Genomic DNA, 72,089 nt, shown 5'->3' on the forward strand with positions numbered 1-72,089 from the left:
GAAAGAGTTCATGGAAGAAGAATGGTGTAAGGGAGGAAATTGGAATAGGACGAGCCCAGATAAAATAAACAGCACTTATCTGGAATAGAACACCTCCTATTCTACCCCAGCTGGAGCAATTTGGGAAATGATTTGATAGACGTGGGTTTAAAAATTAAAGAAACAGCTAAAATAGCAATTAAAATTATAGCCAGTCCGTTTAAATGGTTTTGGACTATCCATGTTAACCTGGATTCTAAACAATTGGTACTTGTATCAATTGCAGGAGGAATAATAGTCGCAGCAATGCTGTGGAAATTTGGAGTTTTTAAATTATGTCAAAACTTATGTTGCAAATGTTGCAATGAAATTGCTCAGCGGAAAGAACGAAAAATGATACAATTAGCTACATATTTGAGAAAATTAAATGACAAGGCTCGAAGGAAAACTTTACGGGTTAAAAATAACCAAATTATTACCGAGCAGTGAGACCTTCAGTCACACATCGCTGATTCCGACATGTGTCCTGTACATATCAGCTGATGGATAATCTGCGGTCTCCACGGGGCACGTACTACGTGATGGATGTATTAAGGGTCTTGGCAGACATCAGCGACTGACGAGGAACCCCCACATGATAAATTACAATAGTTGAAAACGTTTTTTTTGCAGCTTGATGCCACGGCAGGAAATTTGTAACCAATGCAGCAAACAATATTGCATTGGAGAGCTGTAATAGTTATTAAGGAGAAATGTCATGTATATTATTAGAGACTTATATATGTATGAGAAAGGGGACTTAACATGGCTTTGCATAGATGTCCAATTGATAAGGAAAGAATGCTGGAATTTTGTGGTTTGTAGTAAGAGGAGGTTTAAAAGCGCACTAAATTAAAATAGGTGGCAGAGAGGTGAGTAATAAAACAATTAGGATAGGATTAGGTGATGTTGAACCATAACTCATGATGAAGATAAGAGTGAGGTCTACAGATACAATTGATAAGCTTCGAGCCAAAAGCAGCATAACAGAATTTGACAGAGTTGCCTTCAGTCCCTCATGTTGCTTTGAGACATAGAAGAGCAGATCATCTGCATAGAGTGAAACATCGTGCACTCTGTCTCCTCTCCGGAATCCCTTCCAGCTTTTAGCGCCCTGCAGGGCTATCGCCAGGTATTCAATCGCTAGCGCGAACAAGAGTGGGGACAGGAATTGGAAAAACAAGAAACATTTTAGGGCAGCACGGTAGCATGGTGGTTAGCATAAATGCTTCACAGCTCCAGGGTCCCAGGTTCGATTCCCGGCTGGGTCACTGTCTGTGTGGAGTCTGCACGTCCTCCCCGTGTGTGCGTGGGTTTCCTCCGGGTGCTCCGGTTTCCTCCCACAGTCCAAAGATGTGCGGGTTAGGTGGATTGGCCATGCTAAATTGCCCGTAGTGTCCTAAAAAGTAAGGTTGGGGGGGGTTGTTGGGATACGGGTATAGGGTGGATACATGGGTTTGAGTAGGGTGATCATTGCTCGGCACAACATCGAGGGCCGAAGGGCCTGTTCTGTACTGTTCTATGTTCTATTTTGAAGATTTTGCAATTTAATAAAATGATAGGTCTTGGCCTAGCTGAGGTCATTAGAACTTAGGCAAACTAAGTCGACTAACATCTGTGACCCAGTGTACTCTAGTAGGATATCTAGAGCTACTGGATGGAAGGCCTCAGAAATGTTTCGCCTGGGTCAGGTAGTGCCTGACCAGGGGTCCAAATGGGGGGTTAAATGAAATAATTTATTTAGATTATATTAAAATGTACTTTAATAACTTTAGAATAGAATAATTTAGTGATGAGAGGTCTTTCTCGGAATAATGAGAAATTTGGCCAATACTATAGACATGATGGGATCCATCGCTTCTCGGCCTTTTGGCTAAGATGAGCGTGATGTCAGGTGTAATGCCTGGATCTGGTCTGTGTCTCTTGTGGGGACCATGAATTGGATTCAATTTGAGTTGGTTTTTGGAACAGGCAGGGAGCGGGATTGGGAGTTGCCCTGTCCACACTTTGAGCTCTGGCTTTGTAACTCCTAATAAAATAATATAAAAATATATATGGTGGGATTCTTGGTCAAGAATAGTTCCAGAGGCGGCTAGCCGAGCAGCTTTCACAGACATGCATTGCTGAACAGAACATGAGCTGATAAGGAGAAACTGAAGGCCATACCAATGGCTGAATGTTGAGATAATGGAAACATCTGCTGATAGAATAGTACAGTAAATTAAGAAATTAATGGAAAACATCACAATGAAAAGTAGGAAGATAAGAACCATAAATATGTGCTACAAACCCTGTATCATTTAGAAAGGCACCAGCACATGTTGTATGCTCCAGTGTATGCTTGTAAAATAAAGTCCTTTTTCTTGTATTAAGAATTCCGGAAAATTAAGACAAAAAATTTAAATTTGGATAAGATAAAATAAAAAGAGAAATTGATAACGGCAGCTGTCTGAAGGGGGTTTGATATATGAATTAGCATACTAGTGGGAAATGTGAGTGTTTACTTATGTGACTAGGGGAAAATGTGAGTGTTTACTTTTATGACCAGGGGAAAACAATGTGATCTAGAAAGGTAACTTCAAAGTGAATTGACACTTGTATGCTGAAAGATGGGTCCATAGGGTGGGTAACATCAAAGGGAGAGAATTATTTATCCATAACACAATAACTGGAGAATTGGACAGTAGCAGCAGATACCATCACAGCCATACCCAGCTGCAGGAACCAGTTTCCTTTAAACAAGTTATTGCAAAAAGGGCAGCCGGTTAAAATCCAAAACCCGAAAGAAGCAGATTATGCCTTTGCTGAAACTGAAGACCGTTTTCTCAAACGTGGAAAGATAACCTGTGTGTGGTAACAATCTGCTGGATTTAGCTCCTACAGTAATATAATATGTTAAGTTAATATTCTTATCAATTGACTCACAAAAGAAACTGGGGGCGCGATTCTCGCCCCCACGACGGGTCGGAGAATAGCGGGAGAGCCTTCCCGACATTTTCCCGACCTCCCGCTATTCTCCCCCCATGGCCGCCCCACGACACGAATCGCTGCTCGCCATTTTTTTACGGCGAACAGCAATTCACCCCTATCCGATGGGCCGAGTTCCCAGGCCTTTACGGCCGTTTTCACGAACGCAAAACACACCTGCTCTCACCGTTCGTGAAAACGGCCGCAAAGTTCCGTTCCCGACAACCATGGCACCGATTGGCATGGCTGCACCACGGCCGTGCCAAGGGCCCGCGATCGGTGGGAACCAATCGCGGGCAGCGGGTCCGAAACCCGCGCACATCTTTGTTCCTCTGCCGCCCCGCAGGATCAGTCCGCGGGGCGGCTGAGGGGCATGACGGCCCGCGCATGCGCGGGTTTGACGCATATGCGTGATGACGTCATCCGCGCATGCGCGGGTTGGAGCCGTCCAATCTGCGCATGCGCGGCTGACATCATCGTGCACGTCAGCCGCCGTTACCCTTGGCGCGCGGGCTTAGCGACGGTCGCTAAGCCTGCGATGCCGTGGTTCACGGGGCCGTGCTCCTAGCCCCGACCGGGGAGGAGAATCGGGTCCCGGGAGGGGGTGCGGAGGCTGCTGTGAAACACGGCCAGTTTCACGGCAGCCTTTACGACTCTCCGCATTTGCTGAGAATCGCGCCCTGGATTCTTCCTCCCTGATATTAATATATTTTCTCATATTATATTAAATTGAAAATATCCACCAGGAAGAACTTGTGTTCCAAGTGATCCTTCTGGGTTTTGGGACTCCCTCAAAATTAACATGGTTCTAAACACTTGAAAATTCACAGATTATTTTTACCACAACAGGCAATAAATGCCCCCCTTGCCAGTGACACCCGAATCCCATGAAAGAATAAAAAAAAGTTGGACCACAAATAATAATAATCTTTATTATTGTCACAGGTAGGCTTACATTAACACTGCAAGGAAGTTACTCTGAAAAGCCCCGAGTGGCCACACTCCAGCGCCAGTTCGGGTACACTGAGGGAGAATTCAGAATGTCCAATTCACTCAACAGCACGCCTCAAATAAATCTCAAAACAAAATAATTCTGCCATGATGTGTTTCTTTTGTAGTTTTTAACATAAGCGATGTTTTGTGAGCCTACTTGTACCTTTTCATTCCAAATGTTCCCCTCACACCATCTCAAGACCAGACCAGGAAGAGTGAGATGAGCCTGCATAATAACCAACCTAAATTCTTGAGGAGGGAGGGAGGGAATACAACAACTCGTCATTATTATTGGAGTGGAAGTGAAATCAAAGACACAGGAAACTGGAAATTGGTTACACCTCCTCACATATATATTTGCTATCTGATGAGACACCATTCATAGAGCGCTGAGGAGATAGAGGTTTGTGTCACTAGTCTGCAGGAGGAACACCCAAGATCAAATCATGATGAAGTTGTTCTCTGGCATTTTCATCATTTGTGCTCTAGTGACTGAAGGTGAGACTTTTTTATTAAATGGGTCACATATTAATCACTTTCAGGTAATTTTTTTCAATGAGAATATAGACTAGTGGTACCTCTATTCAGTTCCCATATGGAGAATGTGTTAAAGTAATGCTCATTATCCCAGTGATATGTGAGTGCATTTTAAACTTATTCTCTGGAAATGGATGTTACTAATCCTGTCAGGAAGGGAATTCCAGGAGTTTGATCCAGCGACAATGAAGGAATTGTTGGCATATTTCCATGTCAGGTGGCTTGGAGGGTAACTTTCAGGCAGGGGTGTCCCCATACATCTGTTGCCCTTGTCCTTCTAAGTGGTAACGGTTGCAGGTTTGGAATTTGCTGTTGAAGGAGCTTTGGTGAGTTGCTGCAGTGAATCTTGTAGATGGTACACACGGCTGCTAATGTACGTCAGTGGAGGAGGGAGTGAACGTTTGTGGAAAAGGTGTCAATCAAGTGAGACTGTTTTGTCCTTGATGGTGTTGAGCTTCTTCAGTGTTGTTGGTGCTGCACTCATCCAGGCAAGTGGAGAATATTCCATCGCACTCCTGACTTGTGCTTTGTACATGGTAGACAGGCTTTGGTGAGTCAGGAGGTGAGTTGCCCTCTGCAGAATTCCCAGCCTTTGACCTGCACTCGTATCCACAGTTTTCATATGGTTGGTCCAGTTCAGTTTCCAGTCAATGATATCTGCGCCAATCCACCTCATGAAGTAATGCTGTACTCAGTGCCAGCTGTAACTCAGTGGGTACAGGGCGACACGGTATCACAGCGCCAGGGACCCGGGTTCGATTCTCAGCTTGGAACACGATTTGTGCAGAGTCTGCACGTCCTCCCCCTGTCTGCATGGCTTTCCTCTGAGTGCTCCGGTTTCCTCCCTCAAGTCCCGAAAGGCGTACTTGTTAGGTGAATTGGACATTCTGAATTCTCCCTCAGTGTACCCGAACAGACGCTGGAATGTGGTGATAAGGGGCTTTTCACAGTAACTTCAATGCAGTGTTAATGTAAGCCTACTTGTGACACTAATAAAGATTATTATTATAACTCCTGGGCGAAATTCTCCGACCCCACGCAGGGTCGGAGAATCGCCCGGGGCCGCTGAAAATCACGCCCCCGCCGTGGCAGAAACTCTCTGCCACCCGGGAATTGGCGGGGGCGGGAAACACCACCCGCCGATCGGCGAGCCTCCTGCGGCGATTCTCCGGCCCATGATGGGCCGAAGTCCCGCCGCTGGGAGGCCTCTCCTGCCGCCGTGGTTTGAACCACCTCTGGTGGCGGCGGGATCGGCGGCGCAAGTGGGCCCCCCGGTGTCCTGGGGGGGGCTTGGGGCGATCGGACCCCGGGGGGTGCCCCCACGGTGGCCAGGCCCGCGATCGGGGCCCACCAATCGGCAGGCGGGCCAGTGCCGTGGGGGCACTATTTTTCTTCCGCCGCCACCACGGCCTCCACCATGGTGGAGGCGGAAGAGAATCCCCCAGCGTGCATGCACCGGTGGTGACGTCAGCGGCAGCTGACGCACCGGCGCATGCGTGAACCAGCGAAGGCCTTTCAGCCAGCCCCGGCGCCGGGCAGCGGGCGTCAAAGGCCACTGGAGCCGGTTTGGGCGCCAGTCGGTGTGGTGCCAACCGCTCCGGCAGGGGCCTAGCCCCTCAATGTGAGGGCTTGGCCCCTAAAGGTGCGGAGAATTCCGCACCTTTGGGGAGGCCCGACGCCGGAGTGGTTGGTGCCACTCCACTACTCCGGGACACCCCGCCCCACCGGGTAGGGGAGAATCCCGCCCCTGATCTCGGAGTGACAAGTTTGTGGCTTCAAAGTCCTCCGCCCTGAGAACTGAGTAGATAGAATCCGAACAGATAAACCCAGTGACTGTACTAAGGAAGCTCTGCTCTCTCCGAGATGCCATCTTTTGAATGAGACATTAAACCATTCTCAAGTGGAGGTCAGTGATCCCAAAGAAACTATTTGAAGATCAGGTGAGTTTTGCACGTCGTCGTGGATCAATATTTATTCTCTCAAAGTTAGCCAGGTAGAGCATACATGGAATGGAATATCATTCCTTTGGTCATCTATCTCATTGTTCTTTGTGGGATCTGGCTGTGCCTCTATGCAGTGTTCCTGTCCTACCACAGTGTCTGCACCTCTGACCGATCACTCAAACAATCTGGGACATCCTGGACACTCTCAAAGTGCAATATATCCATCAGCTCCTTTCAATGTGACTAACTGTAACTGGTTAACTTTCCTTCGCTTTGTTCCAGTTTTGACTCTGAAATGTTACAATTGTCTGACTCCAACAGGAAACTATTCACAGCGGATGGTCTGCAAGCCAGCGGAGAACCTGATATGTATAACCATTGAAATCACGACAGGCGATGGTGAGAATTCCTTCAATAACCATAATCCCTTGGAAGACTGCAATGGTACAACTGTGGGTAGATAGAAAGACGGAGATGGACGGGAAACGAACTATAGAAAGATGAAGGAGCTGCACTCCGAAAGCTAGTGATTCAAAACAAACCTGTTGGAATTTTACCTGGTAGTATAAGATTTCTTATTGTGCCCACCCCAGTCCAACGCTGGCATCTCCATATTATGGATAGAAAGAAAGTGTGGGTAGACAGATAGACAGGTCGCTGAATGGATAGAAAGACCGACAAACAAAGTCAGATTGGCAGGTAAATATATGTATATACATATAGAGAGAAAATTATTAGAAAGATGTATAGATGAATTACATACAAAGAGATAGGTAATGTGACAAAGTTTTCAGCAGCTGCGGGAATTGCACTGAACCTATTTAGTTCAACAGGGGTTCACTTGCATATTTCCAGGGATCCAGATGCTGCACCTCTAACTTATGCAATAATGTCAGTCATCAAGGTAACATCAAAAATATATTAAACCCGTGGATGAATCACAACCTCTGAAAGGAACTAACTGCAGGGCTCGGGGGAAGGTGGTGTAATGATGTAACTGATGAAGTGTTGATTGCTTATTACCGACATGAATAAACTTGTGTCTTCGTCCTCCAGGCAAAGATTTTGAATCATTAAAATGCTATGGTCCTTTTTCAGTGCAAGAGAATACAACATTGAATGGTGTGGAGTGTTATACCTGCCATGGTGATTCTGCTGCTGCCTGTACCAACAATGCAAGCATTGTGAAATGTGTAGGGATTCAGAATCGATGTGCCTACACTTACACTCAACTATCCTTTTGTAAGTTTACTTCTTGGTAAATCACGAAAAGAGTAAGGGCCCAGACCCTCCCTTTTGGGGACTAAGTCCCCTCGCCCGCCGGAAAATGGGCAAGAAACACTCCGGACTTTTTCCTCAAAAGTACGGGGGGCGCGATTCTCCACCCCACACGCCGGTTGGGAGAATAGCGGGAGGGCCTCCCGACATTTTTCATGACCTCCCGCTATTCTCCCCCCCCTTGCCCGACCCACGTCGCGAATCGCCGCTCGCCGTTTTTTACGACGAGCGGCGATTCTCCGCGGCCGATGGGCCGAACGGCTGGGCCTTTAAGCCCGTTTTTTCACGGCAGGAAACACACCTGCTCACTGCCATCGTAAAAACGGGCGCTGGAAGCCCGTTTGGAGCATCCAGAGGCCCGTTTGGGGCGGGAGCACCACCGTTGTGCTCGGGAGAGGACAGGCCTGCGATCGGTGCCCACCGATCGTCGGGCCTGCGTCCAAAAGGGACGCACTATTTCCCCTCCGCCGCCCGACAAGATCAAGCCGCCACATCTTGTCGGGCGGCGGTGGAGAAATGCGGAACCACGCATGCGCAGGTTCCGTCAGTGGCGTGATGACGTCACCCGCGCATGCGCGGGTTGGAGCCGGCCGCCCGTCATCTTGGCGCAGGCGCGATTGGTGCCGATTCTCCGGTCTTTGGAGAATCAGTGGCTCGGTGACGGAGAGGCGTGGCGGGAATTTCCCGCATCTCCGCTGATTCTCTGACCCAGCGTGGGCTCAGGGAATCCTGGCCAATGTCTCCAAGAGATTAGGGAAGGTTCCTGTTTTTTGAAAGTAATCTCATGGAGATATAAATGTCAATCAAATTGAGGAGTGATTTCAGGGTCCATTATGAAATGTTATTTCAGGTATATTTTTAAGGTTGGAGTGAACTGTAAATCAATAAACCATTCTTGGAATATGAGGCAGAGGATCATCAAATTAATTTACCCCTTCTTTCCTGACTAATTGAATTCAGATCATTTTAAAGGTGTATCTTCAAGGAGGAGAGAGATGCAGAGGTTTAAGGAGTGAATTCCAGAGCATAGCTCCCAGGCAGCTAAGACATGAAGGCCAGTGGTGGAGCGATAGAAAAAGAATAATGCGCTAGAGAATTGGAGGAGTGCAGAGATCTTGGAGGGTTGTAGGGCAAGACGGAGTTACAGAAATAGGGAGGGTTCTCGGGATGAGACGAGAGGAGGTACAGATATAGGAATGTTATTATGGGCTGGAGGGATTTACAGAGACGGGGAGGGATTCTCCAATAATGGGGCTATGTCTCCATGCACGCAGAAAAATGGGTGCGAATCACTCTGGACTTACCTGGAGAAAATCCAGGGTGATTCTCTGATTTGCAGGGGGCTAGCAGGGCCCCGAAGTAGTCCTCGCAGCTCCGGCTGCAGATACGGGGCGCTGCACTTCCGGTCAGGGGTACACGCATGCACACGGCAGCGGCCTACATCGTTCGCCCCGCAAGACATGGCCGACGCACACCGCGGACCGGCAGCACGTAGATCCCCCCCCCCACCCCCAGATCGCGCATGGATTGGTGGCCCCCGATCGGTAGCCTGGTCATGCTAGAGCCCCCCCACCCCAACAGGGCAGCCGCAGACTGTGTCCGTTGCCGCCACGCCAAGCTCCCATCAGGTGGAACCATGAGAGAAACACACCGGTGGGAACTCGGCCAGGTGCATTCGGTGGATCGCTGCGAGGCCTCTTTCAATGGCCCCCGACCAGCGGCGCGTCAACCGTGCGTGCCCAATTTTTAGCGATTCTCCGGGGACCAGAGAATTGTGGGAGTGGCGTCAGACCCGATTTTCGGGTTTGACGCCCATTCTCTGGCCCCGCGCTGATCGCAATTTCGGCACGGAGGCTCGGAGAATCCCGCCCAGGGAGAGTGTGAGGACATATACTCACATATATCCCATGTCCTTCCCCATCCAGGTTTGTGGCCATTCTGGGGGTGGAGAGAATGAGAGCTCTCCTAAATTAGGAGCAGGGCTGCCCTGTAAGTTGGCATCCAGTTGGGCTGGAGGTGGAAATTGTCCAAATCCATTCCCGGTCAGAAGTCGATAAGGACAGGAGCAGGGAAAGGAACAGGAAGCTGTGCTGATAGGTTCCGTTGAAGTAAGATGGGGAGAGGACTGTGTGCAGCATAATAGGTTCCGTTGAAGTAAGATGGGGAGAGGACTGTGTGCAGCATAATACTGACATTGCATTGATGGGCCGAATGGCCTGTGTCTGTGCTGTAGGTTCAGGGTAAGTTTGGGAGGAGCAGGGAGTGGGAATCTCACTGTGAAAATGTAAACCTCACCTGGATTCCAATCCCAGTCTTCGGAGATGGTTTTGTTTTGTAAATAAGTAAACATTTTGATTTGAGCTTGAATACAGTACAGTTTCCAGAATCCCCCAGGGGAGCTGGGATTTAATGGAGGAACAGACCATTCGAGATAACAGATTATTACACATCAGACCGGCTGGAGATGACCTGATTTTCTCTGTTACCAACAGCTGGGCAGCATGCTTTCGTTAAAGGTTGTCTGTCTGAGAGCACCTGTCAATCGCCCAAAACATCATTTTTCGGAGTACAAAACAGTTCTGATATCCAGTGTTGTCAGGGGAACCTATGCAACAAGGAAACAACCCTCCCAGGTACCAATCATTGTGCACTAGATATAGAGGGCACTGAGATCTACTGTGTGAAGCCACTGAGAATAAAATATTCTATTTTTCTACCACTTCAGGGCAACAATGTCACTCCTGTTTTGGAGAGTCTGGAGTTTGCAGCTCCAAGCCAATACAGTGCATCTCTTCAAGCTGCACAACGGCCTCCATCAAAGAAGTCATCAGTAAGTAACCCAGGGCAAGCTAGGCTTCAAATATGAATTGTTCATTCTTTAGATTCAGTGTTACCTCCATTGATATTGATAAAGCCTCGAATAAAGTACCAACAAAATGACTTGTTTTTTGATAGTTTCATTGATATAAAATATCCTCACGTGTTTAACAGGTACATTATTAAACAGTGTTTGACCATGAGTCAAAAATTGAGATATTATGACAGGTCGATGATCACGGTGGTGGGCGGCACCAGACAATCCTGCCCTGAGTCACTTACAGGGATATTTGGACAGGTGACCAAAAACATAGTTAAGGAGGTAGATGTCAATGAGTTCCTTACAGGAGGAGAGAGAGAGAGACTGAGAGACACGGGCAACATTGATGGAGCGATTAAATCAAGAGGCTGGAATTGGAAGAGTGCAGAAATCTGGTAGACTTATAGGGGCTGGAGGAGGTTACAGAGATAGGGAGGGTTGTAATGATGGAGGACGTTTCAGAGCTAGGGAGGGTTGGAAAGACTGAAGGAGTTTACAGAGATAGGGAGGATTGTAATGATGGAGGATGTTTCAGAGATAATTAAGGTTGTAGATGCTGGAGGAGTTCAGAGACAGCGAGCGTTCTAGTGGCTGGGGGAGGTTACAGATATAGGGAGATTGTAGGGGTTGGAGGAGGGAACATAGATGTGGAGTTTGTAGGGGCTGGAGGAGATTACATAGAGAGGATTGTACAGGCTGGAGCAAGTTACAGAGTAATGAAGGGTTATAAGGGCTGTGGGATGTTATTGAGGTAGGGAGAATTATAGGACTGGATCATGTTCCAGAGAAAAAGAGCATTGTCATTGCTGGAAGGGTTTTCAGAGATAGGGATGGTTGTCAGGGCTGCAGGAGTTTACAGAGATAGGGAGGGTTGTAAGTTCTGGAGCACATTACAGAGATAGGAAGGATTGTAAGGGCTGCAGGAGGTTACAGAAGTAATGAGAGTTGGAGGAGTGGAGGAGGTTTTGGAGATGGGCGTAGTGATATCATGGTTGTGTTGTAATTCAGCGACTGACCTCTCGGACTCTCATTAATATATAAGTCAATGCTAGAGTCAGGTGACCTCAGATGGACCAGGGAGCTGGAAGAGAGAGGTTGCTTGTGCATGATCATACTGTTATTCATTTGTTGCTTTGTATATAGTTGACCCACAGTAAATGTTAATAAATCCTTTGTAGCTTTAGCTACAAGTGTTGTTCTAATATAAACCAGGTCATCCGACAAGAACATTATATGGTACCAGGGTTGGTGATATTAAATAATGATAAAAAAACAAGCCTGCTACGAGATCCACAGAGATTTGAAGATTTTGCAGATTGCAAGAATTAACAACATCGAGGCGTTGAAGCCTCCAGTGAGTCTCAGATTTCATGGTAATGTGGACAGCAACTGATGTGGGTTTAAACTGCAATTTAATCTGTTTCTTACGGCAATAAATTTAGGAGCTCAATCAGATTAGCTTCAAGTAGCGATACTCCCAACAGCGGCAGGGCCCGCCGCAATTGCTGTGTTTAATATGTTTAAATTTGTAAATGATGAAGATAGTAAAAATTTGAAAAAATAATTTGAAGATTTGATGCACCCCCAGAAAAAAATGAAATTTATGAATGCTATGTATTTCAATGATGTTACCAGAAGATAGAAGAGTCCTTGGATCATTTCATCACTGATTTAAAGTTAAATGCTAGAACCTATAAATTTTCTGCGGCGGAATCTTCCATGATTCAAGTCCAGATTGTATTTGGCGTGAATGAAAGCTGGGGCAATGGTTGCTGAGGGAATCGGAGCTGTCTTTGGAACAAACAGTTAAGATTTGTCAGGCTCACGAGGTAGCAGCACAGCATTCTGAAATGTTTCTCAGTAATGACACGTGTTCTTGGGAGGAAAACACTCCAGTTGTTGCCTTTTTTCCCAAAAAGGAGGGAAACTTCCCAAAAAAGGTAGGTAAGTTCCTGCAGCTCCTCGCATACCAACAAACAGGTTAAAGATCAGGACAAAGTATTTCTGCGTAAAAGATGAGGTCAAAGGCACAAATTAAGGCAGTGTCCAGTGTTAGACAAGTTTTGTTCCAGATTCAAAGGAAAAAAATTACTTTGCTCAGAGTTGTTATTCATAGCTCAACCCCAGATCAGTCAGCACAGTGGAAGACACAGTCTCCAGTGATGAAGAATATTTTTTTGGAGACATCAAAAAATTCTCCAGCACAAAAATTCTTAGAAACTATTCTTGTAAACTATTCTTAGAATTCCCCCTATACCAAAAAAAAGTCGATATTCTAAATGGTGAACAGGGATTCTCACTCCCTGACTCCGATGCAGGCTTCTGTGGGTGCTATTCAGGTCAAACTATCTTTTCAAGTTATCGCCCGGTATAACCCACACCTTCACCGAAGAATTTTACCTACTTACCCCTTAATAGCATCGATGTCCTGGGTCCTGCGTTATTAAGGAAGTAAAGTAAGCTAATAACCACTTTTTCAGGTTAAGTTAAGTTATTTTATTATTATATTCTTTCTTTTAAAAGCTGAAAACACTTTCTTTACAGAAAGGAAAAAAGATCTTGCTTCTGGCTGCTGCTGGTTGGTTGTACAGACCTTCAGGCCCACCTTGACAATCGATCTTCTTAAAATCTGGTCTTCTTGAGTTGTATTCGCTGGTGAACTCTGTTGCTGTGTCCTGTCCTTCCCATGCACCGAGCTGTGAGAGCTGGCTCTGGCTCCTGTTTAAATTCTAGTCTTCCTTAGATGTATAACTGTTTAAACTCAGCTGCTTGCCTTGTCTTTCCCATGACCGAGCTCTCTCTCTCTCTCTCTGAGTTCTCCTCCCCTTCTCGCCTGTTGCTGGTTTCCTCTGTCCTGTCCTCTGTCCTTGTTGCTGCTGCTCCCTGGGTTTATAGTCTCTTTCTGAGAGTTATTAAGTTTTAACGACTTTATTGTAAATGGGCTTGTTTCACTTTGATAGTTTAAAAGTATCTTTGATGTAAACATTTTACTACAACTAATTATTCATTTTGGGCATATCATCTCCTCTCAGATCTGATTAAACAATGATTTGGTTTCAATAGTTAACTTTTATTTCTGTGATTTCGAATCGTTTAATTTTCCAATTGTCCCCAGCTCATAACTTTGTCTTTGATTTTGACTTTAAATTGTGTCTCCCCTAGACAGGTCGTCTCCAATTTTCTTTTAATTGACTTGATGTTCATAGAATTTTACCCTTTAGAATTGACACCAAATTCGACTGAGCATCATCGATCCTTTCCAGCTGTTTACTAAGAGAGTTTATTTCAATTAAGGTGTGAAACTTTGCTTTTAGCTGTATGCTAAAATTTAACTTGGTTATGACTTGAAAGACTTGCCTGTTTTAAACATTCGTCACTTAATGCAATTTAAACTCTCATCCATGCTTTTTCAGATGCTTCCTGAGATAGTTACATTCCATGAAGGTGTGAGCCATTGTTTTAGCTTACCACATGAAACCTGTGTGTTTGCTAAACCTGCTTGTGAGCAAGAATCTGCATTTTACAACCCTGCTCTTTGAAGCTGCTATGAAACTTGTGGGATCTTTCCCTGTATCCTCTCAAACCAGATATTGCCAGACTTCCATGTTTCAAATGACACATTTTTCTGTATTTTCAAGAACATAACCTTTCGAAGCACTTTATAATAACGGATATCAGAGCCACTGGACGATAGTCATTAAGGCACGCTGCTTGGCTTTTCTTTGGTACAGGATTGATAGTCGTCTTCTTGAAGCAGATAGGGACCTCAGATTTTTGTAAAGAGAGGTTGAAGATGTCTGCGAATACCCCTGCCAGCTGATCCGTGCAAGACGAGTGCTCGCCCGTGCACCCCATCCGGGCCAGTGGCTTTCCGTGGGTTGACCTTTGAGAAGGCTGCTTTGATAATGGTGACCTCAGATACAACTTCATCCGAGGACGTGCTTTCACTGACCTCTTGCTCAAAGCATGCATAGAATGCGTTGAGCTCATTAGGGAGGTTAGCACTTTTGCTTTACAGCACCAGGGTCCCAAGTTCGATTCCTGGGTGTTTGTGTGGATTTCCTCCGGGTGCTCCGTTTTCTCCCACAAGTCCAGAAAGACATGCTTGTTAGGTAATTTGGACATTCTGAATTCTCCCTCAGTGTACCCGCACAGGCGCAGGAGTGTGGCGACAAGAGGATTTTCAGAGTAACTTCGTTGCAGTGTCAATGTAAGCCTACTTGTGACAATAATCAAGATTATTATGATTATCCTTTGGTTAACATCATCAACAAGAATCTCAACCAAATTCCTCCACGCATTCAGAGATTGATAATGAAGTTACACACGATGACTTCAATCTCATCTACATGCCAGGCAAATATTTTGTCTTAGCAGATGCATTATCAAGAGTACTGATACAAAATATTAGTAGTCAAATTGCTGCAGTTGTAGATCTGCATGTCAATCTTATTTCCACAGTATCAGATACGAAACGTGAGGTCCAAGAAGAGACCAGGAAGGATCAAACTCTTCAAGAGGTGATGAGGAACATCAACCCAGAAGTCAGTGTATGGAGTTCTACAATATGTGATCTGAATTCAGTGTCATTAATAGAGTGGTGCTTTGTTTGAACAGTATAGTTACGCCTCAACTTCTTCGCCAGTATACATGAAGGACATCTCTGGATTGAGAAGTGTAAACGGAGAGCTCATGACTTTGTTTGCTGGCCAGGTATAAACAACAATATTGACAGGATGGTCAGTTGTTATGACACATGCCAGGTGCATTGTTGCAAGCAAACGAGAAACCATGCAAATATCTGATTTACCTATGGCACCATGGCAGAAAGAGGCTATGGATTTCTTTCACATACAAAGGAAAGATTATTTAATTATCATGGACTATTTTTCAATCTATCATGAGATGACTCTACTGTCAAGCATAACGGCAAACAGTGCAACACTGCATACCAAGTCAATTTTGAGACACGGAATTCCTGAAGTCGTCATGCGCGACAACGGTCCTTGTTTTAGCTGTAAAGTGTGACAGCACTTTGCAGTCACGTATGATTTCAATCATGTCGCGTCAAGTCCGTTGAACCCAAGGCAGCACGGTGGTGCAATGGGTTAGCCCTGCTGCCTCACGGCACTGAGGTCCCAGGTTCGATCCCGGCTCTGGGTCACTGTCTGTGTGGCGTTTGCACATTCCCCCCGTGTTTGCGTGGGTTTCACCCCACAACCCAAAGATGTGCAAGATAGGTGGATTGGCCACGCTAAATTGCCCGTTAATTGGAAAAAATGAATTGGGTACTCCAAATTTTTTTATTTTTTTTTAAAGTCCATTGAACCCACAAGCCAATAGAAAAGCCAAGAATGGTGTACATATTGTCAAGCAATTGTTGAAGAAGGCAATGGACAACCAATCTGATCCATATCTCTCACTATTATTATACAGACTGTCACCATTGTCATATGGTAGATTGCCAGAAGAGTTACTCATGAATAGAAGGTGGCATACCGCACTTCAATACTTGGTAAGGAAGGAGTAGAATGCAATGGTACTGCAGGAAATGCAAAACATTAAAGCAAAACGAAAGCATTCCTATGATCAAGTGTCCAGAGCGTTCCACCTCTGGGTAGTGATAACATTGGGAGAGTAGAAGATTCAAATAATTGGTCGAGAAAGGCAATTGTGCTTGAAGAAGTAGCACCTCTTTCCTACAATGTATGCACAGAGAAAGAGTTGGTTTTAAGAAGAAAACATCGCGCACTCTTGAAATCTAGAGACTTTCACAACAACGTGATGGATGACGAATCTACGTCAGAATCAACTTCAGCTGCAGTGTCAGATAGTTCAGCAGTTTCTAAGCATGAGAATGTCATGGAGAACATTGAATCTTCAAGTTCTGAGCGGCAGGGTCAAATTTTAAGACGAACAACCAGAATCAGAAGAAAACCTGATCAACTCAATTTAGACTATTAGTACATGCTGTTCGTGTGTGTGTGTGTGTGTGTGTGTATATATATATATTGCACGTCCTCCCCGTGTGTGCGTGGGTTTCCTCCGGGTGCTCCGGTTTCCTCCCACAGTCCAAAGATGTGCGGGTTAGGTGGATTGGCCATGCTAAATTGCCCATAGTGTAAGGTTAATGGGGGGGATTGTTGGGTTATGGGTATACGGGTTACGTGGGTTTAAGTAGGGTGATCATTTCTCGGCACAACATCGAGGGCCGAAGGGCCTGTTCTGTGCTGTACTGTTCTATTCTATGTGGTCTCAAGACCAAGGTCATGTGTCCTGGGATCTGTATATAAAGAGAGAACGCATCCGGCGATGTACAGAACAAGTCATAAAGGGTAATAAGATGTACATGTAATTGGTCAGCACAAGGTGTAAGTTCCAGAGGAGTAGCAAGACTCCATGATAACGTGTTCTGTGTCAGATTGCCAGTGTACAGGAGAGCGACAGGATGATCAGTGGAAAAACCACTATCTGCAGTGTTATTGGGAGCTGTTCAGAGAGAGAATTGTTTTTATTATTGGGGTCATTTTGCTCAGTTGGCTGGATGGTTGTTTGCAATGCAGAGCGAGCGACGCCAACAGCATGGGTTCAATTCCTGTAAAGCTGAGGTTATTCATGAAGGCATGGTCTTCTCAACCTTAGTGATCGCCTGAGGTGTGTGGCCTCAGCACCACCAAACATCACCACCAAAAGGAAGAGCAGCGAACAGGGACTGTGGAGACTTTACATTTCATTCTTTTGACTGATTACACAGCACTTTCAGTGGTGTGTCACACCTTATAAAACAGAACAAATAGAATTATCCCAGTGCCCACACTGAGGTTAGGTGAAGTAAGGTGGGAGGAGGTTCATGCAGAGCAGCAACACCACGATGGACCAAATGGCCTTTTCTCTGTCAGTTGTGTTAGTCATGAAGACCACCAACATGGAGAAGATTAATGAAGGCTATGTTGTGTGAACTAACTGTCTTCAGGAGGGTTGGAACAGAAACCAGGCTACACGGTCCTCACAGTCTATAACTGAATAAGATTCCTGGTTCTATTTTCACAGATGGAACATCCCAAGAGTATCTCCTTAAAGGTTGCGGGAATTGCTTTGGAAGTCTGTCCTTTAATGCCGGTCCATTCTCAGTGGAAAGAGCTGATAGATGCTGCCAATCTGACAACTGCAACAACCAAACCGTCGCAGGTATGGTTCAAATATTTACACAAGGTTCAATTTTATATCCATGTCGAACTATTTTAAAAATCTACAGCACAGGAACAGGCTATCCAGCCCATCTGCATCCTGGTGTTTATGCTGCACACGAGATTCCTCCCATTCCCTCATCATTTCACCCCATTCCCATTTCCTTCGATTCCTTTCTCCCTCATTTGTTTATCTGGCTTCCCCTCATCATCCTCAGTTTCTGTCGTGGTATCTGGAAACCACAACTTTAGGAATCATTTCTCGAACCAGAGATACGTTCCTTCAGACATTTCTCTCCCGAAAAAAACCCAAATGTTCTTGTATGTGCCATCGTGTGAGCACAGTGCATTCCTGCCTGAATAACTTGCAAAATAAATCACGATATATGAACAAAACAAATTCTGTATAAATTCATATTAGTTAATACTCACCGCACTCAAGAGATTTAAAATAGCCAATTTCACGGCATCATCAGGCACACTATAACACTTAAAGTGGCCGACACAGTGGCACAGTGGTTAGCACTGCTGCCTCACAGCACCAGGGACCCTAGTTCAATTCCGGGCCTCGGGTGACTGTCTGTGTGGAGTTTGCACATTCTCCCCGTGTCTGCGTGGGTTTCCTCCAGGTGCTCCAGTTTCCTCCCACAGTCCAAAGATGTGCAGTTCAGGTAGATTGGCCATGATAAATTGCCCCATATTGTCCAACAGGTTAGGGTGGGTTACTGGGATTGACTTAGGAATTGAGCCTTGGAAGGGTGCTCTATCCGAGGATCGATGCAGACTCGATGGGCCAAATGGCCTCCTTTTGCATGTTTTAAAATAATTTAAAAGTTGCACCCACAGCAGGCACTCCTGAAACTCCAAAATGTAAATCAAATAAATAAACAATATAAAAACAAACAACTTTGACTTTGGGTGCGTCTAGGTTTTTTTAAACTGATGTTGCCTCATATACACTGGCAACAGCCTTGTTAACAATGGCACTGACTGAGCAGCCATGTTGTATAAAGAGTACCTTTTTAAAAACACCTTTATTTTCCTTTAACTCACTTTGCACAAAACTCTCCCATCACATCCCATGACCCAATGTCCACCTGAAGCCTCTTTACATATCAGTGTCAATTATTGGATACTTAACATAAATGAGACATCTTATTGGAATGTCTCTTAACCCATTCCTTAACAGGTCACAGGGCCAAATATTACATGCTCGGAGCCGATGCGCGATGATACACACAGCGCGATCACAATGACGCAAAATGGTTCAAAAGCAGAAAGCACAACTTAAATAGGGGAAAATGGACCTGAAAGAAAAATTATCTGAAAACGAAACAACTTTAAGCAGGGCAATTAAAAATGGGAACCTACTGTATATATTCACAACAACCACTACCGGTGGTAATGAGCTCCACATTCTCACTATTTTGTGGTCATGAAGTTTCTCCCGAATTCTCAATCAGATCCATTAGTGACAATCATACATGGAGCCCCTAGTTCTGGAGTGGAATTCTCCCGCATTTGACGCGATGACCCGATGCCGGTGCCAAGAATGGCACAAACCACTCCGGCGTCGGACCACCTGGAATTTGCGGAATCCTCCGGGGTCCAGGCCAGTGCCGGAGGGGTTGGCGCGCACCAACCGGTGCCGAAGGGCTGCCGTGGTCCTGCGCAGTGTCGCTGGCGTGTTCTATCGCATGCGCAGAACTACCGGCATGTTCTTGCACATGCACAGAGGGTTTATTCTCCGCGCCAGCCATGGCAGAGCCTGTTGGTCATTCTGGGTGAGTGTGCTTATCATTCACTTGGCTCTGTTTCTCGTTCTAAGCTCTGGAGTCGCCAGGTGCCGTTAAAACACCGCCACAAGTTTCAAGGTGAAGTTCAAAGCAATAAAAACCGTACACCAATTAGTAAGTCCAAACAACTAGAGTTTATTATAACACAATTATAATAACTACCCATGCACATGCTAAAGAATTAAATTTACTCCTACCGCTAAACAATTAATTATTATCTCGAAGGAACTGCGAGGTCAGGGAACAAGGCCTCTTGCTCTGCTCTGGAGACTTCGGATTGCTATCAGTTGCCAAGGGTGTCAGGAGTGCCTATGTCTGGTAGCGGTCGTTGGCTTTAGGCACTTACTTGTTGGTGGCTGCTGCTCGACGGCTGTAGAAGACAGGGGCAACGGAGACAGGAGACTGAACCATGTGTGGGACTTTTCTTTTATAGGTCCCAGGGGGTCCGTGCCCCTTTGGGCGGACTCCCTTACCTGCTTGGAATCGATTGGGTCTCTTCCCAATCGATATGTTTGAACCCCCCAATCCTAGGGCAGTTCCTTGGTTGCTGGGGCGGTTCTTGGGACCTTTTGTTTTGGGCTTCTCTGGTGCCACTGGGTCTGGCCTTCCATAGAATGTATCGATTTGTGCCTAACTTATGTCCATTGTATCTGGGACTCGCCCGGTTTCGCCTCATTAGTATGTTAATCGGGTTTTCTTTCACAGTGCTGTCTGGTCTCTGCAGCAGTCAAAACCGGTTTCTGCAGTCGCCCCAATACACAATCGCCTTGCAAGCTGCTTGCTTTCCAACATGTCCATTTTCCCTGCATTCTTTGCAATCCTCCATTTTGTGGCCACCCCAGGTGGCTACAATCCCTACAGAGGCCGGTGCGGAAGGAAAGAGTGCCCCCACGGCACAGGCCCGCCAGCAGATCGGTGGACCCCAATTGCAGGCCAGGCCACCGTGGGGGCCCCCCGGGGCCGGATCCTCCCGTGACCCCCCCGAGGACCCCGCTAGACGGCCGACAAGCCACGTCCTGCCGTGATGGACCATGTTCATTGCACGGCAGCGGAACAGGCCCAAAACGGGCAGCTGCTAGGCCCATCGAGGCCTGGAGAATTGCTGGGAAAGGTGCTGCCAACGGCCCCCGACCAGCGCTGCGTGATCCCCGCCCCGGCCGAAAACCGGCGCCGGAGAATCCTTCAGCCAGCGTCGGAGCGGGTGGGGCGGGATTCACTCTGGGCCCTGATACTCCGCCCCAGTGGGGGGGGGTCAGAGAATACGCACCCCCCCCCCCCCCCCGGTCTCTATCGGAAACCTCTTCTCTTCATCTACCCTATCAAACACTTATATCATTTTAACAACATCAGTCAGGTGACTCCTCAGCCTCAGCCTGTTCAGTCTTTCCTCATGGTTATAACCTCTCAGTTCTGGTATAATTCCAGTAAATCTCTTTTTGCACTTTCTCCAGTGTTGCCATATCCTTTTAGCAATATGAAGACCGGAACTGTACACAATACTCCAAGAGAGGTTTCACCATAATTCCGTACAAGTTGAACATAATTTCTCTGTTTTTCATTCCTATCCTTCGAGAAATGAATCCCAGCAACTTATTTGCTCATTTTTTTTTTCATGACCTCATGAACCTGTGTCACTATTTCTTGTGATCTGTGTATCTGTAGGCCCAGGTCCCTTAGTTCCTCTGCCCCTTATACACTCCTGTTCTTCAAGGAGAATGTGGCTTCCTTATGTATTACCTTGGCCCATTTCCAATATTGCAATAAGTAGGGAATGAGGTAACTTTACCTCATGCTAAATTCTAAAATTATTAATACTCCAGATCATGGGCTGAGCAAAACTCACTCCACTTTCTCTCGACAAGGCACAACACAAATGAATATTAACACAGAGATTGTACAACATTAGCCCTGGATCACATCCTATTAGAGTTTATAATACACTGCATCAACTTGCAGTTAGAAAGCACTTCAACATAAGGATATGGGAAATAGGAGCAAGAGGGCCCATTTGGCCCATCGAGCCTGCACCCCCATTCAATCAGATCTGGGTTGTGGATCTGTCTCAACTCCATTTTATCACCCAATCCCTATATCCCATATTCCTGTGCTATCTGAAAAGTGGCAATAAAATAAAGCCAAAAGTCTCAAGTCACTTCACAGATATCATCAGACCAGGTCACATTGGAAGACATGAAAACAAAATGCTTGGTCTAAGAGGAAGCCTTTAGAGGAGGAGAACCAGGCAGGGCGGTTTATGGAGGAAATTCTAGAGCTTTGGGCCCATGCAGTTAAAGGGATGGCCACCAATGGTGGAGCGATGGAAATTGAAATCAATGCTAACGAGGGCAGATTTGGAGGAATACAGATATCTCAGAAGGCTCTTGGGCATGGGGATACAGAGATGGAAGGGTTGTAAGGTTGGAGGTGTTCACGGAGAGGGAAGGTGTAGAGGTTGGAGGTGGTTAAAGATATGTAGAGGATTGTAGGGGCTGGAGGAGATCACAGTACTGGAGGGATGGGTCCATTAAAAGATAGAAACACATACGAGAAATCATAAGCAAGAAAAGATCCTTCATTACATTAAGGCCATCCCACACAATTCTAATCCTTGTATATCGCAACATATAAACTCCGCATCCCACCCAAAATGATTTGTGAGAGGGGATAAAAACCACAGATTAGACTGAAAAGACAAACCTTACAGTGGTCTGGGTAGGAACCCGTTATAATCAGTTCTGATCCATAGAATCCCGACAGTGCAGGACATATATGTCAAACTCAAGGCCCGCGGGCCAAATCCGGCCCGCGGTGGAATTATCTTTGGCCCGCAAGATAATATCTAATTACTTTTTTTTTAAATTTAAATTTTTTTTTTTTTTAATTTAGATTAGCCAATTATTTTTTCCAATTAAGGGGCAATTTAGCGTGGCCAATCCACCTACTCTGCACATTTTTGGGTTGTGGAGGCGAAACCCACGCAGACACGGGGAGAATGTGCAAACTCCACACGGACAGTGACCCAGATCCGGGATTGAACCTGGGACCTCAGTGCCGTGAGGCGGTTGTGCTAACCACTAGGCCACCGTGCTGCCCTAATAATATCTAATTACTATTAAAGCTGGCCCCAGCAATTGAAGCGCCTATGGCATATGATATGGCTGATGCCGAGTTTATTCAGGTATAGTGTGAATCACAAAGTGTTAGCCTGTGGAAAAATGTTTTCATTAGAAATTACTCTGGAAAAGCTCCAGATAAAGCAATAAGAAATAAATGCAACTAATTTATTTATTTATTTAATATTTAATGTTGTTTTTATAGGCAATAACCTAAGCTTTATTAGTTACAGGTTCAATAAGTTTATTTCAATAAGTTTTGCAAAAAACATTGAACCAGTCCGGCCCTCGACTTGTCCCGATTTTTTAATTTTGGCCCACGGTGTATTTGAGTTTGACACCCCTGGTGCAGGAGGAGGCCATTCAACCCATCTAGTCTGCACTGACCCTATGAAAGAGCACTCTATCCAGGCATACTCCCCCGTGCATTGATCGTGTCCAATCCACCTAACCTACACATCTTTGTACACTACGGGGCAACTTAGCATGGCCAATCCATCCAACTTTCACATCTATGAACAATTGGAAGAATGTGGAGCACCCAGAGGAAACCCAAGCAGACACGAGGAAAATGTGAAAACTCCACAGAGTCACCCAAGGCCAAAATCAAACCCGGGTCCCTGGTGCTGTAATGCAGCAGTGCTACCCAATCTGCCACTTTGCCCTCCAAAAATGTGGAATATTTCTGAAATTTCCAATTCATCCTTGTGCAGATAAGGTCAATGGAATGGAATTTCAGTAGGTTAAGGGTGGAGAAATGCTGTAACCCCACAACTAATGTGATGCAAACTGTGCGGCTGTCTAAGGTGGATTTCCAACCTCAGGATGCCTGAATTGATCAGGCTGGAAACAGCTGGAAGAATCTGAAATGTGTCTTCTTATTTTGTTTCTCAGTGGAAGTAAACACCACCTTAAATGGACTCATGTGTTATGGGTGCACACCATATTCAAATCAGAAGTGTTCAGATGCCAAGACTATGGTGAACTGTGTTGGGAAGCAAACAAGGTGTCTTCACTCATCAACTACAGGTAAGCCTTAGATTTGAGTCCAACACAGAGTCCATGTAACACCGACAGCATCAATGTAACACCGACAGCATCAATGTAACACTGACACAGCATCAATGTATCACTCACACAGCATCAATGTAACACCGGCAGCATCAATGTAACACCGACAGCATCAATGTAACACTGACACAGCATCAATGTATCACTCACACAGCATCAATGTAACACCGGCAGCATCAATGTAACATTGAGACAGCATCAATGTATCACTCACACAGCATCAATGTAACACCGACACAACATCAATGTAACACTGACATCGCGTCAATGTAACACTGACACAGCGTTAATGTAACACCGAAACTGCGTCAATGTAACACCGAAACAGCGTCAATGTAACACCGACACAGCGTCAATGTAACACTGACACAATGTCAATGTAACACTGACACAGCGTCAATGTAACACTGACACAGCGTCAATGTCACACTGACAGCAGCAATGTCACACTGACAGCGTCAATGTCACACTGACACAGCGTCAATGTCACACTGACACAGCGTCAATGTCACACTGACACAGCGCCAATGTCACACTGACACAGCGCCAATGTAACACCTGCACAGCATCAATGTCACACCGACACATCATCAATGTAACACCAACACAGCGTCAATGTCACACTGACACAGTATCAATGTAACACCGACAAGAGTGTAAATATAACACTGACAAGAGTGTAAATATTACACCGACAAGAGTGTAAATGTAACACTGGCAGAGCGTCAATGTAACACCGGCAGAGCGTCAATGTAACACTGACACAGCGTCAATGTAACACCGGCAGAGCGTCAATGTAACACTGACACAGCGTCAATGTAACACCGACACAGCATCAATGTAACACTGACACAGCGTCAATGTAACACTGACACAGCATCAATGTAACACTGACACAGCGTCAATGTAACACCGACACAGCGTCAATGTAACACTGACACAGCGTCAATGTAACACTGACACAGCGTCAATGTAACACTGACACAGCGTCAATGTAACACTGACACAGCTTCAATGTAACACTGACACAGCATCAATGTAACACTGACACAGCATCAATGTAACACTGACACAGCGTCAATGTAACACTGACACAGCATCAATGTAACACTGACACAGCATCAATGTAACACTGACACAGCGTCAATGTAACACTGACACAGCGTCAATGTAACACTGACACAGCATCAACGTAAAAAAGCAAATTACTGCGGATGCTGGAATCTGAAACGAAAGGGAAAATGCTGGAAAATCTCAGCAAGTCTGGCAGCATCTGTAGGGAGAGAAAAGAGCTAACGTTTCGAGTCCGATGACTCTTTGTCAAAGCCAACAGACAGAGTTTTTAGCTTTCTGTCTGACAGCTTTCTCTCTGTCTGTTAGCTTTGACAAAGAGTCATCGGACTCGAAACCTTAGCTCTTTTCTCTCCCTACAAATGCTGCCAGACTTGCTGAGATTTTCCAGCATTTTCTCTTTGGTTACATTGATGATGTGTCAGTGTTACATTGATGATGTGTCAGTGTTGCACTGATGATGTATCAGTGTTACATTGATGATGTGTCAGTGTTATATTTATGCTGTGTCAGTGTTACATTGATGCTGTGTCAGTGTTACATTGATGCTGTGTCAGTGTTACATTGATGCTGTGTCAGTGTTACATTGATGCTGTGTCAGTGTTACATTGATGCTGTGTCAGTGTTACATTGATGCTGTGTCAGTGTTACATTGATGCTGTGTCAGTGTTACATTGATGCTGTGTCAGTGTTACATTGATGCTGTGTCAGTGTTACATTGATGCTGTGTCAGTGTTACATTGATGCTGTGTCAGTGTTACATTGATGCTGTGTCAGTGTTACATTGATGCTGTGTCAGTGTTACATTTATATAGGATAAAAGCTATGACAAAGAGTCATTTGGACTCGAAACGTTAGCTCTTTTCTCTCCCTACAGCTGCCAGACTTGCTGAGATTTTCCAGCATTTTCCCTTTCGTTTCAGCATCAATGTAACACTGACATAGCATCAATATAACACTGACACAGCATCAATGTGAGGGCAACAGAAATCCAATTTTGACCAACTTCACACACAAAGAAACCTATAATATGAACCTTTTTCAGGCCATTCAAACCAGAATGTCATCATTAAAGGCTGTGCTTCCGAGAGTATCTGTAATAACCCAGATGTGCTGAAGTTTTACGAACTACAACCCAAGCAAGATTTCTACTGCTGCAAAGGGAGTGGTTGTAATCTTGAGAATTGGAGTTCAAGGGTCAGCACAGAAAAGCCAACAGCATCCAGTAACACTGTTGCCGTGAATAACTCCAGCCCGACTGCACCAACATCGTCTGTTCAAACCGGTTATACTGTAACAATGAATAACATCAGCTCGACTGTACAAACGTCGTCTGTTCAAACCAGCAACTCTGTGACAATGAATAACACCAGCTCGACTGCACCAACATCGTCTGTTCAAACCGGTAATACTGTGACAATGAATAACACCAGCTCGACTGCACCAACATCGCCTGTTCAAACCGGTAATACTGTGACAATGAATAACACCAGCTCGACTGCACCAACATCGTCTGTTCAAACCGGTAATACTGTGACAATGAATAACACCAGCTCGACTGCACCAACATCGCCTGTTCAAACCGGTAATACTGTGACAATGAATAACACCAGCTCGACTGAACCAACATTGTCTGTTCAAACCACTAACTCTGCGACAGTGAATAACTCCAGCCCAGCTGTTTATCCCTTCCTTGTCCTGCCAGTAATTACTCTGATACCGTGCCTGTTTTAACCAGGGCTCTACGGAATTAGTCTGAGCTGTGGGACATTTTCAGGAGGTTCTGTCAGAGGTGAGGAGAATTAAGTTTCTTATTCACAATGTGGAATGCACTTTCAGAATAGGCGGGGAAGAAATGGGAGTTTTGAAAAGGGGAATTGGGGAAATATATTGAAATGTGAAATTTGCATAGCTATGGGTGAGTGGGACTAATTGCATAATGGCACAGACTCGATGGGCCGAATAGCCTCCTGAGATTTGTCTGTCGGGATCAGTAACGTAACACAGGGTGACTTTCCTCCCTAATACCAAACTACATCTCATTTCTCAATGCTCGGATTGATTGGAATTCCTCAATTAGATTTCTCTGTGCACACGCTCTCCACAGACCCACCCATGGATAAAGTTCCTGCCTTGTATTTAGTCCAGCAAAATAATCCCTTTCTTGTTCTCACATTATTTACACGAGCATTCCCCCCCCACCCCCACCCCCCCCCCCCCCCCCCGCCCGTGTTCACCATCGTAAAGCTCTAACCTCTTGAGTCATGAGGTTGTGGGTTTTCATTACACGGCAGGAGCACAAAATCTAGGCTGACACAACCAGTGAAGTACTGAGGGACAGTTGCACTGTCAGGGGGTCAGTATTGAGGGAGCGCTGCACTGTCAGAGGGTCAGTACTGATGGAGTGCTGCACTGTCAGAGGGTCAGTACTGAGGGAGTGCTGCACTGTCAGAGGGTCAGTACTGAGGGAGTGCTGCACTGTCAGAGGGTCAGTACTGAGGGAGTGCTGCTCTGTCAGAGGGTCAGTACTGAGGGAGTGCTGCACTGTCAGAGGGTCAGTACTGAGGGAGTGCTGCTCTGTCAGAGGGTCAGTACTGAGGGAGTGCTGCACTGTCAGAACATCAGTACTGAGGGAGTGCTGCACTGTTGAGAGTCAGTACTGAGGGAGTGACGCACTCTCAGGGTCAGTACTGAGGGAGTGCTGCACTGTCGGACAGTACGAGGGAGTGCTGCATTGTTGGAGCATCAGTACTGAGTAAATGCTGCAGTGTCAGAGGGTCAGTACTGAAGGAGTGCTGCACTGTCAGAGGGTCAGTATTGCGGGAGCGCTGCACTGTCAGGGGGTCAGTACTGAGAGAGTGCTGCACTGTCAGAGGATCAATACTGAGGGAGTGCTGCACTGTCAGAGGATCGGTACTGAAGGAGTGCTGCACTGTCAGGGTCATCATTGAGCGAGCGCTGCACTGTCAGAGGGTCAGTACTGAGGGAGTGCTTCACTCTCGGAGCATCAGTACTGAGGGAGTGGTGCACTGTTGAGGATTAGTACTGAGGGAGTGCTGCACTGTCAGGGGGTCAGTATGGAGGGAGTGCTGCACTGTCGGAGCATCAGTACTGAGGGAATGCTGCACTGTTGAGGGTCAGTACTGAGGGAGTGCTGCACTGTCGGAGCATCAGTACTGAGGGGGTGCTGCACTATTGAGGGTCAGCACTGAGAGAGTGCTGCACTGTCAGAGGGTCAGTACAGAGGGAGTGCTGCACTGTCAGAGGGTCAGTACTGAGGGGATGCTGCACTGTCGGAGCATCAGTACTGAGGGAGTGCTGCACTGTTGAGGGTCAGTACTGAGAGAGTGCTGCACTGTCAGAGGGTCAGTACTGAGGGGGTGCCGCAATGTCAGAGGGTCAGTACTGAGGGAGTGCTGCACTGTCAGAGGGTCAGTACTGAGGGAGTGCTGCATTGTCAGAGGGTCAGTACTGAGGGAGTGCTGCATTGTCAGAGGGTCAGTACTGACGGAATGCTGCACTGTCAGAGGGTCAGTACTGAGGGAGTGCTGCACTGTCAGAGGGTCAGTACTGAGGGAGTGCTGCACTGTCAGAGGGTCAGTACTGAGGGAGTGCTTCACTCTCGGAGCATCAGTACTGAGGGAGTGGTGCACTGTTGAGGATTAGTACTGAGGGAGTGCTGCACTGTCAGGGGGTCAGTATGGAGGGAGTGCTGCACTGTCGGAGCATCAGTACTGAGGGAATGCTGCACTGTTGAGGGTCAGTACTGAGGGAGTGCTGCACTGTCGGAGCATCAGTACTGAGGGGGTGCTGCACTGTTGAGGGTCAGCACTGAGAGAGTGCTGCACTGTCAGAGGGTCAGTACAGAGGGAGTGCTGCACTGTCAGAGGGTCAGTACTGAGGGAATGCTGCACTGTCGGAGCATCAGTACTGAGGGAGTGCTGCACTGTTGAGGGTCAGTACTGAGAGAGTGCTGCACTGTCAGAGGGTCAGTACTGAGGGGGTGCCGCAATGTCAGAGGGTCAGTACTGAGGGAGTGCTGCACTGTCAGAGGGTCAGTACTGAGGGAGTGCTGCATTGTCAGAGGGTCAGTACTGAGGGAGTGCTGCATTGTCAGAGGGTCAGTACTGACGGAATGCTGCACTGTCAGAGGGTCAGTACTGAGGGAGTGCTGCACTGTCAGAGGGTCAGTACTGAGGGAGTGCTGCACTGTCAGAGGGTCGGTACTGAGGGAGTGCTGCACTGTCAGAGGGTCAGTACTGAGGGAGTGCTGCACTGTCAGAGGGTCAGTACTGAGGGAGTGCTGCACTGTCAGAGGGTCAGTACTGAGGGAGTGCTTCACTCTCGGAGCATCAGTACTGAGGGAGTGGTGCACTGTTGAGGATTAGTACTGAGGGAGTGCTGCACTGTCAGGGGGTCAGTATGGAGGGAGTGCTGCACTGTCGGAGCATCAGTACTGAGGGAATGCTGCACTGTTGAGGGTCAGTACTGAGGGAGTGCTGCACTGTCGGAGCATCAGTACTGAGGGGGTGCTGCACTGTTGAGGGTCAGCACTGAGAGAGTGCTGCACTGTCAGAGGGTCAGTACAGAGGGAGTGCTGCACTGTCAGAGGGTCAGTACTGAGGGAATGCTGCACTGTCGGAGCATCAGTACTGAGGGAGTGCTGCACTGTTGAGGGTCAGTACTGAGAGAGTGCTGCACTGTCAGAGGGTCAGTACTGAGGGGGTGCCGCAATGTCAGAGGGTCAGTACTGAGGGAGTGCTGCACTGTCAGAGGGTCAGTACTGAGGGAGTGCTGCATTGTCAGAGGGTCAGTACTGAGGGAGTGCTGCATTGTCAGAGGGTCAGTACTGACGGAATGCTGCACTGTCAGAGGGTCAGTACTGAGGGAGTGCTGCACTGTCAGAGGGTCAGTACTGAGGGAGTGCTGCACTGTCAGAGGGTCGGTACTGAGGGAGTGCTGCACTGTCAGAGGGTCAGTACTGAGGGAGTGCTGCACTGTCAGAGGGTCAGTACTGAGGGAGTGCTGCATTGTCAGAGGGTCAGTACTGAGGGAGTGCTGCACTGTCAGAGGGTCAGTACTGAGGGAGTGCTGCAATGTCAGAGGTCCTGTATTGCAGATGAAATGTTAAACCGGTGGCCTATTTCCCCTCAGATGGACATAATGAAATACTGTAGCTACTAATTCAAAGGTAAATAGGAGAGTTCTTCACTTTGTCCTGGCCAATATTTATCCCTTAACCAATATCACAGAAGCAGATTCGCTGGTAATTATCTGATCTAGTTTCTGGGCTTTGGGTCTCACTGTAGTTTAGTCTCTAGATTAGAAGATCCCTGCTCCGGACACAGATTGATGAAGTGAAAATATTGAACTGTATTGAAAGGGATTGAGATTTGGAACAGGAGGTGAGTGTGTTTATTCTGTCAGCAGACACCAACACACTGAACGTGAGTTCTATTAATTGGAGATCATCTGGAGATTTTAGTCTGGTATTATTTCAGTTTGCAATATTACATTTAAGGTAGTTATTGGATATTAATCACAATCTGAATGTAATAGGTAGACTTTGCTGTACTCTAATTATATACTCGACAATAAATTGTCAATGCTCAATACTACACACAGGATCAGGCTAATAAAGGTTTCATTTTAACATGTTTCCAAGATAATTGACTACATTTCTCATAGTGATTCTGTCTCAGAAAAACATTGAAAACACAAACAATCTACAGCAGAGAGGTCGGTCTTTATTCACATTGTGGCCATGCTGGACAAAAAAGGAGCTACACAAACTATTTCCACTTTCCGGCGCTTGTTTCGAAGTCCTGGAGGTGACAGTTATGAGGCTGGATTCTCCCAAAATGGGACTATGACACACGCCGGTGTAAAAACGCTGGAGTTTTACTCTAGAGATTCCTGGAAAAAAGATGAACTAATTCAGTGTCCTGCAGGGGGCGAGGAGGAACCCGGAGTAAATCTCACACATCTGGTTTGGAGTTCGCGCATGCGCACGGCAGCGGCCTCGCCGAGCTCCATGGTGGACTCAGGCCGCAGAGCCAGACGCAAAAATTAGAAGCCCCCTATCGGCCGCGCATCTAACTGCGTGGATCTAATCCCAGGCCGCCTATAAGACCACCCCCCCCCCCCCCCCCCCCCCCCCGAGTCTGATCTCCCCACCAGGGTGGTTGCAGACAGTCCGCAGCCGCCACACCGGCAACAGATGGTTAGTTCAATGCCGTCGGGAACTCGGGCGGTCGGAAACGGAGGATCGCTGGACGGGCCTCTGTCAATGGGAGCCCAGCCGCACTCCGCGATCACGCCGATTCTCGGGTCCCGGAGAATTGCCGGAATGCCACCGGGCCCAATTTCGGCGTGAAAGTAGATTCTCCGCTCCGCGTCAGACGTGATTTTGCCGCGGGGCTGCAGACAACCCAGCCCCTATAGAGAGAGAGAGACAACAACAGAAGGAGATAGGGAGTGTAACAGAATATAGTGATAGAGAGAGAGAGATAGAGAGAGAGGCATCAGCAGAGGATGATTGAGAGAGTAACGGTATATAGTGATAGAGAGAGAGTGAGAGACATCAGCAGTGGGAGATAAAGAGAATGTAACAGAATATAGTGATAGAGAGAGCGTAACAGAATATAAGAACTAGGAGCAGGAGAAAGCCATCTGGGCCCTTCGAGCCTGCTGCGCCATTCAATGAGATCTTGGCTGATCTTTTGTGGACTCAGCTCCACTTTCCCGTCCAAACACCATAACCCTTTATTCCTTTAATCTTCAAAAACTATCTATCTTTATCTTGAAAACATTTAATAAAGGAGCCTCAACTGCTTCACTTGGCAGGAAATTCCATAGATTCACAACCCTTTGGGTGAAGAAGTTCCTCCTACCCTCAGTCCTAAATCTACTTCCCCTTTTTTTGAGGCTATGCCCCCTAGTTCTGCTTTCACCCGCCAGTGGAAACAACCTGCCCGCATCTATCCGATCTATTCCCTTCATAATTTGATTTGTTTCTATAAGATCCTCCGCATCCTTCTAAATTCCAAACAGTATAGTCTACTCAATCTCTCCTCGTAATCCAACCCCTTCTCCTCTGCACACCCTCGAGAGCCAGTACATCCTTTCTCAGGTAAGGAGACCAAAACTGAACACAATACTCCAGGTGTAGCTCACCGACACCTTATACAGTTGCCGCATAACCTCCCTAGTCATAAACTCCATCGCTCTAGCAATGAAGAACAAAACTCCTTTCGCCTTCTTAATCACCTGTTGCACCTGTAAACCAACTTTTTGCGACTCATGCACTCGGACATCCCAGTCAGTCCCTCTGCACAGCAGCATGTTTTAATATTTTATCATTTAAATAATAATCCCTTTTGTTTGTTATTATTCCTGTTAAAAATGGATAACCTCACATTTGTCAACATTATATTCCATCTGCCAGACCCTAGCCCATTCACTTAACCTATCCAAATCCCTCTGTAGACTTCCAGTATCCTCTGCACTTTTTGTTTTACCACTCATCTTAGTACTGGGCGGGATTCTCCCCTACCCGGCGTGACGGGGGGTCCCAGCGTAGGGGAGTGGCGCCAACCACTCCGGGGTCGAGCCTCCCCAAAGGTGGGGAATTCTCCGCACCTTTGGGGGCTAGCCCCACGCCGGAGCGGTTGGCACCAGAAGACTGGCGCAAAAAACAGGCTCCCCCGGCAGCGGGGCTGGCCGAAAGGCTTTCGCCGGTCGGCGCAGGCGCGATGTGGGTTTCTCTTCCGCTTCCGCCATGGCGGAGGCCATGGAAGAGAAAGAGTGCACCCAGGGCACTGGCCCGGAGTCTGAGCGGGGGGCCCCGATCGCGGGCCTGGTCACCGTGGGGGCACCCCCCGGGGTCCGATCGCCCCCCGCCCCCCCGGGGCCTGCTCACGCCGCCGATCCCGCCGCCACCAGAGGTGGTGCAAACCTTGGCGGCGGGAGAGGCCTCCCAGTGGCGGGACTTCGGCTCATCGCGGGCCAGAGAATCGCCGCAGGGGCCTCTTCGATCGGAGTGGCGTTATTCCCCCCGCTGCCACTTCCCGGGTGGCGGAGAATCTCTGCCACGGCGGGGGCCGGATTTTCGGCAGCCCCAGGCGATTCTCCGACCCTGCTGGGGGCCGGAGAATTTTGCCCGTTGTCTGCAACCTTGGACACATTGCATTTGGTCCCCAACTCCAAATCATCTATGTAAATTGTGGACAATTGTGGGCCCAACACTGATCCCTGAGGGACACCACTAGCTACTGATTGCCAACCAGAGAAACATCCATTAATTCCCACTCTTTGCTTCCTATTAATTAACCAATCCTCTGTCCATGCTACTACTTTATCGTTAACACCATGTGTAATAATCCACAGGAGGCAGGAGTCCCGTCACCACACCAATATTTATTTCCAATAACTATATACAAGAGCAGCTCCAAACAGTGCTGCTAGCATTCCAGTCAACTCAAAACTGAATCACAAAGCCTACACAGGTGACGGGGTGTGGAGAAATTGCTCGGGGCTGGGGTGTGGGTATCTTTTCCGTCTGGGCTATCCCAGCTTGAGGCGGTCCTGCTTCACCTGCCCTCAGGTGTGGTTCCGCTGCCCTTATTTGGTCTAGGTGTTTCTTCAGCACCTTACCTCCTCCCGAAACTTCATAGGATATGGGCCCTGTTTGGGACTCTAGCATGCCTTTGACCCACGTTGGTCCATTCCCATAATTCCTGACCCAAACCGGTGCCCCCACCTGGAAATGTCTCTGCTGCCGACTATTATCATGCCCCCTACATTGGGCCTCCTGTTGTTTCTCCACTTTCCCCGTTAAATTTGGGAAAAGGAGACTCAGCCTTGTTCGCAGCCGCCTTCCCATTAAGAGTTCAGCTGGCGGTATGCCCATTGTGGAATGCGGTGTGGTCCTGTAATCAAACAGCCAGCAGGAGAGCTTTGTGTCCATTGACGCTGCCGGCTGCTTCTTGAGTCCCGCTTTAAGTGTCTGGACCGCTCTCTCTGCCAGGCCATTGGACACTGGATGGTAAGGGGCCGTTTTGATCGTAGGAAATGATCGTAGCTCCTGGACCGTGGTGGGAGCTTGGGGCTTCTTTTATTGCCCTTACTCGGTCTTCCAATGGGTGTAAGCCTGACTCATCTACTTTATATCCCAGGTATGTCACTTGTGGGGCCAGAAAAACACATTTTTCTCTTTTAAGCCGTATGCCTGCCTTTGCGAAACGCCTGAGCACTTCCTCCAGGTTCCTCAAGTGTTCCCTGTTCGTCTTACCCGTGATTAAGGCATCATCCAAATAAATTGCCACCTGCGGTAGTCCCTGCAGAATATTTTTCATCGTACGCTGGAATATAGCGCAGGCTGATGACACTCCGAAAGGTAACCTAGTATAACGAAAAAGGCCCTTTAGGGTGTTGATCGTAGCGAACTTCTGGGAGTCCTTGTCCAGTTTTAACTGCAGGTAGGCGTGGCTCATGTCCAGTTTCGTGAACAAAAGCCCACCTGCTAATTTGGCATATAGGCCATCTATTTTTGGGATTGGGTATTTGTCCAGCAGTGCGTATTTGTTTACCATCTGTTTGAAATCTCCACAGAGACGTATTGAGCCGTCTGGCTTCAAAATTGGTACCACCGGTGCTGCCCATTCCGAGAACTGTACTGGTCTAACAATGCCGTTGCGCCGTAACCTTTCTATTTCGACCTCTACTTTCTTCCTTAACGTGAAAGGTACCAGCCTGGCCTTACAAAATTTCAGAAGGGCTTCTGGGTCCACATGCAAAGTTGCTTTGGTGCCTATGATTTCCCCCAAACCTTCTTGGAAGACCTCTGGGTATTTTTGGAGTACTCCACTCAACTGCCCGCTTCCACTCTGGAACATTTTCACCCAATCTAATTTTAGGTCTTTCAGCCAGTTCCGTCCAATTAAGCTCGGTCCAGAGCCCTCTACTATCGTCAACGGTAATCTGAGCAATTGTTTCTCATATTCCACGGGTACATGAGTCGTGCCTAGAACTTCCAGGGGTTCCCCCGTGTAGGTTTTAAGTTTCGACGATGTTTTTGTTAGGGTTAGTGGCTGGAGTCCATCTTTGATTTTTTTAAAATGCTGCCACTCCCATTACTGATACGGCCGCCCCCGTGTCTATTTCCATTATTGTCGGCCGACCGTTCACCCGTGGGGTAATCTTAATAGGTTCTGCTTTCTTCATCGCAATATCATATAATTGTTCCCCTTCGGAGGAGGATGGGGCGTCTAGGTTGTATACTTCCCTGCGTCCCCACCTGCTATTCCTCTTTTGCCACCTCCTTCTAGGGTTTCTGTCGCTGTTACCCCACACTGTCTGGAGCCAGAAACGGTCCTTCTCTGTTGGGGGAGCCTCAGCCGGTACTTCCCTCTGTCTCCAGTTAGTCCTAGCAGACTTGGGGGCAATTCTGGGGTTTTACTTTGGCCCTCTATTCCTCAGGCTTTTCCTGAGAGCGGCTATCTGGTAGCTGGACCTGTTGTGGTAGTCCCTCTCACAGGTATCTACCTCCATTGGCGTGCCCTGTAGTTCCTGCGCCCCACTTGCTGCCTTTTCTAGGGACAGTGCGAGCTGTAGCACCTGCCTGCAGTCTAGCTGCGTTTCTGCCAACAGGCGCTTCTGTATTGTGAGGTAGTTTAATCCACACACTAACCGGTCCCAAAGCATTTCATTTAGCGTCGGGCCGAACTCACACTTTTCCACCAGCCTTCTCAGGCGCGTCAAGAAATTTGTGACTGACTCCCTGTCTTCCAGCTTTGCTGTGTAGAATCTGTACCTACGCAAAATGAGGGGTGGTTTTGGGTCGTAGTGCTCTTTCACCAATTCCATTAATTCTTGGAAAGGTTTCGTGTCCGGCGCATCGGGATAAGTTAGACTACGTATAACGGCGAAAGCTGAGGGTCCGCACACCGACAGCAGGATAACCCGTTTCCTTTCGTCCATAGTTATCTCATTGGCCGGGAAGAAGTAACACATTCTCTCCACATACTGGGACCAGTCCTCAACAGTCGGGTCGAATGCATCTAACCTCCCAAAAAACGGCATTTTTGAAATAGCAAGGCTTACCCTCCGAGTGCGGCAGCTGGTCTCCGCAAAGTTCTTTGTTTACCTCATCGCCACTGTAATAATCTACAGGAGGCAGGAGTCCTATCACCGCACCAATATTTATTTCCAATAACTATATACAAGAGCAGCTCCAAACAGTGCTGCTAGCAGTCCAGTCAACTTAAGACTGCTCACAGAGCCTACACAGGTGCTTATATGGGCCCCCTCAATGAGCTATCATTGAGGGAGCTCATACTCCAATTGGCCAACCAATAATGCCAATTGGAGGTCATTACACCATGCATCTTTCTTATGCAGCAACCTTTTGTGCAGCACCTTGTCAAAAGCCTTCTGGAAATCCAGATATACCACATCCATTGGCTTCCCGTTATCTATTGCACTGGTGATGTCCTCAAAAAATTTCACTAAATTAGTTAGGCACGACCTGCACTTTATGAACCCATGATGCGTCTGTCCAATGGGACAATCTCCATCCAGATGCCTCGCTATTTCTTCCTTGATGATAGATTCCAGCATCTTCCCCACTATCGAAGTTAAGCTAACTGGCCTATAATTACCCGCTTTCTGCCGACCTCCTTTTTTAAACAGTGTGTCGCATTTGCTAATTTCCAATCCACTGGGACCACCCCAGAGTCCAGTGAATTTTGTTAATGATAGAGATGTCAGCAAAGCATGAGAGAGGGAATGTAACAGAATATAATGATTGACAGAGAGAGAGAGTGCTATCAGCAGAGGATGATAGAGAGAGTGTAACAGAATGTAGTGATAGAGAGTGAGAGACTCAGCAGTGGGAGCAAGAGAGAGTACAACAGCATATAGTGACAGTGAAAGAGACACTGTCAGAGGGAGCGAGAGAGTGTGTGAATCAGTGATAGACAACCTAGGTTAATGAGTGGGCCACACGAGTGGTCCTTCTTCATCTCATTGGGGCGCAAGATTGAAATCGGACTTGTCCACTAACCAAGACCCAGGAATAAGATTGAATATGTATACCGGGCGGCACAGTAGCACAGTGGTTAGCACTAGCACTTCACACTCGAGCATCCCAGGTTTGATTCCCGGCTTGGGTAGCTGTCTTTGCGGAGTCTGCATGTTCTCCATGTGTCTGCGTGGGTTTCCTCCAGGTGCTCCGGTTTCCTCCCACAGTCCGAAGGTGTGCAGGTTGGGTGGATTGGCCATGGCTAAATTGCCCTTAGTGCCCAAAAAAAGGTCAGGTGTGGTTACTGGGTTACGGAGATAGGGTGGAGTTGTGGGTTTATGCAGACTTGATGGGCCGAATGGCCTCCTTCTGCACTATAAATTCAATGATTCTATGAATGCACCCTGAGTATTTCATGACAGGTTATAGAAAATGCTGAATAATTTATATATTAATAGAACTTTCATCGACTTCAAATGGTAAAAAGTGAGATTGTGATAGTGAGAGGTATCTGTGGCATCCAATCGTGTTCGTGAAGCGAAACCAAAACACAGCCGACGCCAAAACCTGGAAAATCGATTGGGATCACGCAGAATCACGATACTCCAGTTCCTCAACAGCGACGCCAATGCATTCCACTCTGCACTTACAGTAAACGCCGTTCGCATGTCTTTAGCGGGCCTGACCCAGTATTCTCCCGGGCCTCCACAATGTTCTACCTCCGCTGGGAGGAATTCCTGACGGCGAGGTTCACTTGTCCTTTTAAAAATTGTGAAACAGGCGCCGTGGCTGATGAGGGAGAGAGAGGAGGTCAGAGATGCAGAGGTGCAAATCATGGGCTGCCGGTCCTGACACTGGCCGGGCTGGCTTGGGGAGGGGGGAGAGGTGACCTTGTCAGGCCGGAGGGGAGTGGGGCTGGTGATGAGGGGTTGGACCGTGGGGCTGAGGTGAACCCCCATGGGACTGCTGCGGTATCCAGGCACGGATCGCCATTGCCGTGGCCTGCAAGGGAACCATCTTGCTGTGCACTCCACTGACCACCCACTGTGGCCTGCGGTTCTGCACAGTGACACTGGCCATATGGGTGCCCCCATCCCACCCCCTCCTGCACCCCACCCTCCGCCATACCCCCCCCCCCCCCAAACTGGCTGTGCCACCTGCCGGTGGGGCATCATGTGGCACACCAAAGGGCAACGCCCACAGTAGCCCCTACAGGGGGGTGCAGGACCGGGGCCATGGAGCGTACCGCTGGCCTGGGTAGCGTCAGCCGGCAGTACCCCTAGCAGCAGGGACTGGCGGCAGGGCCAGAGGCCCCCACGGTGCTGGGCATCAATGAAGCCAGGGGTGCGGAGATGGGGGAGGAGTGGGGTGGAGGGGAACATGCCCAGCCCATCCCTCACACCCTTCTGACGGAGCACCAAGGCAGGTTGTAACATAGCGAACATGTGTTTATTGTGAACACATATATACAGGTTAGTGTTCTAGCCCCAATGCTATCTTATGTGCTGTAACCGTGCCAACCTAACTGGTATCTACCTTTCTGGCCTTATGGGCCCTAACGCTACATCTACGTGGGTTCCCAGGCAATACATCAGAAATGGAGGCAGCCTGCTGCCATTCCTACCCTGCGACCTGAGTCCCCTTTGGCAGCCATCTTCTGAGGCGAGCGGGCCTGAATGGGCCCGGCTGCTGCTGGGTGTCCCAGGTGGCATGCTTCTGTCCTATTCTACCCACTTCTCGTGACGCACCAGGGACAAAAGTGGGGGAGTGTGAGGCAATGTGGTTTTCTGGCACATCCCTGCACAGGGGTCACTGGCACAGGCCCCGTAACCTCCTCCTCCCTCTTGGTGCCCGATGCTCCTCCCAGGCTACCCCAGGGGACGGGGCTGCAAGCGGTGCTAACCCCCGCTCTTGCTTGATCAGGGTCACCATGCCCGGGGCCATGGAACACAGGGAATGGGCCACCTCCCTCTGGGGCTGCGCCATATCACGCTGCGTCACTGCTACCACTTCTAGGTCTGTGCCAGGTCGGCCAGCACATGGGCAATGCAGCCGACTACCTCAGACATGGTGGTGCAGAGGGAGGTGAGGTGTTAGTGGTGGTGGAGAGGGAGTGTGGGGATGGTGGTGAGGGGAGGGTGACACACGTGCCATGGGGAACCGCCACTCAGCGTGGTCTCACTTCCTCACCCATGCCGACCTCCACCTCAGCGACTTCTGTCTCTTCGGGCCCACTGACCAGTGCCCTCTGTTTCGCTGTGGTGAGGGCCCACAGGTCTGGTGTTACCCCTCCAGTCTTTTCCCTTTTACGGCGATTATGAGTGGCCTTCTCCTGGGGAGGAAGGAAACAGAAAGCACACCGTGTTAGACATTCCATAAATGCAGCTTAGGGGGTGGATAGCTGGTAGCTTCGGTGCCCAGGGCAGTAAGCCATGGCGGCCAGTATGGGTGCTGGCATGTGGTGCAGGGTGGGGGTTTGACCACGCTGCGGGTAGGAGGCGTATAGTTGTGGGTGTGTGGATCGCGGGTTAGTGCCAGAGGCACAGTGCTGCCTACTCACCCTGGTCGCCCTGAGGAGGTTGTGAAGTTTATTACGGCACTGCTGGTCCTAGCGGTGTTGCCCACGGCCCTCACGACCTTTGTCACCTGAGTCCAGACATGGTGAACAGCGGCTGCTGGCAGCCTCCTTCCCACCGCAGTGTAGGAGCATTTTCCTAGGCCTGAGTATTGAGCCAGCCTTAACGTGGGGTTCGTCCCTCATTGTTAGGCCTTAGCTTAATAAACAGAGCAGACACACAACCTGGTTAAGATGGCTATTTATTATCTCAAGCTTGGTTTCGTGTACACTGAGATGGATTTGGATAATGCCAAGATCGATCTGCTGAGCACTGATAAAAACACATCAATTATACAATTTCCAAAAATCAATTGCCCACCCCAGTTGGACTCGATCCAATCCCTGAAGCTGTCATGTCCAAATCTATACAATAAAATTGCGATCAACCCATGATTGAACCTCATCCTGTCACCTGTTGTTTACCAAAGGTTTTATGTCAATTTCGAGTTGTTTTCCCCATCATAACATCCTGTCCACCCATTGTTCATTCGGAACTGGATGGCAGAACAGGCATCCTCTTTAGTCCATGGATTGTTTCAGAGGGACAGGATATCAGGAGTCGCTTTCTTTTCACTTCATAGATTGTTCCAGAGGATATTGGAGGCCACTATGTAATCTGCTCACCACACATCTCCTTTGTCTCAAAAACAGTGGCACGTTAGCTAGCCTAAATCTCATCATGCATTGTAGCTACTGCTTGTAGCTAAAGTTTACATGATTATCACTGCTCTATCCTTAAATACAGGTTTAATGGTTAATAATGATTACTGGGTATAATTTCTATGATTAATCTTGACCTTTAATAAACTAACTTATGTAAAACTACTCTAGTGACATCCTAGCTATTCAGTTTTAAGAGGTCTCATTGCTGGATATCCCCACCCCCGTTTTGGCCCTGAGCTAGCCCAAGAATAGACCATTAATAGACATACTGAACTTGTTGGAGTCAGGCCAAGGTGTGGAACAGTCAACAGGTAAGAGCTGTAATAGTTCATTTTTATCTAGGGGATGACTGTCTATCTGCCATTCCCTAATGCCGCATCTGAGGCAACAGAGTGTAATAAAAAAGATGAGCAATATAAACAGTTGCAAAATTACAATGTGCGATATAATACATATCCATGGGTGGATATTGGTATTCAGTCCCCAATTCCATATTGCAGAGATATAGTTCTGTGATTTAAACAGTTCCTAAGCCTTCTCAGCGTGAGTCTTAATGAGCTCTCGCTCCTTGTTCCAGAGGTGGTCAACCTGCGTTGCCTCCTTCTTAAGTCCTTCCCAGTCGACCCGCAAGTGCGGGAAGCATGGAAGTCCCTTCCGGACGTATTGGTGTATCCATTGATCATCGTCAGTTCGCTCAAGGTCATCTGCCCGCATGATGGACATATCCCTGTATGGAGTCAGTTCATGATGGCCAATGGTAGTAGACTCAGATAAATTGGTTAGCACAACATTATGCCCAGGCAATTCACACACAATGCCTCGCTTGGTATTGTTGTTATACAACGTAAGTCATTAATTGTTGTCTAATACGGCTGCAGCTGTTTAAGTGCTTTCCACACGAGCTGATTGACTTGCTGACTACGGTCTGTAGCCATTCCGGCATCCTGCTATATGTCCTTAACTGCAGCTCTCATTTGCCCTTTCATAACCTCAATCTTCACTTATCTCTGCGATGGCAAGTGCATTGACAGTCGAAGCTCCTGCCCCATATCCTCTGGCCGCCAGTTCCACGATGTCTTTCTGTTGTCGCTTACGTGTTTTCAATCCACTCCCATCCAAAATCTCCCTCTCCAAGGCTACAAACAGTCCTTAACCATAGCAATAGGCTGGTCAATGTAGGCTAGCGAAATTAATCAGAATTTTCACATGTTCACAGCCTGGTCCTATCATCACTGATTCATCAGTGGGGGTCTGAACTAACCCGTGTCCCATAGTGTGGCTAGTGATATGCTCATCACATTCGAGCTTGGGGTTTGTCCTTGGGCTCATGGTTGTAACCGAGCCGGTGTTCACCGGGGTCACAGTGGTGGTAGTAGGCTTCTGGCTGGTCCCCACCTTTATCCGGTGGGGCCTTTGCTTCCTACAATATCCCACCCGATTCCCGGGCTCCTGTGCCAACTGGCTGCCAACCTCACTTCCCCGATACAAAGCTGTTAATTTATCGCATATCTTCTCATGATCTTTAGTATGGTTAGGTGCCTGGCAGGGGTCTATACAGTGAATTTCCAGATGGTCCCCGATAACTTTATATTTTACAATCGGACGATTTGGGCCATCGATGGCATTTAACATTCTCTGATCGGACATTTTAAAAAACAACGTCATCTTGCCTGGGGCCAAAGGTCCTGCGTCCCAGCTTCCGTATCGCTTATAATTCCCTTGATCCTGGGTTCCCAACTGATAGAGGGCCTAGGTATTTCGGAATTGCAAGTAATTTGTATAAGCTGCCCCACAGGGATGTATATAGTCCCATTTGCGCATCCATCCTGAGTCCCATCATAATAAAAACCTATAAGGGCAGCACGGTGGCGCAGTGGTTAGCATTGCTACCTCACAGAGCCGAGGACCCAGGTTCAATCCCGGCTCTGGATCACTGTCCCTGTGGAGTTTGCACATTCTCCTCGTGTTTGCGTGGGTGTCGCCGCCACAACCCAAAGATGTGCAGGGTAGGTGGATTGGGCATGCTAAATTGCCCCTTAATTGGAAAAAATGAATTGGGTACTTTAAATTCATTAAAAAAATAATAAAAACCTATACCACTTCTCCCCTTTGTATCTCTCATATCATTTACAGCATCCTGACGCACCCGTGGGACATTAGTATATACGTGATAGCGAGTCTAGGAATAGGGAGAGAGTGCAGTTGAACACGTGGCTGCAGGAATGGTGTAGGAGGGAGAGCTTCAGGTATTTGGATAATTGGAGCGCATTCTGGGGAAGGTGGGACCTGTACAAGCAGGACGGGTTGCATCTGAACCAGAGGGGCACCAATATCCTGGGGGGGAGGTTTTCTAGTACTCTTCGGGAGGGTTTAAACTAATTTGGCAGGGGAATGGGAACCGGATCTGTAGTCCAGCAACTAAGGAAGCCGATAGTCAGGATGCCAAAGCACGTAGTGATGCAGTGGGGAAGGTAACAATGACAAAGGAGAGTACTTGCAGGCAAGGAGATGGGTTGAAGTGTGTATACTTTAATGCAAGAAGCATCAGGAATAAGGTGGGTGAACTTAAGGCATGGATCGGTACTTGGGACTACGATGTGGTGGCCATCACGGAAACTTGGATAGAAGAGGGGCAGAAATGGTTGTTGGTGGTCCCTGGTTATAGATGTTTCAACAAGATTAGGGAGGGTGGTAAAAGAGGTGGGGGGGGGGGGGGGGTGGCATTATTAATTAGAGATAGTATAACAGCTGCAGAAAGGCAGTTCGAGGGGGATCTGCCTACTGAGGTAATATGGGTTGAAGTCAGAAATAGGAAAGGAGCAGTCACCTTGTTGGGAGTTTTCTATAGGCCCCCCAATAGCAGCAGAGATGTGGAGGAACAGATTGGGAAACAGATTTTGGAAAGGTGTTGAAATCACAGGGTAGTAGTCATGGGTGACATCAACTTCCCAAACATTGAGTGGAAACTCTTTAGATCAAATAGTTTGGATGGGGTAGTGTTTGTGCAGTGTGTCCAGGAAGCTTTTCTAACACAGTATGTAGATTGTCCGACCAGAGGGGAGGCCATATTGGATTTAGTACTTAGTAATGAACCAGGGCAGGTGATAGATTTGTTAGTGGGGGAGCATTTTGGAGGTAGTGACCACAATTCTGTGACTTTCACTTTAGTTATGGAGAGGGATAGGTGCGTGCAACAGGGCAAGGTTTATAATTGGGGGAAGGGTAAATACAATGCTGTCAGGCAAGAATTGAAGTGCAGAAGTTGGGAACACAGGCTGTCAGGGAAGGACACAAGTGAAATGTGGAACTTGTTCAAGGAACAGGTACTGCGTGTCTTTGATATGTATGTCCCTGTCAGGCAGGGAAGAGATGGTCGAGTGAGGGAACCATGGTTGACAAGAGAGGTTGAATGTCTTGTTAAGAGGAAGAAGGAGACTTATGTAAGGCTGAAGAAACAAGGTTCAGACAGGGCGCTGGAGGGATACAAGATAGCCAGGAGGGAACTGAAGAAAGGGATTAGGAGAGCTAAGAGAGGGCATGAAAAATCTTTGGCAGGTAGGATCAAGGAAAACCCCAAGGCCTTTTACACATATGTGAGAAATATGAGAATGACTAGAGCGAGGGTAGGTCCGATCAAGGACAGTAGCGGGAGATTGTGTATTGAGTCTGAAGAGATAGGAGAGATCTTGAACAAGTATTTTTCTTCAGTATTTACAAACGAGAGGGGCCATATTGTTGGAGAGGACAGCGTGAAGCAGACTGATAAGCTCGAGGAGATACTTGTCAGGAAGGAAGATGTGTTGCGCGTTTTTAAAAACTTGAGGATAGACAAGTCCCCCGGGCCTGACGAGATATATCCAAGGATTCTATGGGAAGCAAGAAATGAAATTGCAGAGCCGTTGGCAATGATCTTTTCGTCCTCGCTGTCAACAGGGGTGGTACCAGAGGATTGGAGAGTGGCGAATGGCGTGCCCCTGTTCAAAAAAGGGAATAGGGATAACCCTGGGAATTACAGGCCAGTTAGTCTTACTTCGGTGGTAGGCAAAGTAATGGAAAGGGTACTGAGGGATAGGATTTCTGAGCATCTGGAAAGGCACTGCTTGATTAGGGATAGTCAGCACGGATTTGTGAGGGGTAGGCCTTGCCTTACAAGTCTTATTGACTTCTTTGAGGAGGTGACCAAGCATGTGGATGAAGGTAAAGCAGTGGATGTAGTGTACATGGATTTTAGTAAGGCATTTGATAAGGTTCCCCATTGTAGGCTTGTGCAGAAAGTAAGGAGGCATGGGATAGTGGGAAATTTGGCCAGTTGGATAGCAAACTGGCTAACCGATAGAAGACAGAGAGTGGTGGTGGATGGCAAATATTCAGCCTGGAGCCCAGTTATCAGTGGTGTACCGCAGGGATCAGTTCTGGGTCCTCTGCTGTTTGTGATTTTCACTAACGACTTGGATGAGGGAGTTGAAGGGTGGGTCAGTAAATTTGCAGGTGATACGAAGATTGGTGGAGTTGTGGATAGTGAGGAGGGCTGTTGTCGACTTCAAAGAGACATAGATAGAATGCAGAGCTGGGCTGAGAAGTGGCAGATGGAGTTTAACCCTGACAAGTGTGAGGTTGTCCATTTTGGAAGGACAAATATGAATGCGGAATACAGGGTTAACGGTAGGGTTCTTGGCAATGTGGAGGAGCAGAGAGATCTTGGGGTCTATGTTCATAGATCTTTGAAAGTTGCCACTCAAGTGGATAGAGCTGTGAAGAAGGCCTATTGTGTGCTAGCGTTCATTAGAAGAGGGATTGAATTTCAGAGCCGTGAGGTGATGATGCAGCTGTACAAAACCTTGGTCAGGCCACATTTGGAGTACTGTGCAGTTCTGGTCGCCTCATTTTAGGAAGGATGTGGAAGCTTTGGAAAAGGTGCAAAGGAGATTTACCAGGATGTTGCCTGGAATGGAGAGTAGGTCATATGAGGAAAGGTTGAGGGTGCTAGGCCTTTTCTCATTAGAACGGAGAAGGATGAGGGACGACTTGATAGAGGTTTATAAGATGATTAGGGGAATAGATAGAGTAGACAGTCAGAGACTTTTTCCCCGTGTGGAACACACCATTACAAGGGGACATAAATTTAAGATAAATGGTGGAAGATATAGAGGGGATGTCAGAGGTAGGTTCTTTACCCAGAGAGTAGTGGGGGCATGGAATGCACTGCCTGTGGAAGTAGTTGAGTCAGAAACGTTAGGGACCTTCAAGCGGCTATTGGATAGGTACATGGATTAGGGTAGAATAATGGAGTGTAGGTTAACTTCTTAAGGGCAGCACGGTAGCATTGTGGATAGCATAATTGCTTCACAGCTCCAGGGTCCCAAGTTTGATTTCGACTTGGGTCACTGTCTGTGTGGAGTCTGCACATCCTCCCCGTGACTGCGTGGGCTTCCTCCAGGTGCTCCGGTTTCCTCCCACAGTCCAAAGATGTGCAGGTTGGGTGGATCAGCCATGTAAAATTGTCCAAAATTCTATGATTAACCTAGGACAAAAGTTTGGCGCAACATCGTGGGCCGAAGGGCCTGTTCTGTGCTGTATTTCTCTATCTATCTATACATGCAATCATTGGTTTTCGTTTCAGCAATGTCTGGCTCCTTCCGTGTCCATGGCGAGGCGGTCGATGGTGATGGCTACAACCAGAGATGAAGTGGGGCCCCAAAGTGTGCTAGCAATGGAATCCTGTGGGCATAAGCAAATGCCTTCCTGCGCTCAATTTTGTATTATCATTCACATCATTTCCACTACTTCCTCGCATACATCCTCCTTTGTCCCATATCCTGAGCCACTTTGGTGGCCCATCTACAAATCCAGATAATTCCTATTACACGTGCAGTAGCTGCCAATGTCATGGCTACCCCCTGCTGCTTGGTCCGCTGACCCACCAGAGGGTTCTCTCAATCCTCGTGACTATGGGACTACTCATGAGGGTATGGTTACAACTGCGTCCAGTGCCGCCACCGCGGACTGGGTTTCATGTCTATTCAGGCACATGTTTGTCCAGCAATGATTACTGCATAGGGTCCCTCCCATCAAACCCCTAGTCCCTTTTTACCTGTCTTGAGTTTGGCCATTACCCTATCCCCTGGTGTTGGTAGTTTTGGGGTATCCTTTCCAGTCAGTTTGGTCCAATCTCTATGCAGTTGCTGTGCAATTACCTGACCTTGAAGGCCATGCAGGCGGTCTACCAGATCTTTCATACATTGGAGGACAGTTCCTTTGCTTATCTCGAGGCCCGCCCCTCCGGTTATTACCTCCTCCAGGAGGCGCATTGCTCTTCTTGCCGTTAACTCAAAAGGGACTAGACCCATTCCTCGAGCAGGGGTGGCTCCTTGTCGCAACAATATTGCAGGCAAGGCCCATAACCAATTATTCCCTTCCTGCAATATAGCTTTGGCTAGGCTGCTTTTTTAGGTCCAGTTCATCCGCTCTACCATTCACAGATATTGGACTTGGCCCCTCCCTGTGCAGCTGGAGCCTTTCTCACCAAACGACCACAATCTGTCAGGATAAGCAACATCACCTCCTCCACAATAGTCCTCAACACTGGGGCACCGCAAAGATGTGTGCTCATTCCTCTACTGTACTCCCTATACACACATGACTGTGTGGCAAGATATAACTCCAACTCAATCTGTAAGTTTGCAGATGATACGACTGTGGTGGGCCGTATCTCAAACAATGACAAATCAGACGACAGGAGGGAGATAAATCATTTGGTTGCATGGTGTACCGAAAACAATCTCTCTCTAAATGTCGGAAAGACCAAGGAACTGATCATCGACTTCAGGAAGCGTAGCTCGGCAAACACTCCCATCTGCATCAATGGCTCCGAAGTGGAGATGGTTAATACTATAAGTTTCTGGGGGTCACCATCACCAGCAGTCTGTCCTGGTCCACTCACATTGATGCAACAGTCACAAAAAGCCCAACAACGTCTCTACTTCCTGTGGAAGTTAAAGAAATTTGGCATGTCTGCCTCGACTCTTACAAACTTCTACAGATGTGCGATAGACAGCATCCTATCCGACTGCATCACAGCCTGGTATGGCAACTGCTCAGCCAAAGATCGCAAGAAACTGCAGAGTGTGGTGAACTCAGCCCAATGCATCACACAAGCTTGCCACCCTCCCATTGATTCTGTCTACACCTCCTGCTGCCTCAGGAAGGCAGACAGCATTATCAGAGACCCTCCCACCCAGGCATTGCCTTAGAACATAGAACATAGAACAGTACAGCACAGAACAGGCCCTTCGGCCCTCGATGTTGTGCCGAGCAATGATCAGATCCTTCTATCAGGCAGAAGTACAGAAGTCTGAAGACCCGCACATCCAGACATAGGAACAGCTTCTTCACCACGGCTACAAGACTCCTCAACGATTCCCCCTCGGACTGATCTGTTCCCTGTAAGAACCCTATTCATGACACCCTATGCTTTTCTTGCTCATGTATTTGCTTTGTTTGGCCCCTGGTTCCGCACTGTAGCCAATCACTGTTTGTCGATGTACCATTTGTCAATGCTCTCTGTTGATTATTCTTTTTGTCTACTATGTACGTACTGTGTAAGTTCCCTCGGCCTCAGAAAAATACTTTTCACTGTACTTCAGTACATGTGACAATAAATCAAATCAAATCGAAATCAAATCAAATTCCCGAGCGTTGAGGATGGTATGGGATGTGGAATCTTTGCTGGATTCTCAAAACCTTACAAGCCTCCTCCATGACATTTCCCACGAAATGAGTCCCTTGGTCAGAATCCAGTTGGAGGAGCACCCCCCACCTTGGGTATATTTCATTAGCCAATATCAAAGCCACGGTACTAGCGGTGGCAGCCTTACACAGGAATGCTCCCCCCCACCGGGTGAATTGATCTACAATCACCAAACAGTGTGTTCTACCCTGTACCCAAGGCAAAGGCCCAATAAAATCTAGTTGCAAATTTTCCTATGGTCCCTTGGGCCGGGTCTGACTTCCCATTTTTATCTTGCAGGGATGGCCTTGTTACACCAGCGCGCACTGGTGGCAGAATTTGGCCACATCCCTGTCCATTCCCTTCCACCACCAACGTTCCTTTAATAGTTTGATCATATTGCCTCTCCCTGTGTGTGCTTGTTCATGGTATATGTCCAATAGGAATTGTTGCACCTCCTTGGAGGCTAATATCATTCCCTCTCTCTTTCATATTCCATTATGGCCTATCTGGCCCCTGTATTTTTCTCCACCCCTCCTTTTCTTACACTAGTGCTTGTTCTTGCACCTGCCTGACATCAATATCAGCATTGCATGAGGCCTTCACGGCTGCTGTTCCTGGAGTCTGCAACCCTATCCCTTCCTGCTCTATTAGGTGTTTCGCTACCTGATTGGCCAAACTATTACCTTGCTGCGCATAATTCTCAATTTTCCGATGGGCTTGGATCTTAATCATGGCTGCTTCTAAGGACTGTCAAGCGGTCAGGATCAAGTCCTTGATTAAATTCTCATGCTGTATGTGTCATCCACTGGAGGTCACAAACCCTCGCCTACTCCAGGCTGTCATATAGTCATGAACTATGCCAAAAGTGTATCTACTGTCAGTTGATTCACTTTCCCTTGCCCCATTCCAGGGCCTCCGTCAGAGCTATTAATCCAGCTATTTGTGCTGAGTGGTTCCCGAGGATCTGTTGTCCTGCAATCAACTCACCTTCAGTATCCACTACAGCCCATGCTGTACAGGACTCTCCTCCTATATGCTTCCTTGCTCCATCCAAATATAAGTTGCTCACTCCCTCACCCATCCACTAGTGTCCTCCTCTACTTCAACAACGCATTCATGCTCCGTTCCTTGCATTGTTAACCTTATCGCGGGATTTTCCTTCATATCTTTACAGATTTCCACATATCTGTCCCCAGGTAAAATATTAGCTTCCCACTTTGAACATCTACTTTCCGAGACACCCTTCAGTCTTCCATATGCTAAGAGTTGAACAATAGTATGAGGACAATGGAGGATTCTCTTACCCATCAATGTGATAGGTTCTGATGCATTTATTGCCCATGAAGCGCACACTAGGTCCGCACACATTGATGCATGCCTGTGGCTATCGCATCCATTTGGCCAGAGTAATATCCTACTGGTCTTATTTTATCCCATGCCTCTGGGCTACTACAGTGGCTTGTATTCCATTATCTTCCAGGCAGAAGATGTGGAATGCCTTACTGAGGTCCAGCAACCCCAGGGCGGGCGCCTTCACCATGGCTTGTTTTAGATTGGAAAAAAGCCTGCATCTCCTCTCCCCCACTCTATTTTGTCTTTGCTAGCCCTTTCAGCCTTTGCTAAATCTTGTAGAGGTTTTGCCCTTCCACTAGATTTTAAATCATGCGGACTATTGCTGCACTATTAAAAGTCACTTATAAATTCTCAAATTCTCAAAGCTACTGCAAATCTTGTCCCACCTGCATTGACCTAGAAAGTAAAACACAAAAGATCCATTCTGCTTGGGGTAAAATGGGTTAATTAGTCTGGACATATCTGACAGTTCAAAATTAAAATTCTCAATTCCTGTAAAAAGAACATATTCAGTTGTTAACAGGCAAGGGTTAATTATCTGCAGTGTTAAGAGAGGCGGGGTAAAAGCTTTCAACTCACATCATTATGTCACCACCTTCCTTTGTTTGACTCAACCAGAAACACGATGAGGGATTGTCGTTAATCTTTCCACCCATTTTTTTGTTCCCCTCAAAAGTTGTTTCCTTTCTTCCTCTTTGTGTCAGTTGTGTCAGGAATAATTATTTTTCGACCTGACTCAAAGTTTTAACACAAAATCAATCCAACACAGGATCAGCCATAATCATTATAGATGTTCCCAACTCCAATCAATCCTATTAAATTAAAAGTATCTCGTTCTTACATGTGTGAATTTGTATCCGGATTAAAATTCCCACATGTTGTTCAAAAATCTCCTAGAATCATGCCTCTGGCCATAAAACATGTCTGCAGGTTTTTGACAACTGTTTGGACTTAAATCACTTCAATGATTAAACTTTGCTGTAAAGTTCACAGATAATCAGCAGCCTTCTCTTGCTGCACTGCAAGCTGATACTCTTTTGGCCAAAATAATACACTACACTGTTTCATTATAAGTCTTAAACTATTTATTTGATTCATGTATCTTTTTCTTTCCATTTAAAATTTCTACTTTTAACTAATATTATTGAATTTCCATAAATCCACAATTTAATCTTGTATCATGTAATTTACACACATGTTTCGGGGCAATTTAAAAACCAATCAATAGCACGGTCAAATAGTTAACTTTCGTGCTCCAATTTATTTTCCTTTGTCTTGTTTTCCTCCAAACCTGTTCAAATACTGTCACTTCGCTAAGTTTGAAGAAGTCTAGTCAGTTCACTTTTCTCCACAGCTATCCCAAGCAGTGGGGTTTTAAATCTTGTACATACAGACTCAGAATGATGACACCAGCTTTGTCTGGCTTGTCACTTACTCTGAGCCCCTCTGGGGGTTCCCTGTTTAGGCCTCCATCAAATTGTCATGGGGCCCTACCCTTTCCTTTTTAACACACGGCAGCTTATACTGCACTGCTCATCGGCGTGGTACAAAAGTCCATTTTTGCCCACCCAACATTAGCACGTTCTCAGTGTTGCATGCATCTGCCGCTAACTACCCGCAGCTTTCACCCGTTTTTCGGGTCACACAACTTATGGATCCAACCATCTGATACGAAACTCCTCTGTATACTGGGTGGTAAATTAAAATGTACTCGCCTGTATAGGAGGCATATCATTCTGCCAGAATCCTGTGGACGACCATGCTCGCAGTTCACCAAAAATTGTAGGAGCATTGTAGGAGTATTGAGCCAGCCTTAATGTGGGGTTCGTCCCTCATTGTTAGGTTTAGCTCATTCAACAGAGCAGACACACAACCTGGTTAAGATGGCTTTATTAACCCAAGGTTGATTTTGTGTACTCGAGAGATGGACCTGGAGAATGCCAAGATCGATCTGCTGAACAGTGGTAAAAACTCATCAATTATACAATTTCCAAAAATCAATAGCCCACCCCAGTTGGACTCGATCCAATTCCTGAAGCAGTCATGTCCAAATCTATACAATAAAATTGCGATCAACCCATGATTGAGCCTCATCCTGTCACCTGTTGTTTACCAAAGGTTTTATGTCAATCTTAAGTTGTTTTCCCCAGCCTAACATCCTGTCCACCCATTGTTCATTCGGGACTGGATGGCAGAACAGGCATCCTCTTTACTCCATGGATTGTTTCAGAGGGGCAGGATATCAGAAGTGGCTTTCTTTTCACTTCATAGATTGTTCCAGAGGATATTGGGGGCTAGTGATAAAACGTGTTTACATCCACTATGTAATCTGCTCATCACACATCTCCAGTGTCTCAAAAACATGGGCAAGTTAGCTAACCTAAATCCCATCATGCATTGTGGCCACTGCTTGTAGTTAGAGTTTACATGATTACATGCTATGTCCTAAAATACAGGTTAAATGGTTAATAATGATTACTGGGTATACTTTCTATGATTAATCTCAATCATTAATAAACTAACTTATGTAAAACTACTCTAGTGGCATCCTAGCTATTCATTTTAAAAGTTCTCATCGCTGGACACCCCCTTCACCCATGGTACAGGGTCGCCCATCTCTCCTCCACGGCGTCAAGCAGGATCTCCAGGCGGTGCGCGTGAAAAGGGGTGCCATCTTGTTGGCTGGGATGGTGTGTGTGCGGAGTGAAGTGTGTATATGCGGCTACAGCTTGTAGACAACATTTAAAAGTTGCACAAAATGTGATGAAATGGCTAGCGGTCAAGAAATCCAAAGTTTGAAGTTTTGCCAGTGGAGATAAAGTTTTAGTTTTGTTACCAGTGGGAGATGAACCTTTAAAAGCAAGGTTTTGTGGACTTTATCAGATTGAAAGTAAATTAAGTGAGGTGAATTATGTGGTAAAAACATCAGATAGTAGGAAGACTCACCGAGTGTGCCATGTGAATATGCTTAAAAGGTACTTTGAAAGGGAAGGAGAGAAAAAGGAGGTTTTAATGATTCTAACTCAAAGTGACAAACCAAATCCAGATGACTGTGAATTTGACATACCTCAAATTAAATTGGAAAATGAGAATGTCAGAAAAATTGGGATAAATTGTTGAGTTACCTTCCAGAGGAAAAACAGACTGACCTGAAAGAGTTATTGATATCACGTGGGCAATTTTGTAGAGATAAATTGGGAAGTACTAAAATGGCTATACATGATGTAGATGTGGAGATGCTGTTCCAATCAAACAACATCCATATAGACTTAACCCTTTAAAATTGGCACAGGTTAACAAAGAGATTGAGAATATGCTTAAAAATGGCATAATTGAAGTGGGTTGCAGCCAATGGAGCTCAGCCATAGTGATGGTACCTAAAACAGACGGTACCCAACGGTTGTGTGTGAACTATAGAAAGGTTAATGCAGTTACAAGAATGAACTCTTATCCTCGCCCACATTTGGAGCAATGCATTGAAAAGTGGGACAATCAGCTTTTATTTCCAAATTGGATTTACTTAAAGGTGACCTTTATCCGAAAGGGCGAAGGAGATTTTAGCTTTTGTGACTCCAGATGGTATATACCAATTCAAAGTTATGCCATTTGGCATGTAAAACGCACCAGCCAGATTTCAACGGTTAACTAACAAAGTTGTTTCAGGATTACCCAATTGTACGGTATACATTGATGATCTAGTAATTTTCAGCCAGACGTGGACAGAACATTTTAAACATCTGATGGAGTTATTCGGTCAACTTCAGGAGGCAGGTTTGGTAGTAAACCTAGCCAAAAGTGAATTTGGAAAAGCCCAAGTCATTTCCTTGGCCATACAAACAGACAGGGTTGAATGGTCACACGGGATGTGAAGACAACAGTTATTGAGGAGTTTCCAATACCCTCATCACAAAGGGGAATAATGCAATTTCTTGGCATGAGTGGATTTAATTGAACATTTGTGCAAAGGTTTTGTAGCGTGATTGCTCCACTGATGGAGATGCTGAAGAAACTTTGAAAATTTCAGTGGACAACGGACTTTCAACAGGCATTTAACTGCCTGAAATCTGTGATAACCAATGCTCCCGTGTTGGAGAATTACAAGGGACTCTGTGATCAGATTGAACTAAAGTATCTGACTTTAAAGAGAAATGCTGAGGCGTAGAGAAATGGATGGATCGTGCAGAGACCTTCTTGTTCAAAGAAATTGTCAATCGAGAAGGATTCCAGTTGGAGGAAGAAGTACAAACAAAATGGACTATACAATTATTCCTGTGTGCGTGTGTTGGTTTTTTGAAACAAAAATGTATATTTACTGTGTGAATTTCTTAAAGGATAGTGAAAAGGTGAAAAATGAAACCATCTAGAAGTTGATGGGGTTTTTTTTTCCTGGGGGGAGGTGTCATGTGAGTGTACCTTTACTGCAGCACAGTAGCATAATGGTTAGCACAAATGCTTCACAGCTCCAGGGTCCCAGGTTCGAATCCCAGCTTGGGTCACTGTCTGTGGAGTCTGCACGTTCTCCCCGTGTGTGCGTGGGTTTCCTCCGGGTGCTAATGTGAATTGCGCTTTCACGTATCTGATCGTCAGTCCAGAAGTAAAACACTCGAACACGTCAGTAACGAATATTCGTTTATTTACGGCCGGGACAAATCTCTAAGCAGTCGGGTAACCACCTTCAAGAAGTGCCAAAGTCCAAAATATGGACTGTCTCTTTATACAATCACAGCTTAGGGGTGGTCCCTTTAAATTCCTAGATACACCTATGATTTGGCAAGGATCCAGAACATGTACATATATGGAATTATTCTTCGAGGTCGGGAGGTTATTTTTGACATAATCATTAGCACAAGTCACTATTAATATTAATACAAAGGTTTTTGTATCCCATGGCCATCTGGCTTATCTCATTCCAAGGCCCTTCCTTTAACATTTCAATGTTTATTTGTTCCAACTGGTCAAACGAGCTTAATTATGTTATCTCTGCAATAAAGTAACGGTTCCCATTCATTCCATTCTTTGCCTTTTTGACCTCTCTGCTTTTACAGATACGGTCAGAACATTAATTAGTACCAATGCCACACTCCCTGTATTCCATCCCATAACCTTCTGATATCTTTGCTTTTACAGATACGGTCAGAACACACTCCCTTTATTTCATCCCTTGACCTGTCGACATCTCTTTCACAGAGCTTTTCAGAACTGTTATATTAACCCTATCAGCGAAGTTCCAAATGAAATCCACTTCTACATTCCCCCCTTTGATCATTCCTTGATCACATAACACTCAGGATACTTTAGATGGAAATAAGAGCGAGGCGGAGGTACTCCTCCTCTACTAGGCTCCGGCAGGATGCCACTTCCTCATATAGGTCAGGGGTAGGTGGAACCAGTTTTTCTCTTTCGTCTAGGGCGGATCTCTGAAGCATCTGTGGTAATGCAGTGGCACCCAAACGGTTGCATAGGCATTTCACACCAGTAGCTATGATACAGAGCAACAAACAGATGGTAACGAAGATAATGAGCCCATGGAATAGGTAAGTGGCCCAAGAATTGGACCACATCCAGCTCCACCAGTCAGCCTGACCGGCGAGTCGCAAGCGCTGTACTCCATCTCTGATATGGGTTACCAGACGCGTGATATTCTCTGAACTGTCTGGAATATAACCCATGCAGCCGTCTGTTCGATCGAGAAAGGAACAGATATCAAGGGAACGCCTCCATGGGCATGGGTCGGGACCTGTGTACATACCCAGCAAGAGGAGACACCCACTTCCTTAGCATAGACATAGGACATAAACAGAAAAGAATTTGCCGTTACATGGTGCGTTGCCCGCTTCCTTCTGGAAGGCGAGTAGGGGTGAGTAGTCCTTGGTGGTAAAATTTGTACCCTGTCCTTATCAATGCACCGGTGGTTCCACCGGCATGTGCGGCGATCGTACATTAGAACCATGTACGTAATCAGGAATCGGCGCTTCTGGTCATCGGGAGGAACGGTGGTTGGGCAGGTTTTGATAGCGGTGGTGATCCATCGGAGATCTGTCGTTGTTCCACATCGTGGGGTTCCTTCTCGGCACAGGGGTGGACGTCGGCTTCCATACGGGCATCTCCTTCTTCCGGATGCAGCGAGAGAGAGCAGGGTGGCGAGTATTGTGACGGTGAAGAGGGACTTCATCCTGGTACTCGTGTTCCTAGGACTTAAAGGAAAAGTTTAGAACATCATGGTTACTTAATTAACTTACAATGGTGCATATGTACCCATGCGTTCCGGCCCTCCACTTTTACTGCAGTGGGGGTAGTGAGTAGAACCTGTAGGGGATCCTCCCATCGAGGTTCCAAACCCTTACGTGTCCAATTTCGAATTAGGACATAATCCCCAGGGTTGATGGAGATGTCATGAGTAATGGAGGGGACTTCTTCCTGGGTGGCACGAACTCGGGAGTGTAATCCTTTCAAAATTCTAGTTAGTGTTAATATATAATTAGCCATCTCGGTAGTCATGTAATGGAATTGAACATTCCGTGGAACACTGCTGTCCCAAGGCGTTCGAAAGGGTCTGCCATATAGTATTTCCGCTGGGCTTAGGCGAGTTTTTCCTGCGGGGGTGGCACGTAGCTGGAAGAGTGCTAAAGGCAGGAGTTTGAGCCAAGTGGCCCCAGTGTCTGCTTGTAGTTTAGCGAGTTTAGTCTTTAGAGTCTGATTAGCCCTTTCCACCACTCCAGCGGCTTGTGGTCTGTAGGCACAATGAAACTGTTGCTTTATTCCTAGCAGAGCACAGAATTCCTTATTGATTTGACCTATGAAGTGGGGACCATTGTCAGAGCTCAGCCGGGCTGGAATTCCAAATCGCGGAATAATTTCTCGCATTAACACCTTAACTACTGTCGAGGCCTTGTTATCCGTAGTCGGGTAGGCCTCGATCCATTTGCTAAAAGTGTCCACAATGACTAACACATATTTATAGCATTGACATCTTTCCAACTCAATGTAATCCATTTGCAGGGTCTCAAATGGACCCTCAGGTAAGGGGGTTGTGCCAGGATCACAGGGGACGGCTTTACCGGGGTTGTGCTGTTGACAGATTAGGCACCGACTGCTAATTTGTTGGGCCATTTCTTGCAGTCGTGGGTGCCACCAGCTTTTTAACAATATGTCCCCTGTGGCATGAGCTCCACAGTGAGTTGCAAAGTGTACACATTCGGTCACCCAGGCTGCTACTGCATCGGTCATACATGTTTGTCCTACCGGGGTGACCCACAGCTTATTTTCGATATCATATATACATCCTAAGTTTTTCCACATATTTACAGCAGTTGCAGGAGCGTCCTCCTGCATTTGGATTATGTCAGCAATGGTTGGCATAGGTTTTTCAGAGGGGGACTTTCCCGAGGGGGTTTTAGTCTGCCTCATCATTCTAGGCACCATTAGTTTGCCAGATTTAGAAATTTCTTTTGCCTTCTCGTCCGCTCTCCTGTTGCCCGTTTCCACCAGTCCTGTGCCTTTTGTATGCGCTGCGCATTTTATCACCGCTATCTTGTCTGGGAGCATAAGGGCCTGCAATAACTGGGTTACTAACTGCTGGTGTGAGATGGGTGTACTAGCGGAGGTTAGAAATCCTCTGTTTTTCCATCACCGTCTTGATCGATGATTGCATAGCCAGATTGTCTATCCCCCCTTTCGCCGACGGACGAACTTCCATCGGTGAAAAAGGAACAATCTGCACTTGGGAGGGGTATATCGGAGAGGTCGGCTCGAACCGAGGAGACTTCCTGCAACAGTTGCAGACAGTCATGAGTTGGGTCGAGCATGTCTGTGGGAGGATGCGTCAAAAAGTTAGCAGGGTTGATAGTGGTGCAGTGGGCAAACTGGACCTTTGGGTTATTAAGGAGAGCAATCTCATATCTATTCTGACGAGCCATCGTGAGATGCTGAGTCTGTAGCTGTCCCAAAAGGGCCATAACAGAATGGGAACTATAGACAGTGATATCTTGTTGGAGGGTAATATTAGCAGCCGATTGCAGGCTGTTGTAGATAGCTGCAAGAATTTGGGTACAGATAGGATAGCCAAGGGCTACCGGATCGAGTTTAGAGGAGTAGTATGCAACCGGGCGACAGCGGTCGCCGTGGCGTTGGGTCAGGACAGCTGTGGCGCAGTCAGCAAGGACTGTGCAATAGAGCTGAAAAGGGCGATCATATAAGGGTCGACCAAGGGCAGGGGCCTGGAGGAGTGCCTCCTTGAGGCGGTTCTGCTAGTGACTGTTTGTGATCTGCGGGCACTAGGACCCTGCGGAGCCATGCAGTGTCAATTTCAACGCAGCAGTTTCGAAACTGCCCAGCACAAATTCTTTATCTGTTTATTCTGAGACCAATGTAGTTCTGAACATACTGAGTTACTCATAATACTGATCACATTCCAGGGGCGGTGGCGGAGGTGGCTGTGGGGGCTGTGGGGGCTGTGGGGGCTTCTGACGTCCCCCGCAATTGAACAGATGTTCCTCATCCCCATCGTCCCCCTCCTCCCAACCTTGCTTCGCATTGCTGACCGGCGCCAGGGTAGGATTAGCATTCTTACGTCTCTTATATTCTTTACATTCCCTTTTTAAGACCTCTACTGTTTTAACAATTCCCCCTTTTGTGAGGCCAATACCCAATTTTGAGGCATTTTCCTGCCAGCTAGCCAGTATAGATGCATCTTTCATTAACTGACAGTATTCCCTCCACAAGGCAATTAATTTCTTTGCGGTGGGTTCTTGATAATACAGAAAAATGTGTCATTTGAAACATGAATGTCTGGCAATATCTGGTTTGAGAGGGTACAGGGAAAGATCCCACAAAAGGTTAATAGCAGCTGCAAAGAGCAGGGTTATAAAATGCAGATTCTTGCTCACAATCAGGCCTCAGCAGACACACAGGCTTCATGTGGTAAGCTAAAACAATGGCTCACACCTTCATGGAATGTAACTATCTCAGAAAGCATCTGAAAAAGCATGGATGAGAGTTTCAATTGCATTAAGTGACGAATGTTTAAAACAGGCAAGTCTTTCAAGTCACAACCAAGTTAAATTTTAGCATACAGCTAAGAGCAAAGTTTCACACCTTAATTGAAATAAACTCTCTTAGTAAACAGCTGGAAAGAATGGAAGATGCTCAGTCGAATTTAGTGTCAATTTAAGGGGTAAAATTCTACGAACATCAAGTTAATTAAAAGAAAATTGGAGATGACCTGGCTACGAGAAACATCATTTAAGTCAAAATCAAAGGCAAAGTTATGAACTGGGGACAATTGGAAAATTAAACGATTTGAAACCACAGAAATAAAAGTTAACTATTGAAACAAAAGCATTTTTTAAAATCAGATCTGAGAGGAGACGATATGCCTGAAATGAATAATTAGTTGTAGTAAGATGTTTACATCAAAGATACTTTTAAACTATCAAAGTGAAACAAGCCCATATACAATACAGTCGTTAAAACTTAATAACTCTTCGAAAGAGAATATAAACCCAGGGAGCAGAAGCACCAGCACTCGGCAACAGCAACAGGAGAGAGAGAGAGAGAGAGAGAGAGAGACACAGCCTGCTGGAGAAAGACAAGGAAAGCAGCCGAGTTTAAACAGCTAATTCAACTCAAGAAGACCAGATTTTAAGTGGTTATTAGCTTACTTTACTTCCTTAATAACACAGGACCCAGGACACCAATGCTATTAAGGGGTAAGTAGGTAAAATTCTTCAGTGAAGGTATGGGTTACACCGGGGGATAGGCTCCGAGAACCCCGCCCGTAACTTCCAGAGAACGCTGCCTGGAATCACGGCGGCAGTCCCGTCCAGAGCCCACAGCCCGTTAACCGTCCCCTAGCAATCCTGAGAACCCCGCCCGTAACTCCAGCGAACGCTGCCTGGAATCACGGCGGCTCCTCAGGCTGCCTCTAGCAGTCCTGGCAACCCCGCCCGTAACTCCAGCGAACGCTGCCTGGAATCACGGCGGCAGTCCCAGGCTGCCCACAGCCCGTTAACCGTCCCCTAGCAATCCTGAGAACCCCGCCCGTAACTCCAGCGAACGCTGCCTGGAATCACGGCGGCTCCTCAGGCTGCCCCCAGCAGTCCTGGCAACCCCGCCCGTAACTCCAGCGAACGCTGCCTGGAATCACGGCGGCAGTCCCAGGCTGCCCCTAGAGACGATAACCACAGGGTTCACTCACTTACCCTCTTTAAAACGGGTTCGCTGGACTGACCTGGATCTCGCAGAGGCTTCTCGACAAACCAACGGCAAGGCTGAGCAACGATCAAACTGGTAGTAGGCGAATACCAAGGTGGAAAACAAATTTTTACTCACGTTGGGGGCCAAATTCGTCCTCTACTTTGAACGAGCTCAGTCGATTACGCCGGTTAGTTGCGCAGACCCCTCTGGAGATCCCCGTACGGGCCACCAAATGTGAATTGCGCTTTCACGTATCTGATCGTCAGTCCAGAAGTAAAACACTCGAACACGTCAGTAACGAATATTCGTTTATTTACGGCCGGGACAAATCTCTAAGCAGTCGGGTAACCACCTTCAAGAAGTGCCAAAGTCCAAAATATGGACTGTCTCTTTATACAATCACAGCTTAGGGGTGGTCCCTTTAAATTCCTAGATACACCTATGATTTGGCAAGGATCCAGAACATGTACATATATGGAATTATTCTTCGAGGTCGGGAGGTTATTTTTGACATAATCATTAGCACAAGTCACTATTAATATTAATACAAAGGTTTTTGTATCCCATGGCCATCTGGCTTATCTCATTCCAAGGCCCTTCCTTTAACATTTCAATGTTTATTTGTTCCAACTGGTCAAACGAGCTTAATTATGTTATCTCTGCAATAAAGTAACGGTTCCCATTCATTCCATTCTTTGCCTTTTTGACCTCTCTGCTTTTACAGATACGGTCAGAACATTAATTAGTACCAATGCCACACTCCCTATATTCCATCCCATAACCTTCTGATATCTTTGCTTTTACAGATACGGTCAGAACACACTCCCTTTATTTCATCCCTTGACCTGTCGACATCTCTTTCACAGAGCTTTTCAGAACTGTTATATTAACCCTATCAGCGAAGTTCCAAATGAAATCCACTTCTACACTCCGGTTTCCTCCCACAGTCCAAAGATGTGCAGATTAGGTGGATTGGCCATGCTAAATTGTCCTTAGGGTCCAAATTGCCCTTAGTGCTAGGTGGGGTTACTGGGTTATGGGGATAGGGTGGAGGTATGGGCTTGGGTAAGGTGCTCTTTCCAAGAGCCGGCGCAGACTCGATGGGCCAAATGGCCTCCTTCTGCACTGTAAATTCTATGAAAAACAAAAATGGCCGTTTATTACTGCAGTGATGTCAGAGGGTGTGTGGAGCTGGGCTGTCTTTCAGCTTTTTACTTTTGCTTTAGGCTTCTTGCTGCAGGGTGGGTTTGGTTTCATTTTAGTTTTGGAGAAGCTGCAATCACAGCAAGATGTGTGTGAATCTCTGCAAGCTTATGAATGTCCATTTGCTGATTTCAATGTGGTAACTGTTCTCAGTAGTGAAGTTAAACCTGAGGTACTTCCGTTAAAGGTTTTGTTTTAAGTCTTTTAGGTGTTAAAAAGAAAGCTCAAGGATTACTTAGTGTTGTATTCTTTGGGGGTTGCATTTGAATTGATGGTTGCTAAGATGTACACTGTATGTTTTAAAAAGGTTAACTTGAGTTCATAGAATAAACATTATTTTGCTTTAAAAAATACTTTTCCATTTCTGCTGTACCACACCTGTAGAGTGGGCCATGTGCTCCCCATACCACAATCTATTAAAAGTTGTGGGTCAGGTGCACTCCATGATACACTTTGGGGTTCTCTAAACCCTGGCCCATAACAGTATGTACAGTCCTTTGTGCTTATGCTTTCCATTGTGCTTCAATGTTGTCTATGTATTTTTTGATATTTATTTTCCAAGGATTTATTCTTTTGTAAGCACCAAGTGGTGAGTGTCATATTCAAGTGTAATTGGCAAACAGCCAGTTTTTTATTCATTTTGTAATCGCCAATAGGCCATTTTGTATACCAGCCAAGTGCCTGACAATAAAATCATATTTTTGAACCTCACCAACCGGACTACTAATTCTTATTAGAAGAAGAAAACAATAATCCCACCATGATCATGTTCCAAGTGAAGCAGGTACAACCCCATTAACGGTCAATGAATTAGTCCAGGTGCGGCACCAATTTTGCTGTCGTAGAAGTCCACTAATTCTGCTCAGCATCAATACAGGTGTTCCTTCATTGAAAGTTCATTGACTAGGGCGGCATGGTGGCACAGTGATTAACACTACTGCCTCACAGCTCTAGGGCCCCGGGTTCTTTTCCGACCTCGGATGACTATCTGTGTGGAGTTTGCATGTTCTCTCCGTGTCTGCATGGGTTTCCTCCAGGTGCTCCGGTTTCCTCCCACAGTCCAAAGATTTGCAGATTAGGTGGATTAGCCATGATAAATAGCCCCTTAGTATCCAAAGGTTGGGTGGGGTTACAGGGATAGGATGGGGGATTGGGCCGAGGCAGACCAGCCACCATCCGGTAGATGAATGTGAACCGCGTCGTCTGGCTGGATGTCGGGGAGATCAGCAGCACGTGAGTCGTGTGCCGCTTTTTGCTGCGCCTGAGAAGTCTGCATCCTGTGGAGCACGGGGACATGATCGAGATTGGGGGTGTGAATCGACGGAACCATTGTCCTGAGGGTGCAGTTCATCAGTAACTGTGCAGGCGACAGCCCAGTGGAGAGCGATAGGCTAACAAAGCAAGATGGAAGTCAGATCCGGCCTTGCAGAGCAGCCTCTTGACTATATGAACCCCCCTTTCTGCCTTGCCATTGGACTGAGGGTACAGGGGACTGGATGTGATGTGTGCGAAGTTGTACTGCCGGGCGAAGCTGGCCCATTCCTGGCTTGTGAAGCAGGGGCCATTGTCCGACATCACTGTGAGTGGAATGCCATGCCAGGCAAACGTCTCTTTGCATGCCCGAATGACAGCAGAAGAAGTGAGGTCGTGCAACCTGATGACCTCCGGGTAGATAGAGAAGTAATCAATGATTAGCACATAGTCCCTGCCCAATGCGTGGAACAGGTTGATGCCCACCTTGGTCCAGGGTGATGTGACCAACTCATGGGGCATCAGGGTCTCCGTGGTTGGGCGGGTTGAAAACGCTGGCAGGTGGGGCAGTTGAGTACCGCATTGGCAATGTCATCGTTGATGCCCGGCCAGTAGACAGCTTCCCTGGCCCTGCGGCGACATTTTTCAACACCTAGATGGCCTTCGTGCAGCTTCTCTAGGACCAGCTGGCGCATGCTGTGCGGGATCACGATGCGGTCTAGCTTCAGGAGAACCCCATCAACAACCGCCAGATCGTCACGAACATTGTAAAACTGTGGGCATTGGCCCTTGAGCCACCCGTCCATCATTAAGCGCATGACACGCTGCAGAAGGGGGTCAGCCGCTGTCTCGCGGCAAGTGGGAGGCTGCGAACTGAACTTGAGCGTCGACCTGGCAAACGAACCCTTCGTGATCACATGGAGTGGTGACCGACTTGGAGAGGGCGTCGGTAACAACAAGGTCTTTGCCAGGGGTATAAACGAGTTGGAAATCATACCTCCGTAGATTGAGCAGGATGCGTTGGAGGCGAGGCGTCATATCATTCAAGTCCTTTTGTATTATATTGACGAGCGGACGATGGTCGGTTTCAACAGTAAGCTGGGGAAGTCCATATACATAGTCGTGGAACTTCATGACACCGGTCAGAAGGCTGAGGCACTCCTTCTCAATTTGCACGCAGTGCTGTTCCGTGGGGGTCATTGCCCGTGACACATACGCAACAGGGTCCCATGACAAGGCCTTGTCTCGTTGCAGGAGCACGACTCCAATGCCGGACTGACTGGCATCCGTAGAGATTTTAGTCTCCTTGTTCGGATCGAAAAAGGCCAGCACTGGGCCCATGGATAGCTTGGCCTTCAGTTCCCTCCACTCAAGCTTGTAGGCAGGGAGCCACTGGAAGTCTGTTGTCTTACGAACCAGGTTCCTGAGAGCCGTGGTATGCGAGGCGAGATTTGGAATAAACTTTCCCAGGAAGTTCACCATGCCCAGGAACCGGAGGACTGCTTTCTTGTCCTCGGGCGTTTTCATGGATGTGATGGCAGCACTCTTGTCCTCATCCAGCCGCACACCCAAATGGGAGATATGATCACCCAGGAATTTAATGTCCGACTGGCCGATGGAGCATTTGGCCCTATTGAGGCGGAGGCCATGTTCGTGAATGTGCTTGAAGACGCACTTGAAGTGGCTGATGTGTTCCCTCGGGGTGGTGGACCAGATTATTATGTCGTCGACGTAGACACGGATGCCTTCGATTCCCTCGCCGGACAGTTTCTTCACACAGACAATAAAACTCACCCAGTCGGTCGGTTCCGTGACTTTGGATATGACCCCTTGGTCCTGGAGGTCCTGGAGCTGTTGGTTGAGGCGGTCCTTAAGGGGCGCTGGGGTTCTGCGAGGTGCGTGTACCACAGGCGTGGCATTGGGCTTGAGTAGAATCTTGTATGTATACGGGAGCGTGCCCATGCCCTCGAAGACATTGTGGTACTGTTGGATGATGGAGTCGAGTTGTGCCCTGAAGTCGGTGTCAGGAGAGGCAGACACATCGCTGGGAGTGAACCCTCTGCACTAAGTTCAGCAGCTTACATGCCTGCGCACCAAGCAAGGAGGCTTTTAAGGTGGCAACAATCTCAAAGGCTAAGACAGCTGTGTGAGCACGGTGTGTCACTTCGAGTTGGCAGGATCCACTGGCAACAATGGCATTCCTGTTATAGTCAAGCAGTTGGCATGAAGATAGCAGGATGGCAGGCTGGACACGGAGGTTGCGAAGGTCAGATGACGCAATGAGATTGGCAGAGGCACCGGTGTCCAGGCGGAACCTTACTCGGGACCGGTTGACCATAAGGGTGGCACACCACTCATCATCCGGATCAATGCTGTGTATTGGAATGGGCTTGGTGCTGTGCTTAGGAGACATCCTGTGCTTGGTTATAATGCCAACTTGGAAGGGGGCTTGTAGGTCATCGCTGTCAAGGTTGGAGGACAGGTGTGGAACAGGTTCGTTGATTGTGGGCTGAATGGCCCGGACATCCCTGCGGCGCTGGCTGGATCTCCTGAAACTAGCAGGCTGGGTCGACCTGCATAAAGCAGCATAGTGGCCAAGTTTCCCACACTGCAGACAGCGCCGGGTCTTCGTGGGACATTGCCGCTTTAAGTGGGCGGAGCCACAGTTACCGCACACCGTTGCGTCGGCACGTTCGTTGCGCCACCCCGCCTGCGCGGGACGATCCAGTGAGGTGCGCGCCTGCACAGAACGTTCCTCGACGTCACCACGTTCGTTGCGTTCGGGAGTTCGCGAAAAGCACGCAAAATGGCTGCCATCGTCCAGATTTAGGCCCTGGAGAGACTTAATGACCTGGACCCGTTCTGCCTCATGGGGAGCTTGCCCCGCCGTTTCAGTGGCCTGGATGCGGGAATATCGTGTGGAGGCGTGCTCATGGAACACGCAGGTCTCTATGGCAGTGGACAGGGTGAGCTGTTTGAATTTGAGCAGCTGCTGGCGAAGGGGCTCCGCCTGCACAACAAAAACTATCTGGTCGCGTATCATGGAGTCAGAGGCAGACCCGTAGTTGCAGGACTGCGCAAGGACACGGAGGTAGGTGATAAAGGACTGGAAAGGTTCGGCCTTACCCTGTAGGTGCTGCTGAAATACACATCGTTCGAAGCTCTCGTTCACCTCGACCTCACAGTAGCTGTCAAACTTTAGGAGGACCGTCTTGAACTTTGATTTATCCTCCCCGTCAGCGAAGGTGAGTGAGTTAAAGATGTGGAGGGCATGGTCCCCGGCTGTGGAGAGGTAGAGAGCAATCTTCCGCGTATCCGAGGCAGCTTCCAGGTCCATGGCCTCGAGGTATAACTGGAAGCGCTGTTTAAAAATCTTCCAATTGGAGCCCAGGTTCCCGGTAATGTGGAGGGGTGGCGGCAGGCGATCGGAGTCCATACTGCAGGATGGCTGAAGACTGGGGGAAGGCTGATCACTGGTAGGTAGGTCTCAGAAGTACTAACATCCCTCAACTACTGGTACCATGAAGTGGGCAGTGTAGACTTGTGAAGCTAACATATGCCACCAACACTGAAGAAGGTTCAACACTATTTTACTAACTACTTATCAAATAATAGACATACGAGAACTGTGGGTTTAAACGATGCTAGTTTATTAGAGACCTGTGCCTGTCCGAACCAGTTGAATCTCTCAGCACGTGGTGTGAGTCTGTACTGTACTTGATGAGCTCTAGTGCTTCTGAGAGGCAGCATCCAGAATGAGTGGGAAAAGTGATGCCCTCTGTCTTTATAGTGTGTGTGTTCTAACTGGTGATTGGCTGCAGTGTTTGTGCATGTTGATTGGCCCTAGTGTATGTCCATCAGTGTGTGTCTGCCCCATGATATATTGGTGTATATTATGTCAGAGGGGATGGGGAACATCCGAGCAGTTGGGGAACCCCCGACATGACACGGCGGTGCCCATGCAATGAGCGCCATTACGGCGCAACCCTGGGTGAACGCAGGGTTTATGGGCGTATACGTGGGTGCCGGCCCCCTCCCCGGCCACCCCACTCAACCGGCGACACCCACCGGGGGAACACCCAAGGCCATAGCGACGGCAGCCCCCAGTGAGGGTAGTGCCATGAAACGGTGGCCCTGGCAGCAGGGACAGGGCACTGATGGGGCGGGGGTGGGGGCATTCGTGGCTGGGGCGTGCGGTGCCAACTGGGGCGATCATGTAGCCCATGGTACCTGGTTGGGCACGGGTGTATACGCCATGATGATATGTTTTCCCCTCACCCCTGCAGATGATCATGTTTGGTAACCAACCAGCGACGTTGGCCGGCGTGGTGGGGGCCGCTGCCCTGCATGCAGCCCTGTGAAAGCGTCTGCAGAGGCGGCGCAGAGAGGTGGAGGCTGCAACAGAGGAGCGGGCCGCAGAAGGACAGGTGGCAGCTGCTCAGGCTGGAGGCCTGCCCTCCCGACAGGCCGAGGTGGAGGAAAGGGATGAGGAGGATGACGAACAAGACGAGGAGGAGGGAGAGGAGGTAGTACCAAGGAGGCGCCGGATCTGGCCCCGCGTGTACCGGCGCCGCATATCCTTTGAGGAACTCCCGAACCGGGCATACAGGAGGACACTGCGGATGAGCCGGGACACTGTCGGACGCATCTGCCACATGATGACACACCTGGCACCGCAGAGGAGTGGGGGAAGGCACCCGCTACATGTGGACGTCAAGGTGACGGTCGCCCTGAATGTTTATGCCACAGGGTCATTCCAGTCGCCGAGTGGGGACCTGTCAGACATCTCTCAGGCATCGGTGCACACGTGCATCTGCGCCGTTACAAACGCCCTGTATGCCCTACGGACTGCTACATTCAGTTCCCTGTGGACCGCACCCACCAGGATGGCCGGGCACCAGGATTCGCTGCCGTCGCCGGATGCCGCGGGTCCAGGGGGTAATCGATGGGGTGCATGTCGCCCTGCAGCCAACGGCGAAAATCTGGCCGCTGTTCACTAACCGTAAGGGGTACCATTCGATGAACGTTCAGAAGGACTGTGACCATCAGATGCAAAACCTGCACGTCTGCACCTGATACCCAGGCACTGCGCATGACTCGTTCATACTGGCACAATCTAGTGATCCTCGGCATGCTCGAGGGACACCCCACTCTGCTGAGGGGCTGGTTGCTGGACGGCAGGGGTTACCCGTTGCAGTCGTGGCTGATGACGCCTATACGGAGGCCATAGAATGACGCGGAGAACCGCTACAATAATGCCCATTGTGCGACCAGGGGTGTGGTCGAGAGGTGTTTCGGGCTTCTGAAGATGCGATTCAGGTGCCTGGACCGGTCTGGAGGGGCCCTACAAGGCCAGGAGGGTCAGCTGCATCATGGTGGTCTGCTGAGTCCTCCACTGTATAGCCCAGCAGAGGGGCGATGTGCTGGAGGAAGATGGGGTGCAAGGGCAGGCCACATCAGATGAGGAAGATGAGGGCGAGGGGGACAATGAGTGGGACATGTGGGCTGGCTATGCAAGGGAGGCTGCACTACGCTTTCGACGGTGCCAGCAAGCACAGGATGCTTTAGTCGACACATGTTTCACCAACTAGGGGGGAGGGGGGTTGCAGGGCAGGGGTACGGATACCACACTCTTTCACCACCGAACACCGTCGCCTCCCACATCACTGACCACCTTCATCTTCGACACCACAGAACACTCTCACCTCCCACACCACCGAACACCCTCACCTCCCACACCACCGAACACCTCACCTCCCACACCACCGAACACCCTCACCTCCCACACCACCGAACCCCCTCACCTCCCACACCACCGACCACCCTCACCTCCCACACCACCGCACACCCTCACCTCCTACACCACCAAACCACCCGCATGCACACCTCCTTCCATTATATAGACTTGTGGCACAACGAACCAGGGCACTGGGTTGGCGGTGACAGCGGGTCTGGTCCATGGGATGGAGGATGATGACAGCCCGCTCTGCGATGAGTTCCATTCTCCACATCGTTTGACAATGCCTGACTCATGTCCACAGTAGCAACTCCCACCAGGGTGAGCACTGCATCGAGCTGGCCAGTCCATCACATGGTCCTGTTGAATCGCTGGAGGCGGAGTGATGGGGACGGTCGGGGGAGGGGGAGCTGTGCAACCCACCCACTGGGCCTCACACGTCCACCACCCCTCACCCCCAGTGGCCATCACTGACCCCCCCGCAACCAGGCCTGATTGAAACCCCCGGTCGTTTGCATTTCAATGGCCCATTTTCCCAGGACAATAGAACTCCAATCAAGCAACTGGTACAGCCACAGACTGATCGGTGCCACTCCCTTTACTCAGAAAGCCCAACTGCCGAGGTCAACCACTGCTAAGGACCCGCCCAGCTACCAAGGCACCCACCCCTTTATTGGCCGAAATCGAAGACAGTGATCAGAGCCCTGTTGAACTATTGGGTCCAAGGTAAAGGACCGCCCCAAAGAGTGCGAAATCCCAGAGGGATAAAAGAGGACACAGCCATGTGTTCTGTCTCTTTTGGATCCGGCCTGTGCCAAACCAACTGTAGCAGGAACAGCCAGCTAAGTTCAAGACCAACAATCGCTACATAACGCATGAGCCCAGCAGAGACAGAGCCACTTTCTTCGAACCAGCCAAGTGAAAGCCAGATAAAGGTCTTCTCCCTTTGCACAGTGCCGGTCGCCCTGAAGTTAAGTATAGGTTATTGTAGCTGATAGGTGTAGTTCAACACGTAGTAGGTAGTGGACGGGATTCTCCGACCCCCCGCCGGGTCGGAGGAGCGCCGAGGAGCGGTGGCAGGGGTGGGAATTGCGTTGCGTCGGTCAGCGGCCGGCAATTTTCCAGCCCACGATGGGCCGAGTTGCTGCCCGATTTAGGCTGGTCCCGCTGGAGTAAATCAGAGTAGGTACTCACCTTCGGGGCCTGGCCACTAAAGCAATGGAAAGATTGATGAATCCACAGGAACCTGAGGTCACAGCGACCAATAGAGCAGAGCAATGCCCCATATAGGAGGAAGAGTTAAGGAAATACTTAAAGGGGAAAGGATGGCCCCTTTGGTCGAATTTTTGTGCTAATGATGAGTCAGGTCCAGGGAAGATAGGACAAACTTAGTGGGAGAACCTAAGCGAGGTCCACAAGAAAAATGTAGGAAAAGTCAGAAAGCCGATGGCAATAGTGTCCTGTTTGGCACAGTTACGAGGCACCGAGGAGGTTGTGAAGACGCTCCGTAGGCAGTTAATTAAGAAGGAAGAAAAGAACAAGGGAAACAGTAACGATAGCGAGAAGATAATTGAGCAACTCCGGGAACAGTTAGCAGCTAAGGATAAGGAAATGGCCGATGTAAAACGCGCACATCAATCTTGTCTAGTACATCTTAGTAGCTTCCAGACCCAGTACGATAAAGCGTACTAAGATACACAGCGCGTAGTCCTGGTAAGAGAGAAAACAGAACAACAGGTCGCCCAGCTAACTAGCAAATGTGCAGATTTAAAAGCAGCTTTGAGAGCGCTCCACAGCTCCACTAAGGAACAGAGGCAGAGTACATTGACCATGCAAAATGCCGACAAAAGATAGAAAGGTGACTGTCGCTACTCTCTGTACAGAATGGCTTCAGGTACACTTTCGGGCAGGATTTAGATGAGGAAGATGCTCCTGATTGGGAAGAATTAAATGGAAGCGATGGGGTTCTGGTGGCGGCTATGAAGGAGTAAGTCGCACATTTGGTGGCTCCCTCTCTGGTCGGACTTTTGGACCTGTTCCCCAGATTTTCTACCGGACTTGAATTGTAAAACTGATGACAGAGGCAATTGTGTACTGAATTCCCACATCGGTGCATGGAGAGAAGGAAAGGCAGAAACAGAAAGACAGAGAAGGCTTGGGCTGAAGCTGCAGCAGGAGACAGCATGGCGGAGGACCGGACCTCTGGTTTGTTGACCCAACAGTCAATGGAGCAGCTGATGCAAGTTATTCAGGAAGGCTTTGCTGAGCAGAAAGGGGACTACTTGGACCCGATAAAAGAGTCAATTGAGCGGCTGGAGCTTAGATTGGACGCCCAAGATCGGGCGATCCAGAATGTGGAGAAGGCGCTGGCTGAGCAGGAGGAACATCGAACTGCGGTGGGGTTGGAGGTGGGGCTGCTGAGAGACCAGCAGAAGAAGCTCCTGGAGAAGGTGGAGGACCTAGAGAATAAGTCCCATTGGGCTCCTGGAGGGGTCCGAAGGGGCATACATAGCGCCCATGTTCGAGAAGCTGCTGGGAGATGGGGCATTCTCCCATCCCTTGGAGGTGGACAGGGCTCACAGAGCACTCGCGAGGAAGTGAATGGGAGACCCCCCCCCCCCCCCCCCCCCCCCCCCGAGGGCTGGTGATGAGATTCCAGAGGTACTAACATAAGGAGCGCATTTTACAGTGGGCCAAGCAGACTCTGAACTATAAGTGGGACAGCAGAATCCTGCGGGTTTACCAAGACCTGAGTATGGAGGTGGCCAGGAGAAGACCAGGCTTCAACCAGATTAGGTCGATCCTTTTAAAGAAAAAGGTGAGGTTCGGACAGTTGTATCCGGCCCCTATCTGGGTCACGCACGAGTCGCCTGAGGACGCGCTAGACATCCCGAAAATGAAATGACTGGTGGCGGACTGAGAACTTTTGAACTTTGCTGCAACGTTCATGTTTTTTTGTTTTTTTTCTGTTGTTTTAAAAAAAAAGTTGCTCATTTTTCGTTTTGTGGAAGCTGTTTGTAATGCCTTTTTCATTGATTTGGGACCAGCGGTAGAGCTGAGTGAGTTAAGGTTTTCATTTGCACTGATGGGGGATGGAGGTGTGCTTGTTTAGATCTTGGTGTTTTTCTGGGGGCGGGGGGGGGGGGGGGGGGGGGGGGGGGGGGCGGGGGAAGAATAGGTGGGAGACTATCCGGTGCCAGGGATGGGGGCCACCAAGCGAGCTGGGCGGGCTAGTTCACGGAAGAGCAGTGGGGGCTGTGCATATGTTCGGTTTATTAAAGGGGTTGGGTTATAGAGTGTTGTTACTAGGGGGGGAAGGGGGGTAAATGTTCTGCTGACAAGGGAGGGACTTGGGTTAAGGGACAGAGAGGAGGTTGGGGGCGGAGGCTGCCTGGGGCGGACCGGTGGAGGTGCGGAGCATGGGCTGGAGGCTGGCCCAAAAAAGGGGATGGCTGATCGGTGAAGTGGGGGGGCAATGAGCCCCCCAACTAGGCTGATCACCTGGAATTTTCAAGCGTTAAATGGGCCGGTCAAGAGGGCAAGTGTGTTCGCGCATCTTAGGGGACTGAAGGCGGATGTGGTAATGTTGCAGGAGACGCACCTTAGAGTAACTGATCAGATTATATTGAGGAAAGGTTGGGTCAATCAGGTCTTTCACTCGGGACTAGACTCAAAGACTAGAGTGGTTGTGATCCTGATCAATAAGGGGTGGTGTTTGAGGCGGGTAGAATAGTCTTGGATGTGAGAGGTCGGTACATTATGGTCAGTGGGAAACTGGAGGGGGTGCAGGTGGTATTAGTAAATGTGTATGCGCCAAATTGGGATAATGTGGAGTTTATAAAGAGGATGCTGGGGAAGATACCGGACCTGGACTCACTGGTCACTGGCTGGTCATGGGAGGGGACTTCAACACAGTTATTGACCCTGGCTTGGACTGGTCAAGCTTGAAAACGGGCAGGGTGTCAGCAATGGCAAGGGAACTAAAAGGGTTCATGGAGCAGATGGGGGGGGGGGGGGGGGGGTGTGTGTGGATCCATGGAGATTTGGGCAGCCGAGGGTGTAGGAGCTCTCCTTCTACTCACACGTGCATAAAGTGTACTCCAGGATTGATTTCTTTATTTTGAGCAGGGACTTACTGGCAGGGGTGGTGGACACGGGGTACTCGGTGATCACAATCTCAGACCATGCTCCGCACTGGGTTGACCTGCAGGTTAAGTAAAGACAGTAACCAATGCCCGCAATGGAGGTTAGATGTGGGACTTTTGGCTAACGAAGTGGTGTGCGAGCAGCTGAGGAAATGTATTCAGAACTACCTGCAGGTCAACGACACTGGGGAAATTTTAGCAGCGGTGCTCTGGGAAGCACTGAAGGCCGTGGTCAGAGGGGAGCTGATCTCGATTCGGGCCCATAGGGAGAAGGTGGACAGGGCAGAGACAGACCGACTGGTAAAGGAGATACTACAGATCGATAGGAGACCCCAGAGGCAGGG

At 47.9% G+C, this 72,089-nt stretch overlaps 1 protein-coding gene across 4 annotated transcripts; it reads left to right on the plus strand.

The window, feature by feature from the left end:
* The first annotated feature begins 4,375 nt into the window (after window positions 1–4,375).
* LOC119974176 (urokinase plasminogen activator surface receptor-like) lies at window positions 4,376–27,029 on the plus strand. Of its 4 annotated transcripts, none has more exons than XM_038812882.1 (8): window positions 4,376–4,476; window positions 6,780–6,857; window positions 7,557–7,700; window positions 10,229–10,369; window positions 10,462–10,566; window positions 17,644–17,781; window positions 23,584–23,718; window positions 25,877–27,029. In XM_038812882.1, the coding sequence occupies exons 1-8, from the start codon at window positions 4,425–4,427 to the stop codon at window positions 26,563–26,565; spliced, it is 1,482 nt and encodes a 493-aa protein (XP_038668810.1). In that variant the 5' UTR covers window positions 4,376–4,424; the 3' UTR covers window positions 26,566–27,029. The 4 variants fall into 4 exon arrangements, with proteins under 4 accessions (XP_038668810.1, XP_038668813.1, XP_038668812.1 ...); XM_038812885.1 differs by lacking the exon at window positions 25,877–27,029 and adding an exon at window positions 25,755–25,870; XM_038812884.1 differs by lacking the exon at window positions 25,877–27,029 and adding an exon at window positions 23,787–23,818.
* The last annotated feature ends 45,060 nt before the right edge of the window (window positions 27,030–72,089 follow it).

The sequence above is a fragment of the Scyliorhinus canicula genome, chromosome 12 (genome assembly GCF_902713615.1).
Source record: "Scyliorhinus canicula chromosome 12, sScyCan1.1, whole genome shotgun sequence".
Taxonomy (NCBI): Eukaryota; Metazoa; Chordata; class Chondrichthyes; order Carcharhiniformes; family Scyliorhinidae; genus Scyliorhinus; species Scyliorhinus canicula.

Excerpts from the sequence above, each read along its gene's own strand:
- LOC119974176 (XM_038812882.1), top strand. The coding sequence starts at position 4,425 with ATGATGAAGTTGTTCTCTGGCATTTTCATCATTTGTGCTCTAGTGACT. Across the intron at positions 4,477-6,779 it reads TTGTGCTCTAGTGACTGAAG|GAAACTATTCACAGCGGATG; the intron begins GTGAGACTTTTT and ends TGACTCCAACAG. Across the intron at positions 10,370-10,461 it reads CAAGGAAACAACCCTCCCAG|GGCAACAATGTCACTCCTGT; the intron begins GTACCAATCATT and ends CTACCACTTCAG.